A 72,089-nucleotide genomic window follows, 5' to 3' on the forward strand; every position below is an offset into this window, starting at 1 on the left:
CCTGCCAGATGTGCTTAGCTTTTCCAGCAAGCTCTGTTTCTGTCTGTAAGAATTGTTCACTTTTCAATTCCAATCTCTTGAAATAAAGATCAAAATCCACACAGACACACTGTAGGATATACCAAAAATCCCCAATATCTAGAATACTATACAAAACCTTGGTCTTTTTCCGGTATCTGAAAAAACTGGATCAAGCCCTGGGCTTTTCAAAACTTTTAAAAATTAAATGAAAGTTGGAATAAGTCTGCAAGAAGTACACAATCAGTTGGGCCTGGGAATGGAGATTGCTCTCTGGGACTGTTGTTCAGTCTGGAATCCTAAATTGTACCTCCTCTCTAAAAGGACAATCAACCAATACCAACAGATCCTAACTTGAGACAGATTTTACATCTCTGGCTACACAGCACAGACTCTGATGAAGGTTCAAAATGCTAGCTTGCTCTCTCTCCATGGTTGCTGCCTGACCTGCTATGATCTCTAGAATTTGTTGTTTACAGTATAGATTGCAGCATCTGTAGTAATTTTCTCCTACAGACAGTATGGGGCTTACAGAGATGCTAGCTTTGATGTAGAGGTGTCAATGTTGGACTTGTTGAACAAAGTCGGAAGTCATACGATGCCAGGTTATAGCCCAAAGGGTTTATTTGAAATCAGAAGCTTTCTGAGTGTAGCTCCTTCGTCAGGTGAAGTGATTTAAAATCAATCCTTTCCTGTTTTAGTCCACAATCAAAAATAAAGAAGAACAAAAAAGACACACTCTTTACATCTGAGTGTACCTTGTTGTCGCAATGCACCATCCTAACCCAATATATCTCCTCTGGCACAGTATATCTTCCTGACACAATTTACCTCCTTGACCCACTGTGCTTTCCTGACCCAATATACCATTCTGACCAAATATACTTTCCTGGCACAGTTTATCTTCCTGACCTAATATGCTTTCTTGACCATGTATACCATAAAATGTAAAGGTCAGCTGTGATAAACAAACTCAGAATACTCTGAATCAAACTAATTCATCAAGTGATACATGACATGGTGAAAACTTTGAATTTAGGATTTATGGTCACAGTTGAACTGTTCTATTCCTTTAGGCAGAAACCCCTCAGCCCAGGGTATAGATTGTGCAATGCGTTTACAATGAACTGTTTACTTGCAATCTCTGGAACAACAGGAACCGCAGCTGGAACATGAGGCATTCACACAATTGTCCTGCTATCATACACCCTGCCCTTTCAATATTCCCCCGGTTGCACTTTCAGTTCTGTGTTTCACCTTCCCAGAAACATGCAGCAGCTACCTAATACTCAGGCATTTCGTGCACCTGATCATCCGAGGCTGGACATTGCCAGAGGGGATGTGTCTGGACACCTGAGAAGTCTCAATGTTGTAACTTGGTGAAAACGAGGTGAATTACTGGAGTGGAAATCTATGTGGGATTGGTACTCGTCAGAAAATCCACCCCTTCTTATATCAAACTGGAGGTTAGAGTTTCTGGTCTGAAGTTGTTGAACTCAATGAAGGCTGCAAAGTGCTTAAATAAAGCATGAGGAGTTGCTCATCCGGCTTTCATTGCTCTTCCCTGCAAGTATGGTTGGGTCATAGTGCAGGAGTATCGGAACCCGGGGCTGTCGGGTTGGGATCTGGGATAGGTATAGTTGGAGGTGTATGAGGCGGTTCTGGGGTTAATATAATAGTTCTTCATGAGTTAGATCATGTATGGAATAGTCTAACTTTTCCTGAGTAACTATTTCACTTAATTTTATCGGAGTCCTACTAAGTCTCTGATTTAAATAGGGGCTTTCAGGAGGTTCGAGGCACAGTTGAGAATTTAATTTCCTGCAGAATTTGCTGTGATAAGGATTTTACAATCCCTAGCTATGCTGGCATTAAAAAAACGTAGCCGTAGGGTCTGCATCTCGTTTTCATGTGTCATTGATACCTTTGACCTTTAATTTCATTCACCCAGAAAGCCGTACAGCATGGAAACTGATTTCCCAAACTAAACTAGTCTCACTTGCCTGCGTTTGACCCATATCCCTCTAATCTTTTCTGATTCATATACCTGTCCAGTTGTCCATTTGTCTTTTAAATGTTGCACCAGTGCTTCCATTGACCAATTCCTTGGCAATTCATTCCTCATACAAGCCTTCCTCAGTGTGAAAAGCCTCTCAGGTCACTTTTAAATTCTTCTCCTCTCCTCTGAAAAATATGTACTCTAATTTTGAACTGCTCGCTCACGAGGAAAAATACCATTGCTATTCACTTTACCTGTGCTCCTTATGATTTTATAAACATCTACAAAGTCACCCCTGAATCTCTAACGCTCCAGTGAAAAAAGTTCCAGCCTATTCAAATATTCATATAACTCAAAACCTCAAGTCCCAGCAAGATCCTGGTGAGTCTTTTCTGAATCCTCTCTAATTTAATCATATCCGTCCTATAGCAGGATGACCAGAACTGTACACAGTACTCCAAAAATGGCCTCATCAATGTCCTGTACGATCTAAACATGACATCCTAAATCCTACACTCAATGGTCTTAGCAATGAATGCAAGTATGCTGAACACCTTCTTAATGGCCCTGTCTACCTGTAATGCAATTTTCAAAGAAATGTGCACCTGAGTCCCGAGGTCTCTCTGTTGGACAATGCTACTCAGGTCCTTACCATTAACTGTATAAGTCCTGTCCTTGTTCATTTTACCAAAATGTAATACTTCACATTTATCCAAATTACACTCTATCTGCGACATTTCAGCCCATTGGCCTAATTGACCCAGATCCCTTTGTAAACTTAGATAACCTTCACTGTCGACTATGCCACCAATTTTGGTGTCATCTGCTAACTTACTAACCTTGCCTCCTAAATTCTCATTCAATTTGTTTACGTAAATAATAAGCAACGCTGGACCCAGCACTGAACCCTGCAGAAGACTACTGGTCACAGACCTTCATTCCAAAAGACAAACTTGACCTTCACCCTCTGTCTCCTACCATCAAGCCAATTTTCCAACTAATTAGCAAGTTCTCTCTGAATTCCATGTGATCTAACTTTACTATTCAGTTGATCATATGGAACTTTGTCAAAATCTTTACTAATGTCCATGTAGACAATGTCTACTGCTCTGCCCCCATCTATCCTTTTGGTTATATCCTCAAAAAACTCAGTCAAATTTGTGAGACATGATTACCCACCTACAAAGCTATGCTGACTATCCCAAATCTGTCCTTGCCTCTCCAAATAGATATAAATCCTACCTCTCAGAATCCCATCGGACTGCTGAACTACTGTTGATATCAGATCCACTGGTTTGTAGTTCTCAGCTTCTCCTTACAGCTTTTCTTAAATAAAAGCACAACATTAGCCAACCTCCTGTCCTCAGGCATGTCACTTGTAATTATGGATGATACAAATATCTCTGTTAAGGGCTGTGCAATTTCTTTCCTAGCTTCCAATAATATCCTATGATGCACTTTATCGGATTCTGATTTACCCACCTTTATGATTTTTAAGACCTCCAGCATCTTCTCTTCTGCAATGTGGACTGTTTACATGGCAGCAATACTTATTTCCCTGAGTTCCCTTGAACCCATATTTTTCTCCACGGTAAGGACTGACATGAAATATTAATTTAGTATTTCTCCCATCTTCTGTGGTTCCACACATAGACAACCTGGTTGATCTTTAAGGGGCCCTACTCGCTCCCTAATTGCTCTTTTGCTCTTAATTTACCTGTACAATCTCTTTGGATTATCCTTAATCTTAACTGCCAAGGTTATCTCATATCCCGTTTTTGCCTTCCTGATTCCTGTCTTAAGAATGCCCCTACACCCTTTACACACTTCAAGTGATTCACTTGGTCCCGTTTGTCTATACCTAACATATGCCTTCTTCCTTTTCTTGACCAGAGCCTCAATATCTTTATTGATCCACTGTTCGCTACTCCTATCAGCCTTACCCTTCATTCCAACAGGAACATTCTGTCTCTGAACTCTTGTAATCTCACTTCTGACCACTTCCCATTTGCCAATTGTTCCTTTACCTGTGAACAGTCTACTCTGATCAACTTTTGAAAGTTCCTGACTCATATCTTCAAAATTGACCTTACTCCAATTAAGAACTGAGACTTTTAGATTAGATTCCCTACAGTGTGGAAACAGGCCCTTCGGCCCAACAAGTCCACACTGCCCATTGAAGCATCCCACCCAGACGCATCCCCCTATAACCCACGCACCCCTGAACACTACGGGCAATTTTAGCATGGCCGATTCACCTAGCCTGCACATTTTTGGACTGTGGGAGGAAACTGGAGCACCACAGAGGAAACCCACGCAGACACGGGGAGAATGTGCAAACTCCGCACAGACAGTCGCCCGAAGCTGGTATCGAGCCTGGGTCCCTGGCGCTGTGAGGCTGCAGTGCTATACAAATTTGATTCAATGAAGCCAAGAATTAAAACCTAGCTGTGTAATTGAATAGAAACAATGTGCAAGGCTATGGGAAAGTGGGAGAAGAATGGCACTCAGTTATGACAACCCTTCAGAGAGCTAGTCCAGGCACAATAGACCAAATGCCAATGTCTGCAGCAGTGACAGAAAGAATGGGTGCAACAGGGGCTATTGGGGCAGATGACACCGCAATACTGGCATGCTGCTCGAACTGAGCATAGAAAGCTTTGAGCACATCTGAGAAGGCTGTGTCCTTGCTATCTTGCAGTGGTTTATTTTGCATCCTGTTATGTTGTGTAGGCCTTGTCACAGGCTGTTAGTATCTGTATGGTTGGTTTGGCCTCTAACTTGGCCAGGTACTGCCACCAGTCACCTCTGGTGGCATTGCGGAGGTCATAACTGGATTTCCTGTGTAAATGTGGGTTTCTGCTGCCCACCTGGTCTTCAGTAGACAGTGAATTTTCTGGTTCATATAAGATTTCCAGTCAGAGGACATCCTAGTTGACTTCTTTGGCACGCAATCCTCCACATATTTCATGAACATTCCAAGGTATATTCAATGCTAGAGGAGAGGGAGAACCCACAGGTTCCAGAATAGTCAGAAAGGCAATTGAGGAGTCGGGCACATTTTGCTACCACACCATTTATGAGTTTGCAAATTTCATATTGTTCATAGGCTTGTTCAGGACTGTCATACCTACCCAAATTTTATATGTTACTGGACCTGACATCACATTGACCGTGCTCTTTTACCCCTACAGGGCCATTCCCATGGTCCTGCACCAAGCTTCACCTCCTGAAGTAAGCTGCCTCGCTCGCTTCTCATTCCTGATGCCATTTCACCACCCACCCCAGTTCCAGGAGGATCAGATTTAACCTAATGCTATTCCTTTAGTTGCGTGAGGCATGATCCTGTAATCAAATTGGAACCAGGACTGTTTGGTATCTAGTGAAATTGTGGGCTGTTTCTTTGAGCCAGCCTTCAAAATTTGGACTGCTCTTTCTGCCAGGTCATTGGATGATAGGTGGTATGTACATGTCTTTATGTGACAAATATCATTTGACTTTAGGAAATACTTGAAGTACCCGCTGGTAAGCAACACTTCTGAGAATTCATGTATTGCAAAAGATGCATGCCGTTTTTCTGTCATCATCCCCATATTGATAAATGAACCCTGTGCATGTCCAAGCACATTAAATGGGCATCCACAATGACTAAGGAAATTAAGCCCATGAAAGGGTCTGTATGATTGATATGTAACCGAGTCCAGAGTTTACCCAAACATTCCCAAGAATGTGAGGAAGCAGCTGGTGATAATTTTTGTCTTTGTTGGCACTCTGGACACTGCCCCACCAATGCAGCTATGTCTGCATCCGATCCGGGTCACCAGACATAACTTGTCACTAATATCTGCATTTTGGAAACCCCGGCATGACCCTGGTGGAGTCCAGGCAGCATCTGGCAGTGACCATTTCTCAGGACAATCACTCTTGCTACCCATAATTCTACGCTATCCTCGACTGTGATTTGGTCTCTCCGGGCCTTGTGACAGCCCTTAGGTCTCCCCCCATCGCCATTACCTGTTCCAGTTTTTCTAGGGCTTGATCTTTCTGCGTCCAAACGCTGATATTGTCACCAGTGACAGGAAGTATATCCAGAAAATTTAAACCAATTACAGATTCTTCCAGCAGCAGTACCATTGTTGGTGTATATGCCAGCTCAATGCATCTGCATTTGTTACTTGGCCTCCCTAATGGTGTCCCAACATGCAATTATGTGCACCAGAAATGAGAGCCAAACATTGAATTCAGCCTGAAAATATGGGTTGCACTGCCTCGTTCCTCTTTAATTAGACCTAGCAAGGAATCATGGTCTAATATTATGAGCAATTTACTTCCATAAAGGCACTAGTAAAACTTCCTTACTCCAAATATGACTGACAAACTTCTATCTAGGCATATTTATGCGCTATGTTAGCCAAAGTTAAGGAAACTTTAGTTATTCAGTGTTCCTCTTCATTGGGCCACCTCTGAGCTAATACTATACTGATGCCGTGTCAGGAGGGATCACATGTCAATACCAGATTGTACTTGGGATCATAGTGTACCAAAAACTTAGAGGGTGATATTTGTTTCTTCACTTCCCTGAGAGCTATGGCTTGGCTACGCGACCATTTCTAAGCTGACCCTTTCTTAATATTGATTCAAAGGTGCCAGGATGGAGGCCAAGTTATGTATGAACCTTCTGTAATAATTTATTCACTCAAGGAAAGACCGAAGCTCTGGCATAGAGGTGAGAACCGGGGCACCTTTGATTGCCCTCACTTTATCCTCCAACGGGAGTTACTTGGTCTTGCTAGCCCGGTAGGCCAAATTGGTCACTTTTTTTCCCTCCTAAGGCACATGCCAGCATAAGAGAAACACCTAAGGGCAATGCCCAAGAACTTTAAGTGCTCCTATTCGTTTTCCCTGTAATCAGTACATCATTAAGATAAAAGTGACCTTGAATTCATCACTATCATTGAAGAACAAAGGCATTTCTAACACAGACAATGATGTGGATGAATGTGCGTGACTGTATGTGGAATTCAATGGACACTCTGGAATTCTTTGAATATTCGTTCTTTATTCATATTACACTCAGACAAATCTTTTCACTAACCACGAGACCATGAAATCTCTGGGCTAAAATGGAAGAGGAATCTTCCTGTGAATGAATTTGCAAGAATAGAATATTGTGGAATAAAATTGCTATCATGTTCAAGATTAGAATCCTTTAATATGTCAGCTATAGCAGTGATTCACTGCAGTGATCAAGTCATAAATGCAGCCTTCACTACTCTCCTGAGGGTCCTTGACTGTGTCATCCATTGGCTGGTAAAGTTATATGAAATCATGAACCTCTACCAAAGAAGGCTCACCGCTGCCTTGCAGGGCCAGCAACCTGGGTTTGATTCCAGCCTCAGACAACTGTCTGTGTGGAGTTTGCACATTCTCCCCATGTCTGCATGGGTTTCCTTTGGGTTCTCTGGTTTCCTCCCACAGTCCAAAGATGTGTAGGCCAGGTGGATTGGCCATGCTAAATTGCCCATAGTGCCCAGGGATGTTTAAGTTGGTGGGTTAGCCATGGGAAATGCACAAGTAGGAGAATGGGTCTGGGTGCTTGCTCTTTGGAGGGGCGGTGTAGTTTGTTGAGGCGAATGGCCTGTTTCCACACTGTAGGGGGTTCTATGAGCTGTGATGATATAAAGGGTGAGCTCAACTGCTGATATGGTGACAGCAGTGAGACTCCCAAAATACGCAATAATTAAATGGATGAACATTAAAAGTGATCAAACCAATGACAACCACATTCTCTGAATGAATACGTAACAAGAAACATGGAATAATTTTACAATCAAGGGAGTCTTCTACTGCTTTCAAATTTTCCACAGACTCCTCCACCATGTTGATTCAGATTCCGAGCATTTATGAAAATGTATTATTCCTCCAATCAGTATCCCATTGTCACAGCCAAGGAAGATTCCAAGAATTGTAAAAATCCCCACTGCCCCTATTGCCCTGGGGAAGTGTTGCCCATGTGCAGACTCTTCTTTTTTTCAGTTCTTCCTTTTTGTCTGCATAATGTCTGATTTCAGGTTTAGAAGGGACACACTTTACATTTGGAAGATCATCTTCAAAAGCTTTATAAAACAGATTCAAATCAAATAGATCCAGTTACAAATTTAAGATCAATTAAATTTAAGATCCCTATATTGTCAAACTTGCTGACACAGTCACTTCTGATTGTCACCAGTTCTCTGTCTCCACTAAATTTCCTCTCTCCCTTTCTCATTGAAGTAAATCCATAGAACCAAAGAGCAACCCACCCAGCCCTGTCCCTGACCTTATCTCTGTAGCCCCACAATTCCCATGGCTAATCCACCTCGCCTTCATGTCCATGGTCACTATGGGTAATTTAGCATGTCCAATTCACCTAACATTCACATCTTTGGACTGTGAGACAAAACCAGAGCATCAAGAGGAAACCCACGCCAACCCTGGGAGATTGTGCTGCCTCGCAGCACCAGAGGCCCAGGCTTGATTCCACCCTCAGGTGACTGTCTATCTGGAGTTTCCGCATTCTCCCTGTGTTTGCATGGGTTTCCTTCGGGTGCTCCAGTTTCCTCCCACAGTCCAAAGATGCGCAAGCTCGGTAGACTGGCGATGCTAAATTGTTCATATTGTTCAGGGATTGTGTAGATTAGGTGGGTTGTAGGGGGATGGCTCTGAGGATTGGTGTGGACCTATTGGCCCAAAGGGCCTGCTTCCACACTGTAGGGATTCTATGATGGTTCTATGATTCCATAAATGTGCAAACATCACACAGGCAGTCACACAAGGGCGGAATTAAACTTTAGTCTCTGGTGCTTTGAGGCAGCAGCGCTAACCACTGAGCCATGGTGCTGCCCTAAATCATTAACAACTTAGATCAAGGTAAGTAGAATTTCTTACCCAACCATTTATCATTTTGGTGAATTTGACAGCAAGAGATAATGATGAAGAGATCAGTTTTGAATTTTACTTAATTTTAAGTATCTTTTCAGGAAACATTTATTCAGCAAGAATTTTGTATTTGCAATTCATAGATATAAACATTCGGCTGGTTGGAGGATAGGTATGAGGTTGGTTCGATTGTGGTTTCTGTGTTCCCAGTTTTAGCTTCTCCCTCATCATCGCTCTGAATGCCTCTCATTGTGTTGATGAAGGTGAATTTCCCTGAACCTGCTTCTCCCATCATTGCAATGTTCACCTCTGTACTGTCCAGATCTTGTAATTTCTTCTGTAACAGAGGTTTGACGTATTATTCAAATCATCGGTTTTTTGCTGTATCAGGGGTTTAATTCCATTCATTTCTTAATTAGGCTTCAGTTTCTTGAGCTCTTCCTCAGTGAAGAATGCACAGTACAAAAACTGTTCTCTGAAAGAAAATATTTTCTATGAAGCTTTACACGTGAGTAAATGAGTTTGGATGTGTTCAGCACATTGTCACCTTCTCAAAGCATCATCACACACTTCACATCTAAATTAATGACTGGTGAAGGGAAGTAACTGTTACATAGCTGATTGTGACAGCAAATTCATATCCATCAAGACCTCACAACAAAGAATGAGATGAATGACCAATTTATTCATTTCTGCTTGAAGGTAACCATCCTTCCTTTAACTCATTGACTTCTTAAATCAGGGTCCTGAGTTACCGTGTTTGAGGACGAACATTTACTCTTCCTCAAGACTGTAGAGATGATCTCTCATCCAACAGCCCAGTTCATTCCTCATCACTTGCCCTCTCAGTATCACCACGTAGTCATTCCTCAGACAGATCAAACTCTGCAAAATCGATGTCTCTCCACTCCACATTTATGATGTTCAGCTGTAATGATTGGTTTGGAGAAGGAAGAGGAGTGTGAAGCAGAAACTGAGAGCACTGATCCTTTTGTATGCTCCTCCTCTATTGCGGAATGGAAAAGATTAGACGTTTCTAGTAATACCACTGTTGGAAATAGCCATGGCACTGGATGAGGGCTATTAGTGTGATGGATGGTCATTGTGAAGTGGATCCTACCTGATCTGTTTGAAGGTGGTCTGTCAGATGGGTAGTTTGTGAAGGGATGGTCTGCCTGATCATGATCTGTCACCATTGCTACCTGGAGTTCAGAACCATTTTTGTCACAACCCCTTCCCCACTCGCAACTTCTCAAACTGCATACTGCTTCTCTCCTGCACGTACTGTTGATAGTTCCAACAGCATCTCATTAGTCAGCCAATCAGCAGCAAGCATGGGAGAAAAATATTCTGTGATTACACCCACATAACACTGTATGACATGGAGACAGGGAGAACTGCCAATGCTGGAGTCGGAGGTAACACAGTGTGGAGGTGGAGGAACGCAGCAGGTCAGGCAGCATCCTAGGAACAGGGTCAACCCAAAATGTCTGCTTTCCCGCTCTGCTGATGCTGCTTGACCTGCTGTGTTCCTCCAGCTCCACGCAATGTTATCACTGTTATAATATGGGTTGTTTTTAGCACAGTCATCCATTCTCACCTCCTCCGAGGCACATTATTACATTTTTTGGTTGCTTTCAGCACCACTAGCCTATTCTGTCAAGCTTGGCTTATACTTTCTCTTAGTTAGCTTTTCTTGGTTTGCTATCCATAATCTCCATGTTTACCCATCTCTTTCATTTCTCTCTCTCTCTCTCTCTCTCTCTCTCTCTCTCTCTCTCTCCAGGCTCTGTTTCCACCTATCGGCTCACCTCTGCCTACCACCACCTGTCTCAATGGGGGAGCAGCAAGCAGCAGGAAAGTAATGGAGATGCATGATCCTGAAATGTGGAGATACTTGTCTTTGGGAATGTAGAAATCACAGAGGTGGAAATTGAAAATCATTCTTGAACACTGCTCAAATGACAATGGTCTATATGAAATGCTGGTTGAGGGTGGGGGCTTGGTTTGGGTTGGGTGGGGGAAGTGTTTACTCAATGATAGGCTAAAAGTGAATACAATTGAAGTGACCTCATCCTTTGTCAACAGATGCTGTTTGATATAACAGTTCAATATCTAGGATACAGGCAGATGTACGGTGACAGTATCAAAATACATTGTAAGGGAATTGAAAAATGAGTTTGCCTCAAAATAAGTATTTGTGCTGTGTTACCAATAAAATGGAATAAAATTATACTGATAATAATTACCTATTGTACATATGATTTGGCAGAAAATGGTGCTGAGGTGAATGCAAATATGAAAATTACAACTCTTAAATGGTCATCCTCAGAGTGTCTGCAGATTTGATTTCATTGTATAAAGAATCTATGGTCATCCATTTCAGTCACGCTGCTGTTATAATGAATCAAGCAGGAAGATCACATAGAAAGGATTTGATATGGGAACTGAATCCATCAGCATAATTGAAGAATACAGGCATTTCTGACCGAGGGAAAAGTGATCTGAATTGCTAGAATATGTGCTGGATGACTTACTTGATGATTCATTTGCTCATGGGACATGAATATCACTGGCTAGGCCAGCTTTTATTGTTACTTCATTATTGGCTTTAAGGAGATGGTGCTGAGCAATCTTCTTGAACTATTGGAGTCCTAGAGGTGAAGATACACCCACAATAACATTAGGAAGGGAATTCGAGATAATGGGAACTGCAGATGCTGGAGAATCCAAGATAACAAAGTGTGAAGCTGGATGAACACAGCAGGCGAAGCAGCATCTCAGGAGCACAAAAGCTCTAAAAGGAAGAGAATTCAGCAGTTTGACCCAGCGACAGTGAAGACATCTTGATGTATTTCCAAGTCAGGATGATGAGTGGTTTGCAGGGAAACTTGCAGTTGATAGTGTTCCCATGTATCTACTGCCCTTGCCCTTGTAGATGAAAGTGGTTGTGGGTTTGGAAGGTGCTGTCTAAGGAACCCAAGTGAATTAATGTAGAAGTTACACTGTGCAGCCTTTGAGATTCTGTGGTGAAGCGAGTGAATGTTGATGGTGCTGTTGGAATGCCAAGTCAATTCTATTCAAATGATTCTAGAAACGCAATAAATACCTTTGATTTGTTTTGATTGAAGAGAATGGACTGAGTGCAGCAAATGTGTGTGAAACTGAGTGCGGTCTTTTTAAATTCACCTTTTATCATTTCATTTACAACCAGGCCAAATGTTTCATTAAACACTCCTTGACTGAAATGGATAAAGAATGCTTTCAAGACCAAATTTTCAAAAGAAATGGAATATTGTAGAGTAGAATTCCTCAAAAATTCATGCTTAAAAACCCTTTCCAATATCAGCTATTGCATTTACTCACTGAATTGATTCAGTCCCAAATGCAGCCATCACCATTCTCTGGGCATTCTCTGTAAGATCATCCAGTGCACTATTCAGCAGCTTGTGAGTCATAAGAAACAATGGCTGTGCTCCAAAGTCTGTAATGTTATTGACATGAGGCTCAGGTACTGACTTAATGACAGCAGTAGCAAGCCTGGACAATCTGTTTATTATGTCTTGAGTTATTTCTCCTCTGACCAGGGGAGTTGTCACCATTGCTTTCAGATCCTCCCAGGATTCCCTACCCTACTGGACAGTCTTTCACACATCATTCAGACCCATAAACTTAGGTAAATATATTATTGCTCCAGTCAAGATGCTAAAGTTACAAGTAAGGGTGAGCCCAGGAACTGCCACTGCCCCCACTGCCCGAGAAAGTGTTACCAACATCCGGACTCGCTTCTTCAGCTCTGGTCTTTTCTTCTCCGAAATCTTTGAGCTTAGGCTTTGAAGCACCAGTACAAAGTCATTATTTACATCCAGAAGATCATCTTCAAGAGTTTTATTTAACCAAGCAAAATCATACAGAATCAAACCAAAGCTTGATATCAGGAAAACTCTGGGTGATAGAATTCCCTCCTCTTGTAATTTGCTTACGCAATCATTCCTGACCTTCTCCAGGTCTTCCTCTTCATTAAAATTAAAATAGTGCTTTTTCATTGAGTTAAGATTCTTATCAATTTTTGATTGAAGAAAATAGAAATTTTTCCCTCGTTAAACAAGGTTAAAGCTGGGTGAATGCAGTTTGTCAAGCGGCATCAGAGGAGCGTCCTTAGACACGGATGAGGTCCCAGAGGAGACTTGCAAATGTTGTCCCCCTGTTTAAGAAGGGCAGCAAGGATAATCCAGGTAATTATTGACCGGTGAGCCAGACGTCAGTGATAGGGAAGCTACTGGAGAAGATACTGAGGGATAGGATCTATTCCCATTTGGAAGAAAATGGGTCTATCAGTGATCGGCAACATGGTTTTGTGCAGGGAAGGTAATGTCTTACCAACTTAATAGAATTCTTTGAGAACGTGACAAAGTTGATTGATTAGGGAAAGGCTGTCGATGTCATGTACATGGACTTCAGTAAGGCGTTTGATAATGTTCCCCATGGCAGGCTGATGGAGAAAGTGAAGTCACCTGGGGTCCAGGGTGTGCTAGCTAGATGGATAAAAAATTGGCTAGGCAACAGGAGACAGAGGGTAGTAGTAGAAGGGAGTTTCTCAAATTGGAGACCTGTGACCAGTGGTGTTCCACAGGGGTCTGTGCTGGGACCACTGTTGTTTGTGATATATGTATATGATCTGGAGGAAGGTGTAGGTGGTCTGATCAGCAAGTTTGCTGATGACACTAAGATTGGTGGAGTAGCTGATAGTGAAGGGGACTGTCAGAGATTACACCAGAATATAGATAGACTGGAGAGTTGGGCAGATAAATGGCAGTTGGAGTTCAATCCGGGCAAATGCGAGGTGATGCATTTTGGAAGATCAAATTCAAGGGCGAACTATACAGTAAATAGAAAAAGTCCTAGGGAAAATTGATGAACAGAGAGATCTGGGTGTTCAGGTCCATTGTTCCCTGAAGGTGACAACGCAGGTCAATAGGGTGGTCAAAAAGGCATATGGCATGCTTTCCTTCATTGGGCGGAGTATTGAGTACAAGAGTTGGCAGGTCATGTTGCAGTTGTTTAGGACTTTGGTTTGGCCACATTTGGAGTACTGTGTGCAGTTCTGGTTGCCACATTACCAAAAGGATGTGGATGCTTTGGAGAGGGTGCAGAGGAGGTTCCCCAGGACGTTGCCTGGTATGGAGGGTGCTAGCTATGAAGAGAGGTTGAGTAGATTAGGATTATTTTCATTAGAAAGACGGAGATTGAGGGGGTACCTGATTGAGGTCTACAAAATCATGAGGGGTATAGACAGGGTGGATAGCAAAAAGCTTTTTCCCAGAGTGGGGGACTCAATTACTAGGGGTCATGAGTTCAAAGTGAGAGGAGGAAAGTTTAAGGGAGATATATGTGGAAAGCTCTTTACACAGAGAGTGGTGGGTGCCTGTAACGAGTTTCCAGCGGAGATGGTAGATGCAGACACGTTAGCGTCTTTTAAGATATATTTGGACAGGTACATGGATGAGCAGGGAGCAAATGGACACAGACCGTTAGAAAATAGATGACAGGTTAGACAGAGGATCTTGATTGACGCAGGCTTGGAGGGCCGAAGGGCCTGTTCCTGTGCTGTAGGTTTCTTTGTTTGAAAGCAGACATTTTGGGCCTTGACCCTTCTTCAGAAATGGAAGAAAGGTCTAGGCCTGAAACATCAGCCTTCCTGCTCCTTTGATGCTGCTCGCCCTGCTGTGCTCATCCAGCTCTATCTTGCTATCTCAGATTCTCCAGCATCTGCAGTTCCTACTATCTCAGAATTTCTTCCCTAACTGTTTAATCGCTTTGGCGAGTCATTCTGTCTAAATCGATGGGCTGAGATAATAATGATAAAATCGTATTTTGCGAAATTAATTTCCCTCACATACCTGTCTCCCATTTGTTTATTTACAATTCTTGGCAGGTTCCAGAAGTAAACATTCAGCAGGTTGGGGTGTGGGTATGAGTTTGGCTCCATTGTGCTTTCTGTGGCCCCAATTCGAGCTGCTCACTGATCATCGCCCTGAAGTCCTCTTATCGCATTAATGAAAGTGGGTTTCCCTGAGCCTGTGTCTCCCATCGCTGTAACGTCCATCTCTGTCTTGTCCAGCTCATCTGATTTCTTCTGTAGTGTCACCTCTTTCATCCTATCAGTTTCATAAGCAGATTTCAGTTTGTTTAGTTCTTCCTTACTGAACAATGAGGCATTTGAAACTTGAACCATCTGATCACTGACAAAATAAATACAAGATGTTTTACACCAGACTGAAATAATTTGTATTAACATAACACATTGTCACATTAGTGAGACCTCACCACAGGCTTTACATCTCAGTAATTTTTGGTGAAGCATCGAGTCATTGTGTCATATAGCACAGAAACAGACCCTTCAGTCCACATTAACCATAATCCCTAATTAAACTGGACCCACCTGCTTGCACTTGGCCCATAACCCTCTAAACCTTTCCTATTTGTGTACTTATCCAAATATCTTTTGAACGTTGTACCTGTACCCTCATCCACCACTTCCTCTAGCTGCCCCCCATGTCAATTTTAAATCTTTCTCCTCTCACCTTACAAATATGCCCCGAGTCTTGAAATCCTCCGTCATAGGAAACAGGCACCTGTGATTTGCCTTATCTAAAACCAGCATTATTTTAAAACCCTCAATCAGGTCATCTCTCAGCCTCTTACGCTCCAGGGGAAAAAGTCCCAGCCTCTCCCTATAAGTCAAACCATTCATTCTCTGTACAATCCTGGTAAATCTATTCTGAATCCTGTTCAGCTTGATAACAGACCAGAACTGAACTCAGTATTCCAAAAGAAACCTCGCCAATATCCTGCACAACTTCAAAATGACCTCCCAACCTCTATATTCAAAGTACTGAGCAATGAAGGCAGGCATGCTAAATGACTTCTTAGCCACTCTGTCTACATGCGACGCAAACTTCAAAGAATAATGTGTTATCGAGTTATGGATAATTGTGATGTATTAGCAATATCACGTGTAATACAGAGGCCCAGACAAATGCTAAGGGGTCACAGTTCAAATCCCACGGAGCAGCTGTTAAAATTTGAATTCAATCAATAAATCTGAAATAAAAAGAGCATAAAAATGAGCATAGCAACAACTGCATTTTAGTTTTACACCCTTTGGCAAAAGAAAATCTGCTATTATTGTTTGGCTTGGCTTACTTGCATCTTCAGATCCACAGCAATGGTGATAATAAAGTGTGAGGCTGGATGAACACAGCAGGCCAAGCAGCATCCCAGGAGCACAAAAGCTGATGTTTCGGGCCTAGACCCTTCATCAGAGAGGTCTACTTGCCCTCTCAAAAGCCCAAGTAAACCACTCAGTAAAAAGGCCAATTAGGAATGGGTAACAAATGCTGGCCATTCCCCCTGAAAGAACAAAACAACTGTGGCTGATTGTGCAGCTAGCTTATGTGCAGCTAGATCCCACAGTTAGTAATGAGATCAGGGACCAGCATTTTTTTCATTTGCCACAATCCTAATGAATGGCAGAACAGACTCATAGGACCGAGTAGCCTACTCCTGTTCCTATTTCAATGTTTCTGTGAGGTTAGTAGAAGTCCACGAGCTGTAAAATTGTCAGTTGCATATGATGCTATTGAGCAACTGTATTACAATGACAGTCAGTGCTGCCATAGGACAGACTGAAGAGACACAATATGGAGAGTTAACAAAGTGTGGAGCTGGATGAACACAGCAGGCCAAGCAGCATGTTAGGAGCACAAAAGCTGACGATTCGGGCCTAGATCCTTCATCAGAGAGGGGGATGGGGAGAGGGTTCTGAAATTATTAGAGAGAGGGGGGAGGCGGACCGAAGATGGATAGAGGAATTTCTTGACGAACCTGGAGCTGGCTCTTCCCATCTTCCTTCTCTGTCTCTCCCTGCTTTCGCTGCCTGATTGCTGACTGATTCCAGATAGCCTTCCTCAGAAACGAGGGAGAGGATACAGGCTCGCAGCTCCTCCTCCGGTGTCACTGCTTTGTCTTTAGTTGTATTCGGTTTTCTCCTGTGATAGGAAAATAGAGAGTGTGAGTGGCAGCACTTTATTCACCATCTAATAAAGTACAGGAGGTACCGGTGTGAGGATTCATCCTTCATCAGAGTAAGGACAGGGACAAGAAACTAGAAAATACATCCCAGAGTGTTTTATATCTTAACCCAGTCCAAGAGTGAGGGAAAGAAGAGATGTGAAGACTCTTGTGTTTTATCCCCAACTTCTGAGGTAAACCACTCCTGATGTGGAAGAGAAGGGAAAGCTGAGCTAACATGAAAAAAAAAGTGGGGCCAGGATTTTCTGTCCAGATAATGTTGCCTAAACATGTGCATCCTCCTTGTGTGTTTTCGCTGATGGTCATGTAAAATAGAAGAGATACTCTGCCCTTCTTATTACCATTTTCTCACACATCACCAAGCTCAATCCCATCAAATGGGAAAGGGCCAAATACTGACATCAGCAGCCCACCCACCATCATTGAATTAATGGGTTAATACTAGTGAAGATGAGAAAGATCTTTAGTTTTGCATTAATTGCTGCTTAAGTGCCTAATTCAGCAGTGGGAAGGCAGAACAGTCATTGCACGTTCCTGCCATGGATTTGGTTCAGATGGATGTGTGAGGTGATGGGAGCTGCACCACCAGCGTTCTGCCTGATTAAATCCATCCACCACGACCAACAGGGAGGAGAACATTAAACCCTGCCCTGTGATTGTGTTTAGGCATGACAGAAAATGAGTGACTATTTGCAAAGTCATCAAGGATGAATACTTGTGTTAAAGGTATGAAAGAAACTAGTGCAATTTTTTAAAGCAGGTAGCAATAATTCTTTATAAAAGGAAAGAGAGTACTAAAATGAATGTTGGTTCCTTGGAGGATGAGACTGGAGAATTAATATTAAGGAACATAGAAATAGAGGAGGCATTAATTCAATACTTTGCCTCAGTTCTCACTGTGAAGGATGTAAGTTCCATCCCAATAAACATAGAGCATAGAACATAGAACAATACAGCGCAGAACAGGCCCTTCGGCCCTCAATGTTGCGCCGACCTGTGAACTAATCTAAGCCCCTCCCCCTACACTATCCCATCATTATCCATATGCTTATCCAAGGACTGTTTAAATGCCCCGAATGTAACTGAGTTAGCTACATTGGCAGGCAGGGTGTTTCACGCCGTTACCTCTCTCTAAGTAAAGAACCTGCCTCCGACATCTGTCTTAAATCTATCACCCCTCAATTTGTAGCTATGCCCCGCCATGTACAAGCTGAAAAAAACTCTCACTGTCCACCCTATCTAATCCTCTGATCATCTTGTATGTCTCTATTAAATCCCCTCTTAGCCTCCTTCTCTCCAATGAGAACAGACCCAAGTCCCTCAGCCTTTCTTCATAGGGCCTGCGCTCCAGACGAGGCAACATCCTGGTAAATCTCCTCTGCACCTTTTCCAAAGCTTCCACATCCTTCCTGTAATGGGGCGAACAGAACTGCACGCAATATTCCAAATGAGGCTGCACTAGAGTTTTGTACAGTTCCTGCATGACATCGCGGATGCAGAACTCAATCCCTCTACCAATAAAACCTAACACACTGTCAGCCTTCTTAACAGTACTATCAACATGGGTGGCAACTTTCAGGGATCTATGTACATGGACACCAAGATCCCTCTGCACATCCACACCCCCAAGAATCTTTCCATTGACCCAGTATTCTGCCATCCTATTATTCATCCCAAAGTGAATCACCTCACATTTATCTGTATTAAACTCCATTTGTTACCTTTCGGCCCAATTCTGCAGTTTATCCAAGTCTCCCTGCAACCTGCAACATTCTTCCACACTGTCCACCACTCTACCGACTTTAGTGTCATCTGCAAACGTACTAACCCATCCACCTATACCTGCGTCCAAGTCATTTATAAAAATGACAAACAGCAGTGGTCCCAAAACAGATTCTTGAGGCACACCACTAGAGACCTGACTCCAGAATATTTTCCATCAACCACCACTCGTTGCCTTTTTACTGAAAGCCAGTTTCTAATCCAAACTGCTAAATCTCCTTCAATCCCATGCCTCTACATTTTCTCCAATAGCCTACCATGTGGAACCTTATCAAAGGCTTTACTGAAGTTCATGTACACCACGTCAACTGCCTTGCCCTCATCCACATGCTTGGTCACCTTCTCAAAAAACTCAATGAGGTTTGTGAGATACGACCTGCCCTTGACGAATTCACACTGACTATCTCCAATCAAATTGTTGCTTGCTAGATGATTATATATCCTATCTCTTATAATCCTTTCCAAAACTTTTCCTACAACAGACGTAAGGCTCACAGGTCTATAATCACCTGGGTCATCCCTACTGCCCTTCTTGAACAAGGGCACAACATTTGCAATCCTCCAGTCCTCTGGTATTAAACCTGTAGACAATGAGGACTCAAAGATCAAGGCCAAAGGCTCTGCCACCTCCTCCCTAACTTCCCAGACAATCCTCGGAAAAATCCCATCTGGCCCAGGGGATTTATCTACCTTCACACCTTCTGGAATTGATAACACCTCCTCCTTACTAACCTTAATCCTTTCAATTCTAGTAGCCCGTAACACAGTCATCTCCTCTACAATATTCCCCTGTTCCTCAATGAAAACAGATGAGAAATAATCATTTAGCACCTCTCCAATCTCCACAGGGTCCTCACACAGTTTCCCACTTCTGTCTTTGACTGGCCCTATTCTTACCCTCATCATCCTCTTATTCCTCACATACCTATAGAAAGCTTTAGGGTTCTCTTTTATTCTACATGCTAATGTCTGCTCATGCCCCCTCCTTGCTCTTCTTAACTCTCTCTTTAAATCCTTCCTGGCTAATCTCTAACTCTCCATCACCTCATCTGAACCATCTTAGCTCAGAGTCACATAAGCCTCCCTCTTCCGCTTAACAAGAGATACAATTTCTTTAGTAAACCACGGTTCCCCTACCTTATCACTTCCTCCCTGCCTGACAGGAACATACCTATCAAGGACATGCAATGTCTGTTCCTTAAACCAGTGCCACATTTCGATTGTCCCCATCCCCTGCATTTAGCTCGCCCATTCTATGTCTCCTAAGTCTTGCCTAATTGCATTATAATTGACCTTCCCCCATCTATATCTCTTGCCCTGTGGCATGTTCCTATCCCTTTCCATTGCTAAAGTAAACATAACCAAATTATGGTCACTCTCTCCAAAGTGCTCACCTACCACTAAATCAAACACCTGGCCTGGTTCATTACCAAGTACCAGATATAGTGTGGCCTCCCCTCTTGTCGGCCCTTCGACATACTGAGTCAGGGAAACCTCCTGCATACATTGGACAATAACTGATCCATCTGACATACTAGAGTTATAAGCATTTCCAGTCAATGTTAGGGAAGTTAAAGTCTCCCATAATGACCACCCTGTTCCTTTCACTCCTGCCCAGAATAGTTTTGCCAGTCCTCTCCTCCACATCCCTGGAACTTTGTGGAGGCCTATAAAAACCTCCCAGCAGTGTTAGCTCTCCTCTCCTGTTTCTGACATCAGCCCATACCACGTCAGTAGACGAGCCATCATCAAAAGTTCTTTCAGCCACCGTTATACTATCCTTGACTAACAAAGCCACCCCCCCCCCCACACTTTTACCACCTCCCCTGACCTTAATGAAAGATCTAAACGCTGGAACCTGCAACATCCATTCCAAGTACAAACCTTCAGCATGTTGGAATTTTGGTGTACAGTTGGCTCCATTGTGATTTCTAAGGTACCAGTTTTAGCTGCTTCGTCATCATCATTTCAGTGACACTGTTCCAGTGACATTACAATGACAGCGCCGTCTTCACAATATTCTGATTTGGTTCTATAAGACCATAAGACCATAAGACATAGGAGTGGAAGTAAGGCCATTCGGCCCATCAAGTCCACCACCATTTAAATCATGGCTGATGGGCATTTCAACACCACTACCCTGCACTCTACCCCCCCCCCCCCCCGCCGCCCCGTAGCCCTTGATTCCTTTTGAGATCAAGAATTTGTCGATCTCTGCCTTGAAGGCATCCAACGTCCCAGCCTCCACTGCACTCCGTGGCAATGAATTCCACAAGCCCACTACTCTCTGACTGAAGAAATGTCATGTCATTTCCGTTTTAAATTTACCCCCTCTAACTTTAAGGCTGTGCCCACGGGTCCTAGTCTCCCCGCCTAACGGAAACAACTTCCTAGCGTCCACCCCTTCGAAACCACACATTATCTTGTAAGTTTCTATTAGATCTCCCCTCAACCTTCTAAACTCTAATGAGTACAATCCCAGGATCCTTAGCCGTTCATCATACGTTAAACCTACCATTCCAGGGATCATCCGTGTGAATCTCCGCTGGACACGCTCCAGGGTTAGTATGTCCTTCCTGAGGTGTGGGGCCCAAAATTGGACACAGTATTCTAAATGGGGACTAACTAGAGCCTTATAAAGCCTCAGAAACACATTGCTGCTTTTATATTCGAAACAGCTCTACATTTTTTTTAATCCTCTTCAACATCAATGATCCTTATCCCTGGGTTCTTCACTGTATTGAGTCCGTAAAACATATCTATCTCTGCCTGAATTATCCATTTTGGGAGAACTGTGTCAGTCAAAAGATTCATGCTATAAACATAAGTAAAGGAAATTACAAAGACACTACATTCACTACTGGTCACAAAGTTTAGGAAGGATTTGAGGGTTTTTCAGAGGAGTGATTAAAACACACAATATTCAAAGGGATAAAAGTGGAACACTGTGGGAGTTGGTAATCTGAAACAAACACAGAAAATGCAAAAGAAATTCATCGGGTGGAGAGAGAAACAGAGTTCATGTTTTGAGGCTGATATGACTTCTACAAAATTGAAGTTCGAGAGTAAAGAGTTTGAAGGAAGATTTGATTGAGATGGACAACAAGTTTACTTATCGTATGCAAAGAAAAACAGTTCCCATTAGCTGATGTTACAAGGATTAGATTGAGTAAACTGAACAAGAGATAAAAGGGATGAGGGCAGGTTTGTGGAGAAAAGTTTCCTTTTTAACAGCAAGATAAATGGAACTTGACTTGATGTCTATTAATTGGACGGTGGTGTGGCTGGAATGGTGGAGAAGGAGGCTGTTGGGGTGGAGTTGATGAATGATTTCAAAAGGAAGTTGGATGAGCACTTGAAGGAAATAAACTTTCAGGATGGTGGTGACACTACCGGAAGATGAGATTGATTTTATTACTGTATAGAGATCTGGGATAATGCATCAAATAGGCTCCTTCTGTACTATAGTGCCTGATCTTAAATTATGCTATTCAATGTCCCTTCTCTCCATGTTCAGCCCCTCTCTCCTCTACAACCATGACAGCCACTTCAAAAGCATAAACTTGATTGCTCTGTCCTTTTCCAAGCCTCAGGCTCCGTTTCTCTCCCAAAGAGAATCGAAGCAGCTCCACTACAGCAACAGCAGAAGCAGTAATGCTGCCAATCTCAGGGCGGTCGCATCAATGAAACATATAGGGTAGTGCCAAAAGGCTGCTACACTAAGGTAGGTCTATTTATGAGGGACAGTCTACCAGACACTGCTCAACAAACTGCAAATCATCAAGGACCGTGATCGATCCTCCTCGAGTGAATTCCATCCTTGAGTAGAATGAATCTTGTTGTGTTCACCAATATCAAAGTAATGTACAGCTGTCTGTCACCATTTGAATCATTCAAACCTGCAGAAAAGATATAATTTATCAAGTTACCATGGTTGTGTTCGAAGAACATTAACAGAAGGTGATTATTAACAAGCTGCATTGTTTAAATTATTATTTAATCTGAAATCATATAAGGGTGTGAACTGCCTTGCTTTACTTTACTGAAATATTTCAGTTGTTTCTCTTTCTGGTGGACACACTTGATCCTGGGAATGACTGGGCCCAATTACTTTGAAAAGGGTATGTTTCTGACCTTTATCAAATTGGCTTATTTAGGTACATGTGACAACATTAAATAAATCTAAATATTAATCTTACATGATGCAAATGTGAGATCAACGTAGCACAATGCTCCACAGCAACGTGCCCTCCCTCTTGTCTGATCACCGCTTAAACCATCACAATGGGCTGGCTCTGTGTTTGCATTAAAAGGTAAACCAAGACAAAAGTATTGTCAGGCTTTAAGCTCTTCCTAAATGGCAATGCACAAATAGGCAAAGTGAGGTAGGAATGCTGTTAACATTCAAATGTACACAATATGCAAGAGCACCAGGACAGCAGATGAGGACCATCAGATGGATACTGGTTGGGACCTAATCCTGAATGGTGGCAGCATATTCAAAATGAAGCCTTTAAATACAGAGCCAAGTTCTAAATGCATCAGGGATACTACACTGTGATGCCGTGAGAGGGTACGTGTCTAATGTCAACATCCATGAGCAGGAATTGCAGGTGGTTGCTGCCTACGGAGTGTGCCCTGGGATGTTGGTGACTATGTCTTAAGATGAAGATCCAGAAGAGCAGGTGGCAAATTGGATTAGCCAAATATCTTTTCTGGTTTTCATGTTGGGAATTGTTGTTGTCTCATTTCTCTCTGGCACATGGGAGAATGGGAAATTGTACGTCAATGAAGCAAGATTAGCTAATGCTGAGGCATTAGTGCATGCTAATAGTTTAAAGTAGGCTTCTTGTCACTTATTATCAAAATTATTGTCTGTTAAATTCTTGCTTCGAGAATTAGAGTTTTGTCTCTGTGCGTTGAGAATGCCATTACTGCTGATTCCATTGAGATTTCCAACTTTCTCACCAATGCTTATGTCGCTTGTGTAGGAGGATTCTCCACCCTACATAGTTCCGAGTATAACAGAATGGGAAGCTATCTGATCAAGATGTATAGAATGAAAGAAAGGGTGTCAAGGTGGCACAGTGTTTAGCATGCTGCCTCACAGTGCCAGGAATTTGGGTTTGATTCCACCCTTGGGGTGCTGTCTATGTGGTTTTCTCCTGGGTACTCAAGCTTCCTCCCACAAAGATATACAGCTTAGATGGATTGGCCACACTAAATTGTCTATAGTGTCCAGTGTGCAGACTAGCTGGATTAGCCATGGGAAATCCAGGGTTACAGGGATAGGGTAAGGGCACGGAGCAGGGACAGATGATCTTAAGAGAGTCAGTGTTGGTTCAATGGGCCAAATGCCTGCTACCACAGTGTAGGAATTCCATGAAGATTTCAAAGGGTGATTATGAAGGAACCATTTCCTCTAATCAGGGAATCGAAAACAAGGAGATGAGATACTGAAATTACAACTAGCCATTCAGCAGGAAAATCAGAAACACAATTCCTGATCAAATGGCAAAAGAAATATGGAGCTCTCTCTCCCAAAACACAGAGGATAAATTCGGATTATGTATGAAATTGGAGTTTCTTTTCTTCAATCAGACTCTGCAAGGGTATGGAAAAATGGTGATAAAATGCAGTGAACAGGGCACAACTGAACATTTTTAAAACAGATCAGAATATTTTGAAGCAACTGAAATCACTGATTGACCCTTATCTGGATAATAAACAGAGAAAAACTGAGTTCAAGATTTACAGTCCCTGCTGGGTCCATTGTGTTGCAGTAACAATGTCTCAGGGTTTAAACTATGTGAAGTATTTATAGTGAGTCCCTGAAATGACTGCAGCTGCAGCTCAAATGGGAGGCATATGCACTTCCTGTCCCGTTATTACGTAATCCAACCTTTCCACTGCACTGGGTTTCTTTCACTTCTAACATCTCGTAACTGTCAAACAGCATCAGAAGACGCCTCAGTTTTCAAAGGAGTTCAAACATCTTCCGATTTGAAGAAAAACAGAAATTGCAGGTCATTCTACAAAGTAAGCTCCTCCAACACTTTCTGAGTTGAGCTACAAGTCTCTGTGTGCTGCTTAGTTTATCTTGCTAACTGCTGTTACTACAATCATAGGGGCCAGCCTCCGAGTGATGTTACTGGCTCTGAGGTGGGAAAGTAGTTGGGACCTCAATGCACTGCATTGTCACTTCGGATTAAATACAAGTGCCTGGAGTGAGCTGTGACACTCTGACTGAGAGGAGGGGCTGTTATAGCTGAACTGAGGCTGATATTGGAAAGGAAACCGTCTTCTGGAAAGTTGGAGACCATGTTTTCAACCCTAAAATCAGCCTTTGACCAGGGGCCACAGAGAGGTTGCAAAATAAGATGAGAGCCTATGGTGTTTGGGGCAAGGTACTGGCATAGATAGAGGGTTGGCTGACTAGCAGAAGGCAGAGAGTGAGGATAAATGAGCCTTTTTCAGGATGGCAGCTGGTGACTAATGGAGATCCAAAGTGATCAGTAGAGGAGGAACTGAAGGCATTGTTGCTAAGTTTTCAGATTACTCAAGGATTGGTGGAGTGACAAGGTAATAATAGTGGAAGTGTGGAGGTTGCAGAACCACCTGGATAGGGTAGGTAAGTGGGCAAAGAAGTGCCAGATGCAATACAATGTGGGACAGTGTGAGTTTAAGTACTTTGGTAGAAGAATAGAGGCATAGTCAATTTTGTAAGCGGGGAAAGGATTTGAAAATGTGAAGTACAAAGGGATTTGGGATTCCTAATTCAGGATTCTCTTCAGGTTAACATGCAGATTTATTTGGCTGTTAGGAAGGCAAATGTAATGTTAGCATTCATTTCAATATGGCTATAGGACAAGAGTGGATGTATACCACTGAGACTATAGAAGGCCCTGGTCAGACTGCATTTCTAATATTGTGTACAGTTTTGGGCAATATATCTAAGGAATAATGTACTGGAGTTGGAGGAGGTCTAGAGGAGGTTTGCAAGAATGATCCTGGGGATGAAGGGCTCATCATGAGATGAGCAGTGGGGATAAAGGGCTCATCATATGATGAGCAGTTGAGGACTTTAGGTCTGGACTTGGAGTTAAGAAAGATGAGGGCAAGTAGTATCTGATTGAATACTGAGATGCCTGGATAGCATGGATATGGAGAAGATGTTTCCATGAGTAGAAGAGATGAGGACCTGAGCCCATAATTTCAGAATGAGGGGCAACTGTGTAGAACTGAGATGAGGAGGGTAGTGAATCTGTGGAGGTCATTGTCACAGAGAGCTGTGGAGGCAAATTCATTGAATACAGAAATAGATAGGTTCATGATTAGTAAGGCTTAAGGTCATATGACCATAAGACATAGGAGTGGAAGTAAGGCCATTCAGCCCATTGAATCCACTCCGCCATTTAAATCATGGCCGATGGGCATTTCAACACCACTTCCCTGCACTTTCCCCGTTGCCCTTGATTCCTTGTGAGATCAAGATTTTATCAATCTCTGCTGTGAAGGCATTTAACGTCCCGGCCTCCACTGCACTCCGTGGCAATGAATTCCACAGGCCCACCACTCTCTGGCTGAAGAAATGCCTCCTCATTTCCGTTTTAAATTTACCCCCTCTAATTCTAAGGCTGTACCCATGAGTCCTAGTCTCCCCGCCTAACGGAAACAACTTCCCAGCGTCGACCCTTTCTAAGCCATACATTATCTTGTAAGTTTCTATCAGATCTCCCCTCAACCTTCTAAACGCTAATGAATATAATCCCAGGATCCTCAGCCATTCATTATACGTCAAACCTACCATTCCAGGGATGATCGATGTGAATCTCTGCTGGACATGCTCCAGTGCCAGTATGTCCTTCCTGAGGTGTGGGGCCCAAAATTGGACACAGTATTCTAAATGGGGCCTAACTAGAGCTTTATTATGTCTCAGAAGCACATCACTGCTTTTATATTTCAACCCTCTTAGATAAACAACAACATTACGTTCGCTTTCTTAATCACAGACTCTACCTGCAAGTTAACTTTTAGAGAATCCCAGACCAACATTCCCAGATCCCTTTGTACTCCTGCTTTACAAATTTTCTCATCGTTTAGAAAATAGTCCATGCTTGTATTCTTTTTTTCCCAAAGTGCAAAACCTCGCATTTGTTCACGTTGAATTTCATCAGCCATTTCCTGGACCACTCTCCTAAACTGTCCAAATCTTTCTGCAGCCTCCCCACCTCCTCAGTTCTACCTGCCTGTCCACCTATCTTTGCATCATCGACAAACTTCGCCAGAATGGCCCCGGATCATTAGTATATAAAGTGAACATCCGCGGCCCCAACACTGAACACTGCAGGACACAACTTGTCACCGGTTGCCATTCCGAAAAACAGCCTTTTATCCCAACTCTCTGCCTTCTATCAGGCAGCCAATCCTCAATCCAAGCCAGTAGCTCACCTTGAATACCATGGACCCTCACTTTACTCAGCAGCCTCCCGTGAAGCACCTTATCAAAGGCCTTTTTGTAGTCGGGATAGATAGCATCCACTGGATTTTCCTGGTCTAACCTACTTGCTACCTCTTCAAAGAATTCTAACAGGTTTGTCAGGCATGACCTCCCCTTACTAAATCCATACTGTCTTGTTCTAACCCAACCCTGCACTTCCAAGAATTTAGAAATCTCATCCTTAACAATGAACTCTAGATTTTTACCAACAACCAAGGTTAGGCTAATCAGCCCAGAATTTTCCATCCTTTACCTTGATCCTTTCTTAAACAAGGGGATTACAACACCAATTTTCCAATCATCTGGGATTTTCCCAGACTCCAGTGACTTTTGAACGATCACAACCAAAGCCTGTGCTATTTCCTCAGCCACCTCCCTCAGAACTCTAGGATGTAGCCCATCGGGGCCAGGAGACTTATCAATTTTTAGACCTTTTAGCTTTTCTAGCACTTTCTCTTTTGTAATGCCTACCATACTCAACTCTGCCCTCTGACTCTCCTTAATTGTTGGGATACTATTCATCTCTTCCACTGTGAAGACTGACGCAAAGTACTTATTAAGTTCTTCAGCTATTTCCTTATCTCCGATCACTAGCCTTCCAGTATCAATTTGGAGCGGCCCAATGTCTACTTGTGCCTCTCGTTTGTTTCTTATGTATTGAAAGAAGCTTTTACTATCATTTCTAATATTACTAGCTAGCCTACCTTCATATTTGCCCCTCTCCTTCCTTATTTTTCTCTTTGTTATCTTCTGTTTGTTTTTGTAGTCTTTCCAATCTTCTGATTTCCCAGTGCTCTTGACCACTATATAGGCTGTCTCTTTTTCTTTGATACATTTCCTGACTTCCATTGTCAGCCATGGTTGTCTAATCCCACCCCGGATAATCTTTCTTTTCTTTGGGATGAGCCTCTGTACTGTGTCCTCAATTACACCCAATAACTCCTGCCATTGTTGCTCTACTGTCTTCCCCGCTAGGCTCTCTTCCAGTCGATTTTCGTCAATTCCCTTCTCATGCCCCTGTAATTACCTTTATTTAACTGTCACACCATTACATCCAATTTTGCCTCCTCTCTGTCAAACTGCAGACTGAACTCCACCGTATTATGATCGCTGCCTCCTAAGTGTTCCCTTACTTTAAGATCTTTTATAGAGTCAGTCTCATTACATAGCACTAAGTCCAGAATAGCCTGCTCCCTTGTGGGCTCCATCACAAGCTGTTCCAAAAAGCCATCCTGCAAACATTCCATGAATTCCCTTTCTTTGGATACACCAGCAACATTATTCACCCAGTTCACCTGCATATTGAAGTTCCCCATGATCACCGTGACCTTGCCTTTCTGACATGCCCTATCTATTTCCCGGTGCATCTTGTGCCCCTGGTCCTGATCACTGTTAAGAGGTCTGTACATAACTCCCACTATGGCTTTTTTGCCTTTGTGGTTCCTCAACTCCACCCACACAGACTCCACATCCTCTAACCCTATGTCATTCAGTGCCATAGATTTAATTTCATTCTTAACTAACAAGGCAACCCTGCCCCCTCTGCCCACCTCCCTGTCTTTTCATTAAGTTGTGAATCCTTGGATGTTTAACTGCCAGTCCTAAACTCCCTGCAACCACGTCTCTGTGTTGCCTACAGCATCATAATCATTCAAGATGATTTGTGCTGTTAATTCATCTACTTTGTTGCAAATACTATGAGCATTTAGGTAAAGTGCCTTAATGCTAACTTTCTTATCATTATTAGAGATATTGGAAATCCTAAGATGTCTTAAGCTATCCTTCCTTTTTGCTGTTTTCCTAGTCTGCCTCGAGCTTAAATCCACCTGTAAACATGCTATCCTGTTGCTTATCTTTCCACTTACCTCCATACCCCTGTCACTTTCGCTTTCCCTTCCCCCCAACTCAAAAGTTTAAAGTCCTACTGACGATCTTATTTATCCTTTTCGCTAGAACACTGGTTCCAGATTGGTTCAGGTGGAGACCATCCCAACGGTACAGATCCCCCCGGTTCCAAAATTGATGCCAATGCCCCATGAAATGGAATCCCGCTTTCCCATACCAATCCCTTAGCCACGTGTTTACTTCCCTAACTTTCTCTTCCCTATGCCAATTGGCACGTGTCTCCAGCAGTAATCCAGAGATTATGACCCTTGAGGACCTGTACTTCAATTTCTTTCTTAGTGCTTGATAATCCCTGAACAGGTCCTCTACCCTAGCTTTGCCTATGTCGTTAGTCCCAACGTGGACCACAACAACTGGATCCTCCCCCTCTCGCTCCAATATCCTTTCAAGCTGGTCGGAGATGTCCTGCACGTGGCACTGGGCAGGCAACACACCATGCGGGACTCCCGATCCGGCTTGCATAGGATACTATCTGTCCCCCTAATAATAGAATCCCCTATAACAACTACCTGTCTTTTTGCTCCCCACTCTTGAATGGCCTTCTGCACCACAGTGCCGTGGTCAGCTGGTGCATCCTGTCCTTTCCTTCATCCGTACAGGGAGCAAGAATCTCATACCTGTTGGTCAAGGTCAAGGGCTGAGGCTCCTGCACTTCTGAACTCAGAATCCCCCTACCTGCCTCACTTACAGCCACACCCTGTTGTCCCTGAACATTTATTGAACTTGAATTACTTAATCTACTGGGTGTGACTGCCTCCTGAAATAAAGTGCCCAGGTAACTCTCCCCCTCCTGGATGTGCCGTAGAGTTTGAAGCTCAGATTCCAGATCACTAATTCTGAGCCGGAGTTCTTCCAGCAACCAACACTTGCTGCAGATGTGGTCACCGCCATTCACAATGGGATCAGCCAGCTCTCACGTCATACAGCTACAGCACATCACCTGTCCAGCCATTACTACTTATTTAGTTAACTTTTACAATTTATGTATTAAATAATTTCTAGTACTTCTGTGCTACGGTCTTTTTCAATTAAGCAATTAAACTTTTAATCAAGCACACAATACACAAGAAATATAAATTGAAAAGCCTTACCTTAACAACACATGAGTCCTTCTCGGTTAGAGCTCCCGCTCTTCCTGCTGCTGGAACAGAAATGGAGGGCTCCGCCGGTCGAGGTAGGTTTTTTCTAATCTTTAAAGGAGAGACTCACCCACCTGTAGGCCTCTGATTGACGAGCCCGCTCTTCTTGCTGGAGTCTGTGGACTCTTAATTAGGTTAGAGGAGGAGGGTGGAAGGGAGGCCCTACTAGGACCTGGGGCTTCGAGGTAATTGTTTAAATAGCAATCACTTACCTTCCCAACTGCCTCTCTGCTTCGACTTCACTTCTGCCCAGCTCCCGCTGCTCTCTGCTGAAAAAAGGACCGCTGGCTTCGAGGTAAGTGCTTAAATAGCAATCACTTACCTTCCCAACTGCTGCTCTGCTTTGACTTCACTTCCACACAGCTCCCGCTGCTCTCTGCTGAAAAAAGGCAAAAGGGGAGAAGGCAGGACAATAAGTTGAGAAATGTATCAGCCATTGTTGAATGGTGGAGCAGGCTTGATGGCCCAAATCGCCTAACTTTGCCTCTATGTCTTTTGACTTATGGTCTTACATGTAGCAGTCACGAAACATGGATGTTCTGGAACTTCCATGGGTCATAGCATCATTGGAGTTGTTGGTTGGTTCCCTGAGCTGACTGGTTTTCGTGGAAACATTTCATTCCCTTCTAGGAAACATCTTCAGTGTTGTCTAGGCTCCATTGAAGTGCTATTATTCTGTTCTGTTCTGAATTTATATGGTTGGGTCTGTTAAGGTGAGTAGTTCTGTTTCCACTTTTGCACCATAGTGGTATGTAGATGCAGTCCATTTCAACATGTTTGTTTATGGTACCAATGGTTGAAAATTAGGCTTCCAGGAATGCTTGTGCTTATATTTGATTTGTTTGTCCTAGTGCTATTATGTTCTCCCAGTTTACCTGATGTCCTTCTTTGTTGCGAGTTGGTGTTCATGTATTCTTTTGGCGAGTTTCCTACCCATCTATCCTACTTATTGCTTTTCACAGTTGGCGAATGGCATTTTGTATCTCGTATTCACCCTACCTTTTATCTTTGAGAGTAGCTGGTGAAGTGTGACAGACGAATTGTGTGCTAGCATATTCTATGATATCATTGAAGTCTTGTAGTCAGTTCCAATCTGTCTCTAACATAGAGTAGGGATGGCCATGTGTTGGGGGATACAGTGTCTTCTTGGTGTTGTTTGTTAACCATGTACTGGGTTTGAAAAGTACTGAGGGTGTTGGGTATATGAAATAAAGTAGCAGCATGCTGGAAGAACTCAGCAGGTTAGGCAGCTTCTTTACTGAAAGATGAGCAGTGCGAAAGGCTGAGGGAATTTAATGTGGAGCCATTGGCCTCCCAGTTCAAAGTCAGGGTGAAATCTCTCCACTAGCCCTGAAAGGCATGTTGCCATTTGCGTAGCTCAGGCGATTCAATGCCTGATGTTATGGCTCCATCCTTTGCATCTAAGAGAACTTGAGGGCTAGTAACCATGAGGTGGCCATTAATGTGCCTCTAATGGGTCTTAATTAACAGAAGGGTGGGTGTGCTGTGGACACCGATACACTGGGAAAACTCTGTGTGAGCAGGTGTGCAATGAGCAGAACATCCCTCCTTCACTGTCACACCTGATTTTACAGAAGTTCTGTTTTTTAGCATACTTCCAGGGAGTTTCTGGAGGGTGGGGAGGGTAAGTTGGGAGTGAAATTTCAAACCATGTTTCAGATTGATGATTTAAATTACAACAATCATTCTTTTAAATGTTGCTACAAAGTCACTCACTTGGAGCCAGATATCAATTTCCTAAACTGGCAAAACTTTTCAAATATTTCTGAACTTATATGTGTGACATTTGTGCACTGTTGTTCTTTGCAGAGATCAAATGGCCCAGTCCACTCTATCCAAGTTCTTCACTCCTCAGGACAGTAGGAACCTAAGTTATGACTTTTTCATTATTATTTCCGAGTCTCGATTCAGAGAAAATGATGCAGATCTTGCCAAAAAGATTCAAGAACAAGGCAAAGAGTTTTACTATGTCCGGACCAAATATACAATGATGCCTGGTCATTGAAGAGACAAGGTGCTGACCTTAATGAAGGCTGGGACAGAATCAGCAGAGACTGTTTCAATAACTTCCAAAGTGTAGGGGTTGCACCACCAGCTATTTTTTTGATCTCGAGTTTTGAACGAGAGGAATAAGACTTTCCTGAATTAAAGAACACAATCTCCCGGGATCTCCTGAGCATTAAATTAAACATCATTTCACTGTCAATCCCAAAGATTATAACAGAAGTTACTGAATACAAACAAAGGATGTTAAGGAGAAGAGTCTGGATATTAGTCATTCTCGCTGGAGCAGTAGGTGCAGTGCCAGTGCCAGTGTTGTTTATCATTACTCGTAATGGGTTGACAATGCCTGGATTGATATACCTTCAGAAACAGCTGGGAATCAGTGATAAATTTCTGCAAAATTTGGCCAGCAAAATCTCCAAGTCAAGTTCCATTCTGAAAACTGAAATGAACTGCCAATTGCCACGTAAGATGCTACCAGTATTTACCAAGGCCCTGTTAGGACTCACCCTCGTCACCTGCATGATAACTGGGATCAGGCATAGTTTCAGACCGATGACCCAGTCTATCTTCGGAGCAGTGTCATCCTTTGCTTTTACCTACAAGCTACTGAAGGATTCACTGAGACAGCATTTGGAAACTGTGCACCAGTTAGTGAAGAGCGCACTGAGCAGAGAGTGATATCATTCCCTAGACATTTCACCAATCAACATTACTGCTCATGATGTTTAATGTAGAATGAGATAGATTATTCTGATCAGGACTTTAGTCAAAATCATTTTCTATTCTGTGCCTAGGTGAGAGAATCATAGAATCCCTGCAGAGCAGAAGCAGGCCCATCAAGGCCACCCTGACCTTTCGAAGAAGGTCCCGCCCAGACCCAAACCTAGCACTACAATGCTGCGTTGCCCATGACTAGTCCACCTTTCTTGCACATCCCTGAACACTACACTGCAATTTAGCATAGTCAATCCACCTAACCTGCACATCTTTTACTGTGAGAGGAAACTGGAGTACCTGGAGAAAACCCTTGCAGACACAGGGAAAATGTGCAAATTCCACACAGGCAGTTGCCTGAGGCTGGAGTCAAACCCAAGTCTCTGGCACTGTGAGATATCAGTGCTAACCACTGAGCCACCATGCTACCCTGCATCCTAGCTTTTGATATTGCTCCATTTAATTAAAATGGAAATAGATAATGGTAAACTGTATTGATACTTGTTTATATTTAATATACTGCCCGTGTAGCTCCCTGACATTCAACACTCCTTAATATGAACCATCCTGCTAATATTTGGGTGAATAATGTCACTGACTCTGATCGTGGATTAAAAACCGGAGGGTCACTTATCACAGTCAAACCCAATCACTAACTCTGGAAGTGATGAACTTCACAGCTCCCCTTTACCTGAAGAAGGAGTAGATCCAGTTTAAAATCTTAATTTCATTCCTCTCTCAATAGATGCTCTCAGGCCAGTGAAGCTCCAGCATTTCCAGTAACTTCAGCTTTTAATGGAGATGTCCAGCATCTGCAGTATTTTGTTTTTATCTCACTGCAGTAAAGTTTCTCTTGATCATTCTTCTGATTTGCTTATAATGAATCTTCATTTGTAAATATTTTAATTTATAAGCCATAAATAGAAGAAAATAACTTTGGGGATTTGAGACTTTTTTTATGTTACAGAATCACAGAAATGTTATGGTGTGAGGGAGCTCAGTCAGGCAACCATGTCCGTGCTGGCTCTTTTGAGTATTTTAACTTAATGCTAATCTACTCCCTTTTCTCCAGGCCCTTGTGGATGGTTATTTCATTAGAAATAATCGAATGCATTCTTGAATGCTTCAATTAAATTTGCCTCCACCACAGTAAGTTGCCTCCACTACATTTCCAGACACTACATTCCATACCTTAACTTGTGTGAAATATTTTTCTCACCTCATATCTGCTTCTTTTGCTAAGTGTTTTAACATGGCATCCTTCGTTTATGATCGTTATACAGTAAGAAATGTTTCTCTTGCAGATTTCTACCATGGACACACCCCTTAGAATTTTAAGACCTCTGTTTTATCTGCCCTGAGTTTTTACTTTTCCAAGAAAATGGTTTCAACTTCTCCAATGTACCCTTAAAACTAAAATGTCCCATCCCAATTCCTGTAAACCTTCTCTGCACTCTCTCCAAAATCTGTTCAATTCTCCAACTGAGGTCTAACCAGTGCCTTATGAAAGTGTGATATAATCTCCCTGATCTTGTACTCTATGCTTCTATTAATGAAATCCAAAACGCTGTCTTTTTTATTAACTGCTCCCATGGCCTGCCCTGCCTCATTTCATGAATCATGTACACAGCCACTCAGGTCTCTCTGCTCTTGTACTTCCTTTAGAATATGACCCTTTATTTTCTATGAACCATCCTTGTTATTTTTATCAATGTTTTGCACCTCTCAGTTCTCTACACTGAGCTTCATCCTCCACCTATCTATTCAATCCACCACTCGTCAATGTCTTTTTTGAAGTTCTACACTGGCCTCTCTACAATTTATAATTCTCAATTTTTGTACTGTTGGGGACTTTGGAATTGTCCCATGCACACCAAGATCAAAATCATTAAAATACATAACAGGAAAAGTTAGAGTCCCAGTATTAATCTGTGTGGAACTCAGCTACAAACATTCTTCCAGTCTAAAATTGCCCATTCACCATAGTGTGGAGCTGGAGGAACATAGCAGGCCAGGCTGAAGAAGGGTCCCGAACCAAAATGCCAACTTTCCTGCTCCTCTGATGATGCCTGGTGTTCCTCCAGCTCCACAGTGTTTTCTCTGACTCCAGCACCAACGTTTACTCCTCCCAATCACTATTGTGCTTTGTTCCCTATCCCTCAGTCAATTATGCTCCGACATTACTACTGTCCCTTTTATTCCATAACCAAAATCCTTCTTCACAATTCTGTTGTATAACATTGTATTGAACACTTTTTTGAAAATCCATGTAGATTTGGGAGAGCGAGACATATACAAATGGTTATCTACTTAAAATTGAGGGTGCTCAAAAGTCAAAATTGGAGGCATGAAGAGCTCTGAGGAGATCATTGGGGTTTGCAGAGAGAGGGAGGGCTGAAGTCAGGAAAGGATTTGAGACCAAGGATTTGAATTTTAACATAGGTATTCTGAATAAGTGAGATTTGATGGAAGTTAAAACATAGCGGATCTCAAGTTCACAAAAGTTGGATTGTGAGAGATTCGACAGAAATCAGTCAATCAATCAATCAGTTAATCAATCAATACATTGTCCCCTTAACATCCACATCCTGTGAATGATTTAAAAAACAGTTTCTCACATATTAGTCTTAACACCATAAAGCTAACCATAATACCCTAAAACCCATGAAACCCATAATATTATTTTTAACATCTGAACTCTAAAATACTTTGACATTTACTCATGATCATAACTAAAATATGCCTAATAAACACCCTCTCAATGGGCATTATGCTTCTGGGGAAACGTAGCACTTACAGAGACAATTCCACAGTCACTCCCAGCTCTCCAGATCTTCACTTCACAATGATCCCTCAGTGCCAGATCAGAATTTCCTAAAGTCTGCCCACAGCATCACTTGTTGTTGTAAATGATACAGATGCTGATTGTTGATTATTCACTTTTTTACATTAGGGTACTGTACAGCTGCTCAGCAATATTAGGGAGGCAGCATTCCTTCCTACAGATCTTTGTCAAAACTTTGAAGTCCTTCCTATATTCACATCTGCACTCACAGAAGGATCTTTCCATCCCCCTAATGAAGTCCCCATTGTCTATGTTTTCCCAATTTTCCTCTCGTCCCTCTGTACAGCCGATCCATATTATGGGTCATTGGCTTCTCTCTGATTCCAATCCCTAGAGGAACTATCACTCTTGTCAGTATATAGACTGTAGAACAGTCAGGAAGTGAGATGTACTGAGGAGACAACCTGTGTGATCCTCCTTGAGGGGTAGCCATCCATTACTTCTCTACCTGGAGTCTCTGAAGTTGCAAGATGCTCACGTGAGCTATCCATCGTGCTTTTAGCCTCATGGATATGTCACAGTGATGCAAGCTGCTTTTTAAACTCCGAATATGCAAGCTTGAGCAGCTCCTACTGGGAGCCATTACTGCCAATGTGCATTTTTGCAGATCATGTAAAGTGCCCAGGAGTTCCCACTTGACGCAGGCTGCAAATGATGGATTTATGTGCCCTGCCATGCCTCTCTTTATTAGACAACTCACTGAACATATCAGAAATAAAACTTCAGACTTAATAAAACTTCAGATTAAAAACTTAAAAACTAAAACTCATTTTAACCCTGGTTTAGCTATTCTCAATCTATATTCCAAGATTCCAATTCAAAAATCTACCTTCCCTCAGAATTGTTGTTTCCTTAGATTCTGTCATTTATTGTTTGTGGCCGTGGAGCACTGAAGGAGCAATTATTTCCTCTCAGATACATCTAGAGATCACGCTTGTGCTCATTCAATCAGAAGACGGAAGATTCACTGTCCAAGAAGAAGTAATGCCTTCAATATCTTCACAGAACAACACCAGTGCTAGGTACCAGCTACTAGCAAGAGAGCAACATGAATAACCTCAGTTCCTCCCTGTAGCTTCTGAGCTATTGTGTTATTAACATAGTCCTATGTGGGTTGCTGCCTTCCTGGCCCTCACCCCATCTAATATGTTAGGGAATAGCCCACCCAGTGGAATGAAGGCTTCCTCACCATAATTGGGAGAGGTGAGCCTGGACTTCCTCTCCTCTCGACTAAGATGGCCAGCTGTCAGCCAAACAGAAGTATCAGTTCTGAGCTCTCAATTGCTTCAGACACTGGGTCAAGGTTGAAGGCAAGTGTTTGGGAGTGTCTTAAAGGCAAAACTGACAATTGCCATTGAGCGATGGCGGTGGAGGGGTGGGAGTGGCGGTACTGGATTTGAAACATCAAGAAGTAATGTGGCAGGGGGCCTGGTGGAAGCAGTCTTTTGACATAGGGGTCCATTAAGGTGAAAGGTCCCATCCTCTGTTAAACTGGTGAAAAGCAGTTCTTAAACATATGCTTCAATGAATATTAGCTGCTCTCCATTATAATTGGAGGATGGTATGATTCATTTTGAAAAGGTTAATCATTTACAATATTGTACACATGGGATATACCAGTTGTGTGCATGGCCCAATATTGCACATTCTAGGGAACTTCACTGTCACTCTCTCATCAAGTGTATTGTTTAAAATGGGAGCATCTGTGAAAGTAGGAGGGCAGGATATATTAAAGAACAAATGGTTTCATGCTACAAAAGCCAAAAAGAACGGTAATGGTTATAATAAAGAATCACCCTACCTCACTGACCCCTTTCTCAATGAGCCATCTGTCTTTGGTCAGAGCATGTATCCAAGCAGTTCTTTTCAGATTCAAGTAAATATAATTGAGAAGGCTCAACAACAGCAATTTGCTTAAATATGAATGTTTATGAAGTAATATTAATTGATTGCAATGGCAGTAATAAAGTATTTTAGTGTTAATCATAAATGGAAAAGAAAAGATCAAAAGAGAAGCAACAAGTCTCACACCTTTCTAGAAGAAAGGTACAAGTCTCATGTCCTTCTGCCTGTCGGCGACCCCTCAGTCAATGGCTGGTCTGGAAGCTTAGGTTCGTTCCTCGCACTGTTCACAATTCAGAGCCGAAACAAAGTCCAACAGCAGCAGTAGCAGCTTGGAACAAAGCTTTCTTATACAGTGTGTCAAATAGTCAGCACAAAGGAAACAGCTACAGAAAGACAAAACGGATGGCTGGTACAGAAAACACAGAATGGGAAAACAAGTGCAGGTGTCACCTTCGGCTGGTAAAGGACTGTTGACAGGACTCTTTCAAGGTCCAATGAAGGGCCTAGGACCGAATCATCAGCTTTTGTGCTCCTAAGATGCTGCTCGACCTGCTGTGCTCATCCAGCTCCACACTTTGTTATCTCTTTCAAGGTCATGCAGCTTGTCCAGTATCATAAGCAATTTTAGCCATTCAGCTTATCCTAGACATCATCGCACTCTAAACCCTCCCTCTCTAACCTGTCTGCCTCCCATACTGCAAACTCACTCACTGGTCTGTCTCTCACTGACAATTCCCTCAATGACACCTCATTGCTGCTTGTCCTCACTGACCATTCCCTCATTCTCCCTTCCCTGACCACACCGTAACTCATTCCTAACTGGTACCTCTATCACTCACACCTCTCTCACTCTTTTCCTCTCTTACTGACTTCCTCCACCTAACTTCTTCCTCGCTGTTTTTCACATAATGGCCATTCCCTCACTGAGCGGGAATGATTCAGTGAGTGCTGGGTAAGAGCCGTAAAGTGTCAGGAGTGCCAATATTTTCAACATGTTGACAAATTAACAAAGTTGTTAGTAATCAAGGGATTACTGTAATACAATTTAGTGAAGACAATGGCATCTTAAGCAGGCAAAGATTAACAGGCGAAAAGTATGAAAACAGGTTAATTCAGGACATGAGTGGGTCAATAGGTTTTCTTAAATATAGATCATAGAATCCCTACAGCGTGGAAACAGGTCCTTCAGCCCAACAAACCCAGACTGAATGTCGGAGCATTCCACCCAGACACATCCCCCTATAACCCACCTAATCTACACATCCTTGAACACTCTGGACAATTTAGCATGGCCAATCCACCTAACCTGCACATCGTTGGACTGAGGGAGGAAACCAGAGCACCCAGAGGAAACCCACACAGACCTGGGAAGAATGTGCAAACTCCACATGGGCAGCCACCTGAAGGTGGAATTGAACCAGCGTCACTGGCATTGTGAGGTAGCAGTGCTAGCCACTGAGCCACTGTGCCATCCAAATAATCCTTTGCTTATTGAAGGAAAAAGACAGGATGAGAGAAGGCGGACTTGAATTGACAGCAAAGTGGAGCATACAAGGAACAATGTCTGTTCAGTAACCTGGGACTCTGCTTAATTCTGGATGACTGGCCATCTGAATATTTTGTCTCGAGTTAGTAGGAACTGGAGATGCTGAAGAATCTGAGATAACAGATTGGTAGAGCTGGATGAACACAGCAGACCAAGCAGCATCAGAGGAGCAGGAAGGTTTCGGGCCTGGGCCCTTCTTTACTTGGGCACTTGCCAAGGGTCAATGGGGACACTGATGGATGGGGTGGAATAAACAGCGTAGGCTTTCTGTAATCATAAGCACATATTGCAGCTCAGAGCTGTGGACACATAATGACATATGTGGATAACATAACCATGGGTATTCATTTGAAGGTGATTGGACAATAGTTTTATGCATGAAGTTGGGATGTTAACCAATCACGCACAGATGAGTAAAGATATGGGGAGTAGATATGCAACATTTTGATTGGAAAATATTATTTGTAGTAATAATCAATTAGAAGCTTGTTATCTGTAAAAATGGTATAAACCTTTATTCTTATCGTAAAGATTTAAGCCATGTGCCACATTGATGTGTATATTTCCCTTGCAGCATGAATAAAGATTTGAACAAAGGAACATGAGTTTTGTCTGGATGAGGAGGAAATAAAAGATTTAACTTACCCTTTCATTTCTTTACATATACCAGTGTATTGGCAGTTGGTAATACTTCTGCACAGAGCCTTAGGTATTTAGTGTGCGCCAGAAATATAATGTAAACAAAATCAAGGCTTTTCAGTTGTCCTCTTTACTAACTCGTGCTTGTAAAGCAGAATTCTAAGTCCAAAAAGGATAGCGAGACAACTATTAGCATAGAAGCCCCTTAGCCTTTCAAAGCCAGATTTGTAAAGATATTAAAGCAATTAAAGCAAGTGGGCCTTTGCTTCATGAAAGCTTACTTGCCTATTTTTCTCCAAAGCCACTTGACTTCCTGTAAACAAAAATGAAGCAAATAGATGTTTTAATGTTTGCATCAGCAATAGAGGCAGCTGGTTAACACCATGAAAAATGGAAGTGACAAATTGTTCCAGAATTGGAACATAGTAAGATTCGGATAGGATCGGATAAGAGGGAAACCATACAGGGGGGCTACATAGTTAATTAATCAAACCTGATAAGATAAGGCAGGAAAAGAACCACTCAGCTTCACAGTGAAAAATCCTCCAAAAATGTGACACAGTTGATACTTAGCCAATAATATGCACGATTCAAGCTTGAATATCTTTTTACTAGCTTCCCAAGAAGTAAATAATAAAGATATCGTTCTATTGGTGCATAAATCCCCAACATACAAGTCATACTTGGCTAACTTTGTACCTCCTTGTTTATGTCTACACATCTCCTTTAATTCCATAAGTAACCTCCCATTTTTTGAACTCTAATGATGTAAGTATGGTGTCCAGCTGCTCCAGTATTTCAGAATCAGCTAACCAGATAATTGGAGGTTAAATTTCTGAATAGTCCAGGATGCATGAGGGCCATCAGCAGCTGCAAAATGTTACACTAACAAAATCTCTCATTTCATGGTCCATTCTACTATTCCCATCAGCCAGAGGATCGACTCGGGTTCAATAGGGAGGGTAGGAGAGCAATATGGTGAAGCTAACTAAACAGGATGACTTGCATGCCAAACAGCATAAGCAGCAAGTAATAGACACAGCTAAACAATCACTCAACCAATGGGTCAGATCTAAGTTCCATAGTTTTGTCACATCCAGCTTTGAATGGTGGACAATTAAACAACTCACTGGAGGAGGAGGCTCTACAAATAAACCCATCCTCAATGATGGGGGAGCCCTGCACATCTTTGTTTTCAGATCAAACAATAAGGCTAAAGTATTTGTAACAATTTTCAGTCAGAAGTGCCGAGTGGATGATCCATCTTGGTCTCCCCCAAGTGGCTCCAGCATTACAGATGCAATTGGCCATACAAATTGATTCATTCTGGAAATGGCTGATGTCATGAGATACTGCAAAGGATATACCACGAACAAGACATTAGAAATTGTACTGAAGACTTGTGCTTCGGAATTTGCCATGCTCATCACTAAGTTATTCCAAAATAACTACATAATTTCTATCTGCCTGACAATGTAGAAAATTGCTCAGGTATGTCTTGTGCACATAAAGCAGGATGAATCCAACCCGACCAATTACTGCTCCATCAGTTTACTCTTGATCATTAGTAAAGTTTGAAGAGGTCATCAAAAGTGCTATCAAGCAGTATTTGTTCAGCAATAACCTGCTCAGTGACTCCCAGTTTGGGTTCTGCCAGAGCCACTCAGCTTCTGACCTCATTACAGCCTTGGTTCAAATACATAGTAGTCTAGATTGTGTGAAGTGCAGGTAAAGCACTGCTTCATTTGCAAGATTTGTTTGGGCACTTGGAAACTGAGGAGGGAGGAAGTAAATAGACAGGTTGCGTGGAAAGGTGCCATGAGGCTGTGGGGGTGTGTATTGGGAGTGAAGGAAGAATGGGCCAGGGTGTCTGTTGGTGGCATCTCACTGGAGGTGGAGAAAATGAGAGCTAATGATCCTCCAGTTAAGGATATTGGTGGGATGGTAGGTAAGGGCAAGAGGGATCCTATTGCTGTTGCGGGACAGAAGAAAGGAGGTGAGGACGGAAGTGCAGGAAGTGGGTTGGACCCAGATGTGGGAATAAATAGAAAGCGGGACATAACACCAGCACTGGTGATGAAACGTCTGAAAACTAACCTTCCAGCTCAGCGAGCAAACTCACATCCAGAACCTCAACCTGAGCTACAAATCTTCTCAAAACTCGCTTGCTGATTTATTTCGTTGACTCGGGGTGCTGTCACCACAGTTTTTAAATCCTCCACAGATTTCCCTGCCATTTTGGCCAGTCTTTGAAGGGAGGCATCATCCAGGCGCAGAAATTTATGGAATTTTTTTATTTCCTTCAGCAGCAGCTGAATGCAAACATCAGCAGGACTAACATTATGGATAGCTCCCATCCCTCCAAAAAGTGCTGACATCATCCAGATTCTTTTCTTGAGCAGTTTTTGTTTCTTTTCTACAATTTCTAATGTTGTGTTTGGAAGTGATAATAGAGCATAACCATCTTTTAAATTGTTCAAGATATCTGGGAGATTCCTGTTTAATACTGGAAAATCAAACTCATTAACTTTAATGTTTGATATAAGAAAAACAGTTGGTGATGGAATCCCCTCCTCTTTCAAACTGTTGACATAGTAATTCTTGATCTTGTCCAGCTCTTCAGCTGCATTAAACTTTTCACCCTCCATTTCAAAAGTATTTAAATCATCATCAATTTTAGATCGAATGAAGTAGAAATTCTTTTCCAGCCATTTAATTTCTTTAGCCAGCTTTGCATCGTTTTCTGTGAAGCGAGACTGCGAGATTATGATGAAGAAATCGTATTGTTTAAATTCTGTTTTAGACAGGTATTTATTTGCTGGGACTTGTTTTGTTCCAATTCCTGGTAAATCCCATAAACAAATATTAGGCAAATTAGGAAGTGGGTATCCAATTGGCTCCACTGTCATAAGTGTGTTGCCAATTTTAGCTGCTCCTTCATCATCGTTGCGAAGGCCCCTTATTGCATTGATGAAGGTTGATTTCCCTGAGCCTGATTCTGCTGTCACTGCGGTGTTCACATCTGTATTGTCCAGCTCATTAAATTTCTTCTGTGTCAGTAGCATAACTGCCTCCCAGCCATCCATTTCACAATTAGACTTCAGTTTGTTCAGCTCTTCCTGACTGAAGAATGAAGAGTCTGAAGACTGAGCCATCTGATCTCCGTGGAAACAAATAAATATTTTACATTGTGAATAATCTGTGCCTATGTCAATTATAATGCTCCAGTGTTCCCCAAGCTATCACAAATGTATCTATCCCAAAGAGACCACAAAGATGATCAATTGCTCCTCAGGGCATTGTCCCCAGGGCCCGATATTATTTATCCCAGGTTATTGAGAGAGTCCAGGCAGGAAATTGCGAGGAGAGAGATAATGGGAACTGCAGATGCTGGAGATTCCAAGATAATAAAATGTGAGGCTGGATGAACACAGCAGGCCAAGCAGCATCTCAGGAGCACAAAAGCTGACGTTTCGGGCCTAGACCCTTCATCAGAGAGGGGGATGGGGGGAGGGAACTGGAATAAATAGGGAGAGAGGGGGAGGCGGACCGAAGATGGAGAGTAAAGAAGATAGGTGGAGAGGGTGTAGGTGGGGAGGTAGGGAGGGGATAGGTCAGTCCAGGGAAGACGGACAGGCCAAGGAGGTGGGATGAGGTTAGTAGGTAGCTGGGGGTGCGGCTTGGGGTGGGAGGAAGGGATGGGTGAGAGGAAGAACCGGTTAGGGAGGCAGAGACAGGTTGGACTGGTTTTGGGATGCAGTGGGTGGGGGGGAAGAGCTGGGCTGGTTGTGTGGTGCAGTGGGGGGAGGGGATGAACTAGGCTGGTTTAGGGATGCAGTGGGGGAAGGGGAGATTTTGAAGCTGGTGAAGTCCACATTGATACCATATGGCTGCAGGGTTCCCAGGCGGAATATGAGTTGCTGTTCCTGCAACCTTCGGGTGGCATCATTGTGGCAGTGCAGGAGGCCCATGATGGACATGTCATCAAGAGAATGGGAGGGGGAGTGGAAATGGTTTGCGACTGGGAGGTGCAGTTGTTTGTTGCGAACTGAGCGGAGGTGTTCTGCAAAGCGGTCCCCAAGCCTCCGCTTGGTTTCCCCAATGTAGAGGAAGCCGCACCGGGTACAGTGGATGCAGTATACCACATTGGCAGATGTGCAGGTGAACCTCTGCTTAATGTGGAATGTCATCTTGGGGCCTGGGATGGGGGTGAGGGAGGAGGTGTGGGGACAAGTGTAGCATTTCCTGCGGTTGCAGGGGAAGGTGCCGGGTGTGGTGGGGTTGGAGGGTTCAGAGATAATGGGAACTGCAGATGCTGGAGATTCCAAGATAATAAAATGTGAGGCTGGATGAACACAGCAGGCCAAGCAGCATCTCAGGAGCACAAAGAAATTGCGAGGGCCTTGACTAAGATCTTTTTACCCTCATTAGCGGCTGGAGAGGTCCTGGACGACAGGTGAGTAGCTGATGTAGTTCCTCTGTTCAGGAAGGGAAATATGGATAATCCAGAAAACTAAGATAACAAGGTGTAGAGCTGGATGAACACAGCAGGCCAAGCAGCATCAGAGGAGCAGGAAGGCTGACGTTTCAGGCCTAAGCCCTTCTTCAGAAATCAAGATGCCATGTTGCACTTTTTATAAGACATGGTTAGGCCCCACTTCATTTCTGAAGAAGGCTCTAGGCCCAAAATGCCAGTCTTCATGCTCCTCTGATACTGCTTGACCTGCTGTGTTCATCCAGCTCTACACCTTGTTATCTCAGATTCTCCAGCATCTGCAGTTCCTGCTATCTCTGCATCCAGAGAACTATAGACCGGTGAGTCTCATCAGTGGTTGGGAAACTATTGGAGAGAATTCTTAGGGATAGGATTTATGCAGATTTGGAAAAGCATGGCATAATTAGGGACGGAGGTGGTAAATAGGGAGTATTCCATGCATGCCTTTATTGATTGGGAAACTGAGTACAAGAATCAGGATGCCATGTTGCAGCTTTATAAGATTTTGGTTAGGCCCCGCTTAGCATATTGCATCAATTCTGGTCGCCACATTACAGGAATGATGTGGAGGCTTTGGAGAGTGTGCAGAAGAGGTTTACCAGGATGCTGCCTGGATGAGAGGATATGAGCTATAAAGAAAGGTTAGGAAAGCTCAGACTGTTTTCTCTTGAGTGGCCAGGCTGAGGGGAGACTTGATAGAAGTCTATAAAATTATGAGCTGCATAGATAGGGTTGACTGTCAGAATATATTCCCTTGAATTGAAATGTTTAATACAGGTGGCATGCATTAAAGGTGAGAGGGGGAAAGTTCAAATGAGATATGAGGGATAAGTTTTTTACACAGAGATTGGTGCGAGTCTGGAGTGCACTGCCCGGGTGGAGGCAGCTATGATAAGGGCATTTAAGTGACTTTTAGATAAGCATATGAATGTGCAAGGAATGGACGGATATAGACCAAGGGCAGGCAGCAGGGATTAGTTTAATTTGGTGTCCTGTTTGGCACAAAATTGTGGGCTGAAGGGCCCGTTCCTGTGCTGTATTGTTCTATGTTTTATAATTTGCCATGTAGCTGCAAATCAGGAACAGAAGAACTCACACTAGATTTCAGGAATTGAAAATAAACTCTACTTATTATAATAGACTTAACCAAATGGCAGAGCAATGATTCCTAATGTACCTTAATACAACCAAAATAGTGTTGTTTTATAATACCAATTACGGACACTCTCATTCATGATCAATAAAGGGCAATTTAACATCTAGTATCAGTGATAAAATAAACTGTATACAGGGAATACATAATTCCCAAGACTAAAAGTTCAGCAAAGAACAGTAAGTTAAATTGTCTCTTGCAGTTCTTTTTGAATTTTAATACCAGGTAACGTGCTGTTTTCTGTGAAGCAGTGGTGATTTGTCACTTCAATGGCTGATCTGGTGGACATAGGTGTTGTTCAAATGCTTTGTTTTAAGCTCTCTTGGCTTTCTTTTCTGTGTTTTTTTGTTTTGACTCACATGGAAAGACAGGCTCTGTCAGTTAGAAGGTCCTGGCTTTACTCTGAGCAGTAGAAAAAAGTTTTCAGTTCAGAGGGAGCAGTGACCGTAACCAAAGAATTTTAAACTGAGGTGTTTCCAATTTGGGAGAGTTTGGAAAACAATGTTTAAATTGTTGGGACTGAGAACATTTCAGACATCACCATCATGCCAGTACTCAGAAAAGAGTTGCAAAACTGATTCAGCAATCAAAAAAAAACTGAAAGTAATCAGTTAAGTACAAAATTAAAGATCAGAGATAGGAGTGAAATTTCCTCAAGAACTGAGTAACTGAAAAAGAATAGGGTTGGTAAACAGTTAAAATTTTATTTTGTGGTTGGTGTTAATGTAGCATTTTTTTTCTTTGTAATAAAGCTATGTTATGTTCTTAAAGAAAGTTGGTGGCCTCATATGAACATGTTTCAGTGATATGTCATCACTGCAACAACCAATTGCAAAAGTTAAGCAGAGATATAATAAATGGGTGGCACAGTGGTTCACAGCGCCAGGGACCTTGGTTCAATTCCAGCTTCGGATGACTGTCTGGGTGGAGTTTACACATTCTCTCTGTGACTGCGTGGGCTTCCTCCAACAGTCCAAAGACGCGCAGATTTGGTGGATTGGCTATTCTAAATTGTCCAGGGATGTGCAGGCTAATTGGATTAGCCATGGAACATGCATGATTTCAAGCATAAGGTGGGTCTCTTTGGGATGCTTTTTAGAGGGGCAGTGTAAATTCAATGGGCCAAATGGCCTGCTTCCACACTGCAGGGGTTCTAAGACGCCAGGCTTCATTCTAGGATCTGACTTGCCCAATACTAAGATCAGATGAGTTCATATCAAAGCTGTGGATATAGCTATCTTGCGGATCATAGAATCATAGAATCATAAAATCCCTACAGTTGGAAACAGGCCATTCAGCCCAGTAAGTCTACACCAACCCTTGGAGCATCCCAACCAGATCCATACCCCTATATCCCCCTGCACATCCCTGACCATTATGGGCAATTTAGCATGGCCGATTCACCTAACCTTCACATCTTTGAACATCTCTGGACACATCTGCGGCAATTGAACAGTACTACATTAAGAGATTAAGAGGGATCTGTACATCCTTACAAAAGAAAGTCTAGAACATTGTAGTACTCAATATTGACAAAGAGAATTATGGTAAAGTTTATTGCTCAGATTGGAATGTTCCTAAGGACTTTCTTTTCTTGGGACCAGAAGGTTCTACAGTAAATTATCTGAAAACTTTGATGAAAGCTAAACTGCAACACTTAGCAGAAAAGTTGGAGGTAGAAATAAAATCAGGATTTCAGAAGATGAAATACTAAAATAATTTAACCAGCACTTAAATTGAGCGGGAATCCTGGAGTTGAGATGCCACAGCTATAATGAACTTTCACTTAGAAATTTAAAAAAGAACTTGATTTAACGAAATATTACCTAGTGCAATCTCTTGCATTTTTCCCCGTATACTTCCACATTATTTTTATCCAAGTACCCATTGCCATCATGAATGACTCAATTGAACCCACCTCCATCACACTTCTAAGCAGTGCATTCCTGATTCTACATACATTGCTGTATGAAAAAGCCTTTCCTTCGTTTTATTAAAAGAAACTTTTGCTTCTTTTGTATATCACTTTAAATCTATGCTCTTTTGTTCTTGGTTTCTTTTATGAGCAGGAACAGTTTCACCCTATCTCCTCTCTCCAGTTAGCTCACAATTTTGAAAACCTCATCCAAATCTCCTGTCAGCCTTCTTCTCTCCAGGAAGAATGAAAATAAAAAAAATAGAAAAAGAGGATAAAGAAACAAAAAATGGACTGGCGTTTACACTGCAGAGTGAGGTGCGAGAAAGAACAAAGAAAATGGAAAATAAAAAGAGAATGGAGAAAATTGGGGGAAATGAAACTTAATAGTTTTCGCTCCAAGTAAGTAAGGAAATCATACAGTGTGACTCGGCTTGAGAAAGACTCATGTTAAAGGAAGAGAGAAAATGTAATAGCTCAGAACATGATTTGGATTCCAATGAGGAATTTAGTTTCACTGGTGAACTATGTTTGCTGTCCAAATTTACAGAGGATGGAGTAAAAGTTTATTTCACATCACTTGACAAGTCAGCTAATGGTTAAAGATATTTTGATCTTAATATTAAATAATGTTTTGACTGGTATAGCTATGACTATAGATATTGCTTTATCTGAAGAACAATTGGAAGAATACAATATTGAGGCAATTGCATTACTCCTTAAAATTATATTAATACTGTTCTATATCATACATGTAATGTTGACATTAAATATACAATAATTTGAGTGCAAACATCAAATACTCATGATGTTGTTACTGAAGTTTTTTGATCAAATTTTGAATTTTACGAAAGAAAACAAATCAGGCATTAGTAAAATCTGCAAGGCAAGATGCTTAAAGATTAGATAGCATGAATTTTGTGTGCATAGTGCTTGACACTGATCCAACTCCCTCAAAGCCAGATCTCAGGGTGAACAGAACCTCTGACACTCCTGGTTATATCTGTCAGTCAGGGCTCCCTGATTGGACCAGGTTTAAAACCTCAACCAGGGAGCTCATATTCTATGAAGCCCACTTGGCTGACCTCATCACGATCACTGCAGACAGGTACATGAGTAGAAAAGGTTTTGAGGCAACATGAGCTAAATGCAGGCAAAAGGGACCAGTTCAGTTTAGGATAGCAGGTCGACATGAGGGAGTTGAACCAGAGGTCTGTTTCGAGGCTGTTTAACTCAATGATTCTATGACCTGGCCATCTCAATCAGTAATGCTCCTGCTGAGTAAGTCTTGGTGGTGAACATTGAAATCCCTGACCTAGAGTGCATTTTGTGCCCTTGCCACTCTTTGTGTTTCCTCCAAGTGTTGTTCAACATGGAGGACTGATTCTGGAGTCACACGTAGGCCAGATCAGGTGAAGAAGCAGATTTTCATCCCAAAAGGACATTAGTATGCTGGATGGAATTGTCCTCTAGGTGGTTAAGCAGCAGTGTGGCCACCTCTCGGCCTCATTGAGTCTCCATGTGTCACTCAAACTCAAAAGCCTGGAGCTAAAGTCTCTGCTGCTGAGAACACTTTTTGCATATGTTGGGATCAATGACCTCCCTCATATTACAAACCACACATCCAACTTGATTGACTGCATTAACTTGTTTAAACTTTATTCTGCTTTGCATTACTTATATTGCTTTTCTATATTGCCCCTGACTTACCCTTATTCCTGGTCATTATCTGTTAAATCCAAGTATAGCAGCATCTTTAAAATTAACACACTTCTTTAATTTACAGCAATTTAAAGGTCGCCCAAAATTAGTTTTTTAACTATTAATGAATTTTCAGAGAAAGAATATTCATAAACATTCCTCCTCCTGGCCCTTTACAAAACCTCTCCTTCCCCACACAACACACTTTACTGCAGATGTCAAACTCTTTTTCTGTCACCTCCATCTCCGTGCCTATTTCTTTGACTGGGATTTTAATCCACAGTCTACAGACCCCTTCTCCTGCCCAGAACAAACCTTATCCTCTTGGATACCACTCCAAGGCCTCTTACCCTCTTTCGACCTCTTCATCTTCAGGTGCTGTCATGACATCGATCATCTGAATCTCTCCACCCCTCTCACTCAGTTCAACCTCTCCCCAATGGAAAGTGCAGCCCTCTGCTCTCTCCATTCGAACTCCAAACTCACAACGAAACCTGCGGATAAGGGGGATGTGTGGTGATGGTATGGTGCACTGACCTCTACATCACAGGTCAACTCTCCGAAACCTCCCTCTCCTGTATCCTTGATCATGACCCCACCCCTTGATCACCAAACCATCATCTCCCAGACCATCATTACCTCAGGAGACCTCCCCCCACAGCTTCTAACCTCCTCGGTCCCTAACCCCGCACCGCCCATTTCTATCTCCTTCCCCAAATCCACAAACCTCACTACGTCAGCCAACCCATTCTCTCTGCCTGCTCCTGCCCCACTGAACTCATCTCTGCGTACCTTGACTCTGTCATTATCCCCCCTCCCCGGTCTAGGAACTCCCCATCTACTTTCAGAACACTAGTCACGCCATCCAAGACTTTCAATTCACCGTCCCCAACACCTCATCTTCACTATGGACATCCAGTCCCTGTATATCTATATGCCTCAGCAGATGTCCTAAAAGCCTTCCGCTTCTTCCTGTCCCACAGGCCCAACCACCGACACCCTCATCCACTTAACTAAACTTGTCCCTACCCTCAATAACTTTTCCTTTAATTCCTCCCACTTCCTACAAACTAAAGGTGTGGCTATGGGCACCCGTATGAGTCTGAGCTATGCATGTCTCTTCATAAAATACGTGGAACAGTCCCTCTTCCACTGTTACACTGGCACTATCTCTCACTTCTTCCTCCATTACATCGATGACAGCATCAGCACTGCCTAGCGTTCTCATCAGGAGCTTGAACTGTTCATCAACTTCACTGACACCTTTCACCCCAACCTCAAATTCACCTGGATCATCTCCGACACCTCCGTCCCCTTCCTGGGCCTCTCTGTCTTCAGCGCTGACATCTATTTCAAAACCCACCGATTTCCATAGCTACATTGACTACATCTCCTCTCATCCACCCTTCTGCAAGAATGCTGTCCCTTACTACCAACTCCTCTGCCTCTACCGCATCTGTTCCCAAGATGGAATATTCCACTCCTGGACATCCCAGATGTCCTCCTACTTCGAGGGCTCACAATATTCCTCCTCCGGTGATTTATAAGGCCCTCAACTGCATCTCTTGCATTTTCTGCACATCGTGCCCTCAAACTGCCTCCCCCAACAAAAGTAAGGACAGAGTCCCCCGGGTCCTCACATACCACCCATCAATCTCCTCATCCAGCGCATCACCCTCCACCACTTCTGCCACCTGCAATCTGATCCCGTCACCAAAGAGATATTTCCCTCCCCACTCCTATCTGTCTTTTATAGGGACCACTCACTCCATGAGACCCTCATCCACTCCACACTCCCTGCCAACCTTCTCCCTACACCCAACACCTTTCCCTGCAACCTCAGGAGGTGCAACACCTGCCCCTACACCTTCGTCCAAGGGCCCATACAATTTTTCCAAATCCAATAGGGATTCACCTGGACATCTTCCAACCTTGGTCTACTCTATCCGTTACTCCCGGTGTGATCTCTTCTATATCGTTGAGACAAAGCAGCGACTTGATGACCAATTCATGGATCATCTATGCTTTGTACACTATAATCAACAACACCCTCCGATTGCCAACCATTTTAACTCCCCCTCTTCTCCTTGGATGACATGCCCATCCTGGGCCTCCTCCAGTGTCACAATGATGCTACATGCAAACTGAAGGAACAACACCTCATATTCCACCTGGGGACCTTACAGCCCAATGGCCTCAATATAGTATTTACCAGTTTCAAAATCTCCCCACCCCGGCCTCATCCCAGGTCCAAGCCTCCCCCTCACCCTCACTTCCTTGACCTGACACAACCTGTCCATTTTCTTTTCCACCTACCTGCCCCATGCTTCTCACTGAGCAATCTCCACCACAGCCTAATTGCATCCACCTATCACTATCCCATCTACTTTCACCCAGCTCCATGTCCCCATTTACTTCCAAGCTCTCCCAAGTACTGAAGAAGGGTATAAACCTGAAACATCACCTTTCCTGTTCCTCTGATGCTGCCTGGACTGCAGTGTTCCTCCAGCTCCACACAGAATTGACACTTTACTTCTTCCAATAATTCTATTTAAAGCATATCTCTCACTCCATACGCCATATTTCCAGATATAATCTCTTAGCCCCTGTCACAATCAGATAAACAACTTCTCAGTCTGACCCTGTGACATCCTGTCACCTTCACCCTCTGTATTAGGCAGCTCAAAACCTGTAAACTACACACTTCTCTAATTAAGGATTTTGTTAACGTAACAATAACAAGCATAAAAGAAATTAAATGGCACATTGACACAGACATTCAACAGACATCAATCTATAGCTGTGAGGCAATGATAGAGATGGAGCTGCTTACATTGTACAATAGTTTCACTGCGATCCCTGTTTCTCCGATGGCTCTGAATGAATTGGAATTGTAAACTTATTAGTCCAGATGATTTTGTGATAACTAAGCAGTGGGAAGAATTCTGTGAGAAAACGAAACTCAGAACTGAAGCTAGAATTTAAAGGAATTCAAAGGCACACCATTTCTTGGAAATGGGAGTGTTTTGTAGCAATAGGGGAAGAGATGGAAAGTGTTCTTGAGAAATTTGATTTGCTGATAAGAACAACATTTCGTAAACACCATTACATAACATTATTCTTGGGTTGAGCTTTAGATATGTTACCAAAACAGGTTCAGTTGGGTCTGGGAATACTGAATCCAGATTCTCTCTGTTGCCATTTGCTATGCAGATCATTCAGTGAATTAAGCTGTTTTGGAGTTTTGTGATTGTGTTTTTCATTTCAGAGCTGTTAGATTGAATCTTCATTTTCCCAACTTTGCTTCACATCTACAGATATCCTCACTGAACACAAATTGATACACCTCATAACCTTTGATTATCCTCAGCGTTTTGGATTTCTACGGCTCTTTGTTTTAATCAGCACTTTCCATTGTTCCTCTTGGTTCTAATTTTAATATCTTACCTACTTGCGTATTTTTTTGAGCCTCCTCCAGAGGCAGTGGGCTCCCTGGAGGCCCAGGCCTCAGTTACGTAGCTCTGTTGCAACATAATCCCCACCCGGTCTCATTGCTGTCTGCTATTAGGTAGCTTCAAATCAATATTTTAACCCTGGGTTCACTTACATTTGCAAAGGCCTGCCCAAGATCCTGCATTCATTCCTTACCAGATCTGATGGGAATAGAATAAAATAGAATCCCTATAGTGTGGAAACAGGCCCTTTGGCCCAACAAGACCACATCAATCCTTGGAACATCCCACCCATATAATCCTCCTATTGTACACATCCCTGAACACTATGGGCAATTTAGCATGGCCAATCCACCTAACCTGCACAGCTTTGGGCTGTGAGAGGAAACCAGAACACCCAGAGGAAACCCACACAGACATGGGGAGAATGTGCAAACTCCACATGGACAGTTCTCCAAGGCTGGAATCAAACCCAGGGCCTCTGGTGCTGTGAGGCAGCAGTGCTAACCGCTGAGCCACCGTGCTGCCCTAAATATATAGAATATATCGAAAATAGATGTAGCAGTAGGCCTTTCAACCCTTGACCCTGCACAACCTTTCAATAAAATCATGGCTGATCATGCAATTTCAGCATTCCATTCCCACTTTGTCTCCATACCCCTTGATCCCTCATGAATATATCTAATGATCTGGCTCCAACAGCTTTCTTTGGGAGAGAATTCCACAGGCTCACAACTGTCAGAGTAAAGAAATTTTTCCTCATCTACATCCTGAAAGGCTTAGACTGTCACCCCTACTTCTGGAATTCCTTAACATTGCAATCATTCTCCCCGCATCTAGCCTGCCCAGTCCCTCAAGGATTTTATATGCTTCTATGAGATTCCCCCCTCATTCTCCTAAATTCAAATGACCACAAGCCTGGTCGATCCAGTATTTCTCCATATGCCAGTCCTACCATCCTGAGAATCAGACTAGTGAACCTTTGCTGGACTCCCTCAATAGCAAGAATGTCTTTGTTCAGGCTAAGAGAACAAAACTGCGCAAAATACTCAAGGTGTGGCCTCACCAAGGCCCTGTATAACTGCAGCAAGTCATTCCTCTCCCAAACTCAAATCTTCTCCCTATGAAGGCCAGCTTTCACCACTGCCTGCTGCTCCTGCATGCCAACCTTCAGCGACTGTTCCACCATGACACCTATGTCTTGTTGCACCTCATCTTTTCATAAACTGCCACCATTCAGATAATAAGCTGCCATTTTTTTTGTCACCAAAGTAGATAACCTCACATTTATCCACATTACAGTGCATTTTCCAAGTACTTGCTCACTCAGCCAGTCTGCCCAAGTCACACTGAAACCTCGCAGCATCCTCCTCACAGCATACACTGCCACCCATCTTAGTGTCATCTGCAAATTTGGAGATAGTGCTTTCAATTCCTTCATCCAAATCAATGATGTATATTGTGAACAGCTGCGGTTCCAGCGCTGAACCCCGTGGCACCTCACTCATCACTGCCTGCACTCTGTAAAGGATCCATTTATTCCAAATCTCTGCTCCCTGTCTGACAACTAGATTTTTGTCCACATCAATGGATTATCTCTGATACCATGGGCTTTAATTTTGCTTACTAATTGTGTGGAACATTGTCAAAAATCTTTTGACATATTTTTTTAGCCTTGCCTCTAACACTCCAACCTCATGGCACCCCCAACATGAAAACATCATCCTTTGCATCATGACACAATCTGATGTAAAAGTGCCTGAGTTCAGACCTTAACCACTCTGTGCGCTAGAAGCCATAGTTTCTCCATACCTGTCCTCTCACATGATTGTATCACTCCAAACAGAATGCTCTGACCATCTCCCAATGGCAAATTTAGTTTCTGAAGCTTATACTGCTACTTTAACCCTCAGCGACATGATATTGTTCTGGTGAATCTGTGTTACCGTGATGTACATGATTATACTTCATTCGCTGTTGAGATCAAGTCAACATGGCTGAGAGTTGAATGCCATGCCTCTGTCTGATACTTACTGCTGTCATATAATATAATGAGGTCCACTTCCACCTCCAATATCAAATGATTCTTTTTCTCCATGTGTTAACATTGACATTATGGGTGAAGCTGCAGAGGATGCAGTGTGTTGTGAAGTTAAAATTTTAACAATGGTGAAAATGATATCAATCTGCTATTTGTAGAGTTCAACGGAGAGAATAATATGATTGAGACCCAAGTACAACTGAAGAGAACTTTACTTGTGATCTGTAATCAGTGTAAATGTATGGCATTGTGTAAATCTCCCTTCCCCCAACTCGTCCCAAAAACAGCCCAGCTCATCCCTGCCTCCCCAACCCGTTCTTCCTCTCACCTGTCCCCTCCTCCCACCTCAAGCCACACCCCCATTTCCTACCTACTACCCTCATCCCGCCCCCTTGACCTGTCCGATCTCCCCGGACTGATCTATCTCCTCCCTACCTCCCCAACTGCACTCACCTTTACTGGCTTCATACCCACCTCTTTAACTTGTCTGACTCCTCTCCCACCTATCTTCTCCTCTATCCATCCTCGATCCACCACTCCCTATTTATTTCAGAGCCCTCTGCCCCTCCCCTATTTCTGATGAAGGGTCTAGGCCTGAAATGCCAGCTTTCCTGCTCCTAAAATGCGGCTTGCCTCCTGTGTTCATTCAGCTCCACACATTGTTATCTCGGATTCTCCAGCATCTGCAGTTCCTATTATCTCTGGGGCTGATGGAGAGTTTTGCAAATATCGAGTCTTGAAGCTGAGTAGATCATAACAATGTGACTCTATTCAAGCTCGTACCAAAAGCATGCAAAGAATTCAGCTCAGAGGCTTTTTTTATCATCCGCAGCTCAAAACATCATTTTTATACATTTCTGAGTCATAAAAATTAAATTCAACGTTGTTCCAGAATAAACTTTGTGTCAATCATTTTCTTTTCTTCACATTGTAAAAATGAGTTGTAATTTCATAGTTTGTATATGTAGATTTAAAGGGAGCCAATCGAATTCATATAAAATTGCAAGCTTTAGCTCAACACTCTAAAGTTACAAATTTGTATCAAAGTTATTTTTTATAAATCTTTTATTACCTAAGAGAAGCTTAGAAAATTGTAACTGCAATTATTGATTTAAAGGCCGTGTTTAAAAATAGCATTAAAAATTTATTTAAATGTCAGGGAATGTGTTTGAAAAGTGAAAATATCAGGGATTTTGTAACATTTTAAGAAAGTATTTTTTTTTTAACCTTTAAAAGACCTTAGCTCTTGTGCCCTCTAAGACAGCATGGTGGACGTGAATTTGTAATGCATTTCTTTTAATAGTCTTTCCAAACACTTATCAGCAAAAAAATTGAAGGGAAAGTTTCAGAGAAGTAGTTAGAAGGTCTAATGGCTGTCGCAAATATTCTGTTAAGTCACTGAGATGGTCATTACTAAATACTTTTAAGCATGGATGCTATCTCTTGCAGTATGTGTGGTGTTTTCTTCTGCATTATTAGATCTTCAGTGGCCAACATAATTTCATTTTTCCTGATGGCACAATGCAACCGCAGAGAATAATTGAAGGGAAGTTTGACATGCCTTATAATAGGGTGGCTTCTGGGTGATAAAGGGAATCCATTGAAATCACAGCTCATGACACCATTTCTCAGTGCTACCACAGAGGCACTGAGTCATACAACATCATTCCTACAGCAATGCCTAAAGTTGTGTGAAGGAGAATTGGAGTCTTCCGGTCATATTTCTGTTGTTTGAAAAAGTTTGGTGGTACTTTACAGAGCTCACCTGTGACAGTGTCCAAGACTTTGACTCCTTGTAGTGTATTGCACACATTTACTGTTTCAACACTGACTCCTTTCTTAACCCTGATGAGGAACTGAAAGAGCAAGTGGGCGTGACACACGAACAGCAAGTGGAGATTGATGCAATTACAGTTCTTAATGGAATAAACTTCTGGTACTCCAGCGCAGGGAGAGATTACCTGGTTATTACAGAGTGTGTTCGTTGAATCTGCCAGAATGCTCATCTCCGTCCCTCTCGAACTCATTCACAGCTTGTCTGTGTACATCCTTCCTTCTCTGTGCTTTTCACTGTGTATTGCCCTCCATCCATCTCTCTGTATATCCTTGCCTTCGTCCCTCCCTCTGTTCCTCCTTCTCTGTATCATAGAACATAGAACATAGAACAGTACAGCACAGAACAGGCCCTTCAGCCCACAATGTTGTGCCGACCATTGATCCTCATGGATGCACCCTCAAATTTCTGTGACCATATGCATGTCCAGCAGTCTCTTAAATGACCCCAATGACCTTGCTTCCACAACTGCTGCTGGCAACGCATTCCATGCTCTCACAACTCTCTGCGTAAAGAACCTGCCTCTGACATCCCCTCTATACTTTCCACCAACCAGCTTAAAACTATGACCCCTCGTGCTAGCCATTTCTGCCCTGGGAAATAGTCTCTGGCTATCGACTCTATCTATGCCTCTCATTATCTTGTATACCTCAATTAGGTCCCCTCTCCTCCTCCTTTTCTCCAATGAAAAGAGACCGAGCTCAGTCAACCTCTCTTCATAAGATAAGCCCTCCAGTCCAGGCAGCATCCTGGTAAACCTCCTCTGAACCCTCTCCAAAGCATCCACATCTTTCCTATAATAGGGCGCCCAGAACTGGACGCAGTATTCCAAGTGCGGTCTAACCAAAGTTTTATAGAGCTGCAACAAGATCTCACGACTCTTAAACTCAATCCCCCTGTTAATGAAAGCCAAAACACCATATGCTTTCTTAACAACCCTGTCCACTTGGGTGGCCATTTTAAGGGATCTATGTATCTGCACACCAAGATCCCTCTGTTCCTCCACTCTGCCAAGAATCCTATCCTTAATCCTGTACTCAGCTTTCAAATTCGACCTTCCAAAATGCATCACCTCGCATTTATCCAGGTTGAACTCCATCTGCCACTTCTCAGCCCATCTCTGCATCCTGTCAATGTCCCGCTGCAGCCTACAACAGCCCTCTACACTGTCAACGACACCTCCGACCTTTGTGTCGTCTGCAAACTTGCTGACCCATCCTTCAATTCCCTCGTCCAAGTCATTAATAAAAATTACAAACAGTAGAGGCCCAAGGACAGAGCCCTGTGGAACTCCACTCACCACTGACTTCCAGGCAGAATATTTTCCTTCTACTACCACTCGCTGTCTTCTGTTGGCCAGCCAATTCTGTATCCAAGCAGCTAAGTTCCCCTGTATCCCATTCCTCCTGACCTTCTGAATGAGCCTTCCATGGGGAACCTTATCAAATGCCTTACTGAAGTCCATATACACCACATCCACAGCTTGACCCTCATCAACCTTACTAGTCACATCCTCAAAAAACTCGATAAGGTTTGTAAGGCATGACCTACCCCTCACAAAGCCGTGTTGACTGTATTTGATCAAGCCATGCTCTTCCAGATGGTCATAAATCTTATCCCTCAGAATCCTTTCTAACACCTTGCAGACGACAGACGTGAGACTTACCGGTCTATAATTGCCGGGGATTTCCCTATTTCCTTTCTTGAAGAGAGGAATTACATTTGCCTCTCTCCAGTCCTCAGGTACGACTCCAGTGGAGAGCGAGGATGCAAAGATCTTCGCAAGTGGCGAAGCAATTGCATTTCTCGCTTCCCAAAGCAGCCGAGGACAAATCTGATCCGGGCCTGGCGACTTGTCAATCTTAATGTTTGACAAAATTTTCAGTACATCAGCTTCCTCTATCTCTATCCATTCCAGCATGCACACCTGCTCTTCAAAGGTTTCATTCACTACACAGGTCGTTTCTTTCGTAAAGACAGAAGCAAAAAACTCATTTAGGGCTTCCCCTACCTCCTCAGGCTCCACACACAAGTTCCCTATGCTATCCCTGATCGGCCCTACTCTTTCTTTGACCATTCTCTTATTCCTCACGTAAGTGTAAAATGCCTTTGTGTTTTCCCGGATTCCTTCTGCCAAGCCTTTCTCGTGCCCCCTCCTGGCTCTCCTCAGACCATTTTTGAGCTCCTTCCTTGCCTGCATGTAATCCTCTCTAGCTGAACTTGACCCTAGCTTCCTCCACCTTATGTAAGCTACCTTCTTCCTTTTCACTAGAAGCTCCACCGCTCTCGTCATCCAAGGTTCCTTTATCTTACCCCGTCTTGCCTGTCTCAGAGGGACATATTTACTCATCACTCCCAACAACTGTTCCTTAAACCATCTCCACATGTCTATAGTTCCCTTACCATGGAACAACTGCTCCCAGTCCATGCTTCCTAACTCGTGTCTAATCGCATCATAGTTTCCTCTTCCCCAATTAAATATCCTCCCATTCTGCCTAATCCTCTCCTTCTCCATAGCTATGTAGAATGAGAGAGTGTTATGGTCACTATCACCAAAATGCTCTCCCACCACAAGATCTGATACCTGCCCCGGCTCGTTTCCGAGCACCAAGTCTAGAATGGCCTCTCCCCTCGTCGGCCTGTCAACGTACTGCGTTAGGAAACCCTCCTGAACACACCTTACAAAAACAGCTCCATTCAAATCTTCTGCTCGAAGGAGGTTCCAATCAATATTAGGAAAGTTAAAGTCACCCATTACAACAACCCTACTGCGTCCGCACTTTTCCAAAATCTGTCGACCTATGCTTTCTACAATCTCCCTGCTGCTATTGGGGGGCCTGTAGTAAACCCCTAACGAGGTGACTACTCCCTTGCTGTTCCTAATTTCCACCCATACTGACTCAGTAGGCAGATCTTCCTCGACAATGGAAGCTTCTGTAGCTGTGATACCCTCTCTGATTAGTAGTGCTACACCCCCTCCTCTTTTTCCCCCCTCCCTATTCTTTTTAAATCGCTCTCTCTCTCACAGAATGAGGAGGAGACAGCTGATAAATGGTTTTTATTTATAAACAGAAACATTTTTGGAGGCAGTCACATCCTATATCATCTGTTACCTGTACTATTTATTGGATTTGAGTTGATGATTGATTACTGTCACACGTGTTCCGAGGTACGGTGAGAAGTGTTGTCTTAGGTGCTTAACAGGCAGATAGTACAAGTGCATTGAGATATCAGACTACAGTGTAGTATGCAATGTTACAGCTGCCAAGAAGTTGCAGAGATTGATAAACATTAACATTAACGAGGTCCGTTCAAAAGTCTGATAACAGTGGGGAAGAAGTTGCCCTTGAATCTGTTCATATGTGCATGCAAACATTTATATCTTCTGCCAGATGGAAAAGGGTGGAAAAAAGTGTAACCGGGATGAGAGAGGTCTGTGATATGTTGGTTGTTTTCCCAATGCAGCTGGAAGTATAGATAAAGTGAGTGAAGTGTTTTGTTTTCTCACAAATAAATTGGGTCAGGGTTTGAAAATCTGGATTATTTTTCTCTGACCAGTACTTGGAAGCTTCTCATCTTGGACAATCTAAACTAGACTATAAGACACAACACCGACCCTGTCTAATGTCAGACACTACGTGGCTTTTAGACTGGGTGATCTCTGCACTGGCAAGAAGTACGTCCATATTTTGCTGTCAGGTTGATGTAATTTTGTATATTGAGTCCATTCAAATGTAGAACAGAATATGTGGAGAAGTGTTAATACTTAAATTTAGAAAGAACTGACTGATTAGTGCTCTATTGTCAAAAATTAAGTCCTTATGAATTATATGTTTTGTAACTAAAGTAAGCTTTTGAATGCCCCAGTATAATATGTTTTTAGGTACTTTGTTTATTGTCTATGTAAATTATCAGACAGGTTCTGTAATAGAATCCCTCCAAGTGTGGAAACAGGCCATTCAGCCCATTGAATCTACAGAGTCTAAAGAACAACCCACCCAGAGCAACCCTGCCCCATTTTACCCCTCTACCCCTGAATTTCCTATGGCTAATCCACCTAGCCTGCACATTCCTGGACACTCTGGGCAATTTAGCATGACCAATCCACCTAAACTGCACATATTTGCCCCTGCCCTGGTATCACCTGTCATTTTCCTGAGGTTGAAATGTATTAATTGACCAAGCAAGATCAGTTAGTAAGAGGTCTCTAATCATCTTTGATCACTTCATTAACGACCTTCCTTCTACCATGTAGTTAGAAATGGGAATATTCACTGATTGAACAATGTTCAGCATCATTTGTGACTCTCTAGATAATGAAAGCCACCCATATCCATGTGTTGCATGTTTCAGCTGAGAAATGGCAAACAACATTCACGTCATAAAATGCCATTCAATAACTAAATCCAGCAAGAGAGAGCCTAACCATTGTTCCTTGACATTGTAGTTATACTGTCACTGAATCCCATACTATGTACATTCTTCAGTCATCATTGACCAGAAACTTTACCTGACAGGGCGTATAAATATTGTTGTTGCAAAAGCAGGTCAGAGGTTAGGAATTCTGAATGTGACTTTGCCACATATCTCCCCAATGCATGTTTACGTGGCACAAGCCAGCAGTGTGGTTTAATACCGCCAATGTCTCTCGATGAGTGTAGCTGCAACAAAACTTGAAACTTGACACCATCCAGGAGAAAAGCCCACTTGATTAACATCTAATCCACCATGTTCCATGTGCACTTTTCTCACCACCATGTTTTTACTATCTCCAAGATGCATTACAATATCTCACCAAGGCTGCTTTGAAAACACCTTCCAAACTTGTGAATTTTACCACCAAGAAGGAGAAGAGCTGCTGATATATAGGAAGTACATGTTTCCCTCGAAGCCACAGACCATTGTGACTTGGGACTGTATCAGCACCCCTTAATTATTGCTGAGTCAATACTTATTGCTGAAACTCCCTTCCTAGCAGCTCCATGGATGTTGCTGCACCCAAATGGTGTCAGTGGTTCAAGAAGGTAACTCACCACCACAGTCTTGAGAGCTCTTAGGAATAGGAAATGAAGGTTGGGTCAGCAATATGCCATGAATGAGCTAAAAAACATGTATGATGCTGTCATCTTAATCTGCAGCTTTTCAAAATTGGGACATCAAATAAACTTAACAGTGGCAGTACATCGGATTCAATTTGAATTTGTGTTGCAGTTTGGAAAAGTGATTTAAGATCAATACATTTGGGTTTGGCCAATGCGGGTTGATTAGAAGGGGTTTAAAAAGGCTAAACAAAGCCACTGCAGCTGTTTGGGATCTTGTGGTTCCATTAAACCCTAATTTTTGCTTTGTCGCATGGCCTGTAAGAAACACATGCAGGGGAGCAGCAGTGCTACAGATTACCTGTCTGTGAGTCCTGAAAATTGCCGAGTCTGAAATGAGGAATGGCAAGTAAAACAAGTAGCCAGATCTGCAATCAGTTGAAATGTTTCAATAGAGTAAACCAGGAACACTAATATATTGTTTGAAAAATTCTCATTTAGGAATAGAATGTAATGAATAATCTTTCTGAATTCAAACTTTCAAACCAAGAATGAAACTTTGTGCTTCCTTGAAACATAAAATAAAGAATTCAAATTTTATAGGTTGTATACTTTAGATGATCTGAAGATGATCAGAAACATGAGAAGAAAATGAAGACCATTTTAGAAAGTCAAGCACTTATGAAAGTTAATTTCAGGACATGTCAGTTGGAATTTGTTACATCCATGGGTAGCAACTACAAGAATCAATTGACATATGCAGTCGCTGTTGGATATTTAAGATCTGACTTTATAGTCACAATTATTTGAAGATATATCGGTCCAGATATTCCGGTGACGAGGGAATCGTTGGGGCAGCGTACACTGCAGTTATGTTTTCCACGCTGATTCTCTTCATTGCTGAATTCTGAATTCCTGGGCAGTTTCATAAAAGAATTTTGAATTTTGGTGTGGCAAGATTGATGTATGTGGAGAGGTGGAGTCAAATAGTATTGTATTCACTGGAATTTAGAAGGAAGGAGGATATCAAAGAAAAACATAAAATTGTTAGAGATGAGACAAGAGTCCAGAACCAGAGATCATAGTTTAAGAATGGGGTAGACATTTTAAGATTCAGATGGAAAGTTCTTCGCTCAGATTGTGGTGAGCCTGTGGAATTTGCTATTACAAAAAGTGGCTGAGGCCTAAATGTGGTGCTTTGAAGAAGGAGCTAGACAGAACACTTGTGGCTAAAGAGGTCAAAGAAAATGTGGGAAAATAGGATAAGGGTATTGAGCTCGATGAGCCATGATCATATGAAATGACAGCAGGTTTGAGGGAGATTGAATGGCCTATTTCTGTACCTATCTTCTTCCACTCTTATGTCTTATGGTCTTATCTTGATCTCACAAGGAATCAAGGTCTACAGGGAGAGTGCAGGGAAGTGGAGTTGAAATGCCCATCAGCCATGATTTAAATGGCGGAGTGGAGTCGATGGGTTGAATGGCCTTACTTCCACTCCTATGTCTTATGGTCTTATGGTCTTAAAGTCAATGGATGGGATGCTGGTTTGCATGATGGACTGGGATGTGTTCATAACACTCTGTATTTTTATTTGTGATTCTTTGACAACAAAGTAGGAGTCCTATCATAGCACAGGGTTGCTCTCTCATTAGAGACATATAACTGGTCATCGTTTAACTTGAGGGGTGAGGTTGAAAAGGAGGAAGCTTCATAGTAACCTCACCTTCGCAAGCTAGCTGTCCAGCCAGCTGAGTTAACTGACTCCCATCTTTGACAGTGCTGATGTTAAATAAAAATATTGATTAGATTTTACAACACAGTGGAGAAGTGTGTCATTAACATTTGAACTGTCATGACCTAAATACAGCAATGCAGATTTATTTTACAGCTACGTCTAAAAACACAGAAAATGCAATGGAAATGATGTGACACAATGCAAATCTTTGAAACATTCCTTAAAAAAAAGGGCTTTCAGGAGATTGAGCCTGGAGGCCAAAAATACAATACTAAACCTACTGTCAAAAGCTGGTTTCAAAAAAAGGTAAGACATGGAAATTGGCAAAATATCCCTCTTGTAACAATGATCAAACAGAGAGTGGGTTGTCATAGCATTATGAAGTGGGGTGTTGTAATTGACATGGACCCTTGATTGTCCAATATCTTCCCCTTTATCACGAAGGGACCTCCTTAGTCTGTAATGCAAGCCCAGGACCAGATGTCTCTGCTATGGGCTACATCCAGTTTGATGCTGTAATGGGTTGCTCTTGATCAGATGATGCAGTTGCTGAAATTCTGGCCGGAATCTGTGCTGGACCCACTGTGGAGACAACCTCTGAAACTGAGCCTGGGCGTCTGACAATCTGATAAATGCTGCAGAATCTTCCAGTTACTCCATTGAACTAGCCCTGATGGGAATCACAAAGTCATAGAACCCCTTAAATGTGGAAGCAGGCCATCTGACATTCAGAAGAGCGTCCCACTCATCCCATCCTACTATGTCCCTGTAAACCTGCATTCCTCAAGGCTAACCCACCTAGCCTGCACATACCTGGACACTATGAGCAATTCAACATGGCCAATTCACATAATTTGCCCATCTTTGGACTGTGGGAGGTAGCCGGAGCACCAGGAGAAAGGCCATGCAGAAAAGGGAGAAGGTGTAAACTCCATATGGTCGCCTGAGGTATTGAACCTTGGTCCCTGGTGCTGTAAGGCAGCAGTGCTAAGCACTGAGGCACTGTATCCCCCCCCCACAGATTAGATAGACCACATCAGATCTGTTCACTAATCATGAAAAGTTATATAGAATGAGGTTGAATAATCTCTAGTTGTTTGCCTGCAATTAAAATGCTTGCATACATCGGCTGAAGGAGCTCCGCATTATTTTGAAGACCATTGTCATGGGTCTAGCAGAGATACTGTCATCATGGGAATGGCCAATCCTGTTCCGACCATGTCACAAACCTGACACTTACCTTTAGACAAATCTAACGTGAGGGAATTATTGTCTGCACGATTGGCAGAGGCAGAGGTGCTGCCCTCGTCACTGCAAGACAACATTACACTGATGCAATGTGCTCGCCTTTGCTTTCAATCCATTCCAGAGATGACAGGGCCACACTGTCAGATGACGTCCCTGTGTAATCTGTCTGAGGATAGAAACTAAACACAGCCATGTAGGTGATAAAAATTAGTCAGCTTATTGACTCAGTTTTGTTGTCGATGTCTGAAGATCTTCATGCTGGGATCCTCCTGACCTAGCTGCATGGAGTCCTTTCATTCAGTCCTTGTGTACAACTCATCTGAGAAGAGTAGCAGTATGTACTTTAAGTCTGGTCAATAGAGTGGAATGCTGCCCTCCAGTGGTAATGTCATCTCTTACTTTACGAAGAAAGGCCACACTTAGCTCTCTAAAGATGCCTCCAGAGACCAGATTGGAGAGAATATAGGCTAGAAATGCAATGTAAAGGTAACTTTGCATTCATTGCTACCTTTAGCAAGACAGACCTCTTCTGACTTATCAGCAGAAAATGCAGCACAATGTTTCCACTCCAAGAACATCTCATGTCTTACCTTAAGCTCTCATTTTTATGGACTTGAAGTATCTAAAACTTCAACTCATCAGCTGGAACTATAGATAACTATCTCTTTCTTTTTATTATGTGCCTGACTTAGCTTCCTTTCGCCGCTAAATTATACCTGTTACAGCTTCAATTCCTTTTCCATTAAACTTCAAAGAAAACTATCTTCACTTCTTTCCCACTGTCTGTATTTGCACACTTTGATCTGGAACTAGAATAATATTTTTTATTCAAAGATAATTTCATTACTTTAACAAATTGTTAGCTCCGAACATGAGGACACACCAATTATTTAATTTAGAACACATAAAAACCAAATCCACAATAAACAATATTCAATTGTCCATATGTATATGAAACACTCAGTTTCATTACACTTTGCTGTAGATGAACCAGTTATGGAGAAAATTCCAGGATTTTGACCCAGGGACACAGATATACATTGCTTTTATAAGTCATGGCATAGATTGTAAAAGCACAGAGGCCATGTTGCAGCTGTCTAGAGCTTTGGTTAAGCCACAGTTGAATATTGTGTGCAGTTCTGGTCTTTTCACTATAGGAAGGATATGCAAAGGAGGTGTTGCCTGGGATGGAGCATTTTATCTATGCAATGAGACTGGATGAACTTGGATTTCTCTTTTGAAGCAAAGAAGGGACAATCTGATAGAGATTATGAGGGAAATGGATGAGGGGAGAGAAAGCAGCCGTCCACTTTAATTGAAGGATCAGTAACAAGAAGATATACTTTTAGGGTGAATGGCAGGAGATTTAGAAGAATTGAAGGAAAAGCATTTTCATCCAGAAGGTGATGAAGTCTGGAACACACTTCCTGGAAGGATAGTTGAGGCAGGTAATCTCATAACTTTAAGAGGTACTTGGATGAACACTTGAAGCGTCAAAATATTGAAGGCTACACATGTAGATCTGTAAAGCAGGACTGGTGTAGATTTAACGTTGCTTTGGCAGTACAGACCTATTGGTTCAAAAGACCTCTTCTATAGTATTTCCAAGCCAGAATGGTGAGTTGCTTGGAGGGGAATTTTATGGTGTTCCCATTTATCTGCAGCCCCTATTCTTTTAGATGGTAGTGGTCATGTGTTTGAAAGATGCTGTATCAAGATCTCTGATGAGTGGCTGCAGTGCATCGAGTAGGCAGTACACAAAGCTGCTACTGTGTGTTAGTGGTGACCAGAGTGAAAGTTTGTGCATTGGTGCCAATGAAGCAGACTGCTTTGCCCGAGATGGTGTTAAGGGTCTTGAGTGTTGTTAGACATGCAACAATCCAGGTCCTGACTTGTGCCTTGAAGATGGTAGACAGGTTCTGGGGAGGCAGGAGGCAACTTAATCACTGTAGGGCTCTGAAGCTGACCTGTTGTTGTAGCCACAGGATTTAAGATAACTAGTTCAATGTAGATTCCAGTCAATGATAACTTTTTCTTTAAAAATAGTGGATTTACATTAGCTATTGTCCAATCCAATGGAACTGTTCTAGAGTCCATTAAATCTTAACTGATGACACCAATGTATCTGTTATTTCCATGGTCGCTTCCTTAAGTACTCTGGGATGTAGATTATTGTGCAATACCTCGGAATTTGCTAGCCTTTAAATTAATCAATTTTCCCAACTCTGTTTCTCTACTGATTTCCTTTAGTTCCTCTCTCTCATTAGATCAGATGTCTCTCAGCGTTTTTTGAGACATTATTAGTGTCTTTTGTGAGATCAGAACACATGTACACATTTAATTAGGTAACTATCTTTTTGTTCTCCATTATAACCTCCCTGTTTCGGAATATAAGGGATCCACATTTGTCTGCATTAATCTTCTTCATTTTACATACCTGTAGATTTGTTTACAATCAGTTATCATGTTTCCTGCAAACTGACACTCATATTCTATTTTCTACTTTTTAATCAATCAGTTTGTCTTCATTTGCTGATTTCTAAGCTGCTCCCACTTCAAATCAGTTCCTTTTTTTTGTCCAATTTGCATGCTTCTTCTTTAGATCGAATACTGTCTTTAACTTCCCTTATAAGCCATGGTTTGGCTACCCTTTTCATTTTTGTTATAGACAGGAATGAATAATTGCTGCAGTTCTCCCATACACTCTTCAAATGTTTATCATTGCCTAGCCACTGCCATCACTTGAAGTAAAATTTCCCAAATTATCATAGTCAGCGCACACCTCATAACGACATTATTTCATCCATTTAGATTCAGAATAAATTCAGTTTGAACTCAGAATCAAATGCATCACTCTCCATTTAATGAAAAATTCAGCCATAAAGCAATCACTCTTTCCCAAGGGGTTCACAGAGCTAGGCTGCCAATTATTCCTTTCTTGTTACACAATATCTAGGGCAGGATACCCTGTCTTCTAGATAGTTTCTCAATATTTTGTACGCACTCCAGGAATTCGATGTTTATGTCATGGTTACTGATTGATTTGCCAAATCTGTATTAACTTAAAGTCACTGAAATGTGGAGTAATTCACTGGTTATAGAGCAAATTGCTGTATAATCCAGTAGTATAGAGCCAATTGCTACTTTTTTTTTGTCGGTAAGGCTGTTATTTGGGATGATGGTAAGTTGAGGCCCTTTAGACCACCAATTGATGAATTGACATTCTTAAATGATGGCTGGTCAAGGAAGTCCATAACGGTCCTTCTTACAAGAACTTAATTGGTGAGGAATTGAAAGGAGTTGAGTATCTCACACAATTATGACATCTTCTTAGCACTTTTTTGTAACTCTATTTTAGGGTAAGTTATACAATGATGCTTTCTCCATAGACATTTCCAGACCTCGTGTGTGATGTACCACTCTTCATTTGCCTTGGGAATTGCAGCACTAATACCTCTCAAAAGGCTTAACACCATCCAGAACAAAGCAGCACATTTAATGGTCACCCACCAATCCCCCAGTTTCAATGTACAGCGGTAAGGAGGTGCTGGTGTTGGACTGGGGTGGGCAAAGTCAGAAGTCACACAAAACTAGGTTATAGTCCAATAGGTTTATTTGAAATCACAAGATTTCATAGTGCAGCCCCTCTGTCAGGTGCAGTGAGAGAAAAGAATAAACAGGCACAGAGTTTATAGGCAGAGAGATTAAGAGCTAAGAGATCAAACGATCACACAACTGTTGAGAGTGGAGTGTCAGATAATAGGTCTCTGCAGGTTACCCAAGAGTGTTAGATGGTGAATAAAGTGTCAACAGCTGAACAACCCAGTGAAGGGATGATCTATATTCTGATTACATCAGATAGAGAGATAATAACAAAACGTTACAAATAAGGTGGTGCTGGAGACAAATTAAATGACAGGTATAAGAGTCACATGTCAAGTGTCTAACCAAAGTAATAAGTACAAATAACAAAGTAAATGGCAGAACCCTTAAGAGTACTGATAGGCAGAAGGATTTGGGTGTACAGGTACACAGGTCACTGAAAGTAGCAATGCGGGTGGAGAAGTTTGTCAACAAGGCACACGACAGGCTTGCCTTCATCAGCCAGGGCATTGAGTTTAAAAATTAGCAGGTAATGTTGCAGCTTTATAGAACTTTAGTTAAGCTGCATTTGGAATATTGTGTTCAATTCTGGTCATCACATTACCAGAAGAATTTGGTGGCTTTGGAGAGGGTACAGAAAAGATTTACTAGTGTGTTGCCTGGTACCATTAATAAGCATCAATGATTTCTTTGACTTGATTTCTTCCTCTGGTGGTCATTTAGTGTTAGGCTCCCTTTCAGTGCAATCCCAACCTGGATAAACATAGGCTGAATCCAGACTGCCCAGTTGGATGAGAACTATTGAAAATTAAAGGGATTGTCTTCAGATTTACTTCAGAACAGGGCTTTTTACTGTAGCAAAAATCCCAAAACACTGCAATTCATACCAACCACTGTTTCTCCTGATCATTGTAACAAAGTGTGTAGCTCGATGAACACAGCAGGCCATCAGCATCTCAGGAGAACAAACGCTGACGTTTCGGGCCTAGACCCTTCATCAGAGAGGGGGATGGGGAGAGGGTTCTGAAATAAATAGGGAGAGAAAAGAAGATAGGTGGAGAGGAGAGTATAGGTGCGGAGGTAGGGAGGGGATAGGTCAGTCCAGGGAGGACGGACAGGTCAAGGAGGTGGGATGAGGTTAATAAGCAGGAAATGGAGGTGCAGCTAGAGGTGGGAGGAGCGGATAGGTGAGAGGAAGAACAGGTAGGGAGGCGGGGACAAGCTGGGCTGGTTTAGGGACGCAGTGGGGGGAGGGGGAGATTTTGAAGCTTATGAAATCCACATTGATACCATTGGGCTGCAGGGTTCCCAAGCGGAATATGAGTTGCTGTTTCTGCAACCTTCGGGTGGCATCATTATGGCACTGCAGGAGGCCCATGATGGACATGTCGTCTAAGGAATGGGAGGGGAAGTTAAAATGGTTCGCAACTGGGAGGTGCAGTTGTTTATTGCGAACCGAGCGGAGGTGTTCTGCAAAGCAGTCCCCAAGCTTCCGCTTGGTTTCCCCAATGTAGAGGAAGCCACACTTGGTACCACCCTCTGAGAAAAAGAACAGGAAATGACATCACCAACACAGGAAATGACATCACCAACCCAAGAAAACCTAAACAGATAAATAGAAAGCAGGACATAACACCAGCGCTTTGTCGGAGACTCACTGATGATGTTACCTAGAATGGTGACGAAATGTCTGAAAACTAACCTTCCAGCTCAGCGAGCAAACTCACATCCAGAACCTCAACCTGAGCTACAAATCTTCTCAAAACCCCTATTGAAACTCTCAGATCTGCTCTGAAGTGGACACTGGCAGATAAATCAAGTTGTTCCGTTGTGAAAAGACAGAGGATCTAACAGACAGATTCTGAAAGTTAATTTGTTTCTCGAAGAAATTACGTTAGTTAAATTTGTTTCATTTGCAGAATCATGTTTTGAGCAGCAGGTGTCAGTATAATACCAGTGGACAACCAGGAGGATGGAAGAACACAGCAAACTTCTCATTTCCTCCAGATGATGCCTGATTTGGTGTGTTCATCCAAACTTGTGTTTGTCCACCTTGGATTCCAGGATCTGCAATTTTTTTGTCATTATAACAGCAATTGGATAACCAGATAACACTAAGCAGTACGACGGAGTATAAACTGGGCAGGCAGGACATGATTGAATATGATGCCAATGTGAAATTAATTTCATTGATTCTCCCAATGTAAGATGATTCAGAGACCGAAATAATCATTGATTACAACAAGCAATGGATATCAAGAATTAAATGCACATATACATGGCTGTATTTGCTTGGTTCCATAATATTATATTATATGGGAAGTGACTCTATCCTAATGGATTATAATGAAATTAGTACAGTGTAGTTCTGAATTTTGCTGGAATTAGATGTTTTCTATACTAATACACTACAAAAGCTTTCCATTGACTCCAATACATATTGACATGGCCAAAGATCATGAACAATGCTATACAAATGCAGAGATAACAAGGTGTAGAGCTGGATGAACACAGCAGGCCAAAGAGCATCAAAGGAGCAGGAAAGCTGACGTTTTGGGTCTGGACTCTTCTTCAGAAATGTGGAAGGGTCCAGACCCAACACATCAGCTTTCCTGCTCCTCTGATGCAGCTCGGGCTGTTGTGTTCATTCAGCTCTACACCTTGTTATCTCAGATACTCCAGCATTGGCAGTTCCTACTATCTCTAGAAATGCAGGTCTTTTCAGGTTTTTTTTTCTATTCTATAATTCTGTATATTTTGAAACTGTTGCAAACAGCCAATTAATCAGTAAGTCTCTGTGGCTTTTATTTTCCATATAGCCTCTCATGCAGAAACAATACCCTGTTCTGTCCTGTTCTGTATTGATAGTCTCACTATCAGTGTTCTAATTGGTCCAAGGACTCCCAGTAGTCAGTGGAGAAATTAATTTTTCAGAAACCCATTGGGGGTAGGTAGTAAGCTGGACACGTGATCAATTAATAAGAAGGCAAAGCACGTCCCCACAACCTTAACAGTTATTCATAATCTCCTACTGAGCACCAGTCTAAAATCAGTGACAGTTTAAAACAATTCAACTTGTTTCAAAGTTCCAAACTCTTGCTATTTAAGACACACGGTACACATTTGTTCTTCCTCTCAAACTGGATAACTTTACGTTACCTTCCAATTGCCATGGGCAATCCTTGCCTAATCACCAAGCCTGCCCAAATCGCCCTGAAAATGTTTTACATCCTCATCGCAAACCGTATTCCAGCTGAGTTTAGCATCTGCTAAAATTTGGAATTTTGAAATCTGGAAATACAGGTTTGATCTCCACATCCATACCATTGATACATGTTGTGAATGGACATTCACATTTCAGCTTCACAATTAAAAGCTGAGTATTTGGAAGTAACATGTGACTTTGTACGAGAAAATGCTCATGATGTTGATACTGGTTCATTGGGCTTCTCACTGTCTTGGTAAACAAAAGTAGCTGAAGTGGAAAGTCACCTCAGAATTCATTGCTATTGACCATTAAAGACCCAAGTATCAAACTGCATTTTTCTGATTCCAGATAATTGTTCCAACTTCAGGAGAAGATTAAAGTATTTCGGGGTCCTGTCGTGAAACAGAGGTAGGGTCCCTACCCCTCGACCAGGGTGGCCCAGCTCCTAGTCCCAGTTGCTCCAGAATTGAATAATAACATCTCTGGACAAGTTGATTAAACAAATAGGTTAAATAAAAATGAAGGAGTCTCATTTCTCTCAGAAGGTTGTGTGGCTTTGGAACTTTCTGCCTCATGTGGAGGTGGGGTTGTTGAACATTTTTAAGATAAAGGTTGGTGGCAAGGGAATCCTTCATCATTGAGGACTGGATGTGAATGTAGAATTTAAAATATAAACATTTAGGGAAATCT

At 42.4% G+C, this 72,089-nt stretch overlaps 2 protein-coding genes and 1 pseudogene across 2 annotated transcripts; 1 reads left to right on the forward strand and 2 right to left on the reverse strand.

The window, feature by feature from the left end:
- Positions 1 to 9,101: 9,101 nt before the first annotated feature.
- Positions 9,102 to 14,924, reverse strand: LOC132210553 (interferon-inducible GTPase 5-like). Its single transcript, XM_059651263.1, is given in 3 exon segments — positions 9,102 to 9,410; positions 12,302 to 13,031; positions 14,741 to 14,924. Coding segments are annotated over 3 exon segments (978 nt in total). The 3' UTR covers positions 9,102 to 9,346.
- A 7,962-nt stretch (positions 14,925 to 22,886) lies between these two features.
- LOC132210566 (interferon-gamma-inducible GTPase 10-like) lies at positions 22,887 to 33,061 on the forward strand (annotated as a pseudogene).
- A 4,988-nt stretch (positions 33,062 to 38,049) lies between these two features.
- LOC132210554 (interferon-inducible GTPase 1-like) lies at positions 38,050 to 51,255 on the reverse strand. The gene is made up of 6 exons (XM_059651264.1): positions 51,152 to 51,255; positions 49,587 to 49,730; positions 44,395 to 44,450; positions 42,138 to 43,132; positions 39,536 to 39,600; positions 38,050 to 38,170 (listed from the first exon to the last, which is right to left on the reverse strand). Exons 1-6 carry the CDS (start codon positions 51,253 to 51,255, stop codon positions 38,050 to 38,052), a joined length of 1,485 nt encoding a protein of 494 aa, XP_059507247.1.
- Between the last annotated feature and the right edge of the window lie 20,834 nt (positions 51,256 to 72,089).

This window comes from Stegostoma tigrinum, chromosome 15 (genome assembly GCF_030684315.1).
Source record: "Stegostoma tigrinum isolate sSteTig4 chromosome 15, sSteTig4.hap1, whole genome shotgun sequence".
NCBI classification, from domain to species: domain Eukaryota; kingdom Metazoa; phylum Chordata; class Chondrichthyes; order Orectolobiformes; family Stegostomatidae; genus Stegostoma; species Stegostoma tigrinum.

Coding starts and splice junctions, on each gene's coding strand:
- LOC132210554 (XM_059651264.1), bottom strand. CDS start 51,255: ATGATCCATGAATTGGTCATCAAGTCGCTGCTTTGTCTCAACGATATA. Junction 49,731..51,151: donor CAAGGTTGGAAGATGTCCAG/GTGAATCCCTAT, acceptor CCTTATCCGCAG/GTTTCGTTGTGAGTTTGGAG. Junction 44,451..49,586: donor GATGAAGAGGTCGAAAGAGG/GTAAGAGGCCTT, acceptor CTTCCTGAACAG/AGGAACTACATCAGCTACTC.